Source organism: Lepisma saccharinum, chromosome 17 (genome assembly GCF_977018435.1).
Source record: "Lepisma saccharinum chromosome 17, izLepSacc3.1, whole genome shotgun sequence".
In the NCBI taxonomy this organism is placed as follows: Eukaryota; Metazoa; Arthropoda; class Insecta; order Zygentoma; family Lepismatidae; genus Lepisma; species Lepisma saccharinum.
This window is the reverse complement of record NC_139245.1, coordinates 27,318,177-27,390,265: the sequence shown is the minus strand read 5'-3', so window position 1 is coordinate 27,390,265 and position 72,089 is coordinate 27,318,177. Positions and strand designations below refer to the sequence as shown.

General features: G+C 38.7%; 1 protein-coding gene across 1 annotated transcript; it reads left to right on the top strand.

The window, feature by feature from the left end:
- Positions 1 to 23,132: 23,132 nt before the first annotated feature.
- On the top strand, positions 23,133 to 47,609 carry LOC146001249 (inactive peptidyl-prolyl cis-trans isomerase FKBP6-like). The gene is made up of 8 exons (XM_083138550.1): positions 23,133 to 23,340; positions 27,501 to 27,732; positions 29,256 to 29,520; positions 38,426 to 38,615; positions 39,786 to 39,983; positions 42,751 to 42,862; positions 45,057 to 45,164; positions 46,317 to 47,609. The coding sequence occupies exons 1-8, from the start codon at positions 23,243 to 23,245 to the stop codon at positions 46,578 to 46,580; spliced, it is 1,467 nt and encodes a 488-aa protein (XP_082994676.1). The 5' UTR covers positions 23,133 to 23,242; the 3' UTR covers positions 46,581 to 47,609.
- The last annotated feature ends 24,480 nt before the right edge of the window (positions 47,610 to 72,089 follow it).

The window sequence follows — 72,089 nt, the reverse complement described above, 5'->3', positions numbered from 1 at the left end:
GCCGTAAACATTATCACAATAGTCGAACAATGGATGAGTCTTAGCTTGCATTCCGCAGGGAGGAAGTCAAGGAAACTATTCAGATTCCTAAGTGTTCCATAAGCTTTCTTACATTGCATCTTTACATGTTCTGTCCAATCAAAAATTTCGTCAAAAATCAGACCAAGATTTTTAGCAGTGATATTCCTGACAATGGGCAAATTGTTTATTTTGAACTCGATCTTAATATTTTTAATTAACGACCTTGAATAATTAGAACCAATGATTATGAAAGTGGATTTTTCTGGATTTATTTTAAGACCGTTAGATACACACCAGTTACTGACGATGTTCAAGTCAGAATTTAGTGACTGAAACTTATGTTCCAACGAAGCGTAAGGATCTGAGAAATATAACTACAAGCAGTATTCGAAGTCGGGGTGCAGGAGTACACCCCCCCTCCACCACCACATACACACACTACCACCAACTGCACAATCTAAGTATCACCCAACCTGCCACGATAAGAGACGAACTTTTTCTTCTGTCCCATCTCATTTAGAAATCATTCACTTGTCCCATCTCCTTTTATGAGACGAGACGGAACATGCCTCGTCTCGTGAACAACACTAACATTAACAATAGAAGCATCCCCCTAGCTGTCCCCAAAGACTCGAGCAAACATTCTCCCATGTAACAATTTCCAGTTCAATGAAATGTCACTCACAAGGAAACAGTCATGCCCAGGTCGAGTCAAACCTGGAACATGCGACTTCCTCAGATAAATCATGAATTTTGTGTATAATAATTACAACGCCAGTTCATTCCTGGTAATTCTGAATCTGCAGTTTTGTTTGCATATATAAGCAGGATAATATTTAGTTTTCGAGGGCTGTACCGTCGAAACGAGGAGTCAAAATATATATATATATATATATATATATATATATATATATATATATATATATATATATATTAAGAAAGCTTTTTTTTGTATTTATAATGATAAGCCTTTGCATACGTTGTTAATTCTATATTTTTCTAGACTTGAGACGAGAACGAGAATTGCCCTCCCAAACCGAGACGGATGTTTATAAATTGAGACGAGACTGTCAATGAGACATTTACAAATAAACACGAGACAGACATTTACATCTCTCAACAAGAACGAGACCAAGGCTGCCATGTCTCGTCTCGATAGGATCCTTAGTGGTGAAGTTGTGAACCAATAAATTAATGCGTTCGGGGTAACGAGATGAGGCGGCTTTTTTCGCAGTACAAAATTCAAAATAATTATATCGTACCATTTCAGTATGGGATATTGTTATACACATGGGCGTATATATAGTTCACTGGGGGGGGAGGGATGGATCAACTTTTGGTATGATTAGGGTAGCTTTATTTCTTAAGTGAAAATCCAGGACACTGCTGGCCGGAAACTTGTTGGGGAGCAGGGGGGGGGGGGAATGGTTGCTGGACCCGACAAAGTTGTGTGTATGTAGTCACACTACTTATTAATATTGATACTTTTCTCTTCATCTTGTGTCACTACGTTTTTAAGAACCAAATTTCTTTAATATGATTCGAGGGGGAAAAATAACTGATTTAACAGTCTCAATGTAGTTTCTTATCGCAGAAATTCCGAAACTATCAGGAAATTGCAGATATTGGTCTGCAGTCCCATCTGGTGTGTGGAATTACGAAATTTCCTTCCCATCCGTATCCCGTCCTATACGTCTCTAATTTAAGAGAATGAAATAAGTCCGAGGGATTTTTTTATGAACAAGCGGATAGAACAAGGAAACTGGTAATTTTAGTGAACCAAAAAAAGAGGGTGGTCGGACCCGTTGAATCCCCCTTAAATACGCCCATGGTTATACACATTATTTACTTGTAATAATTATACAAAAACTAAGTATAGATATGTACTGTGCAACTAATGTAATCTTCTCAGTGTATTTTCTCTTCTCTTATCTGCACAAAAATATTTGATCATAATTTGCGCAACAGAAATGGAGCACAAACTGAAATTGCTTTATGGAAAAGAAAGTTCAATAGGCTTTATAAATAAAGTGAAGAATGTGAAATTTTCTATTTTGCACTACATAGGTTACGGTAAATATCGATAAATTTAAAGAATATTTTTGAGTGTCTGGTCAGCAACCAATTTTAAAAGCAATATTTTTCCCATGGCCTGAGAACACACACGCAGCTGAACCCTTTTATTTATCTTGCACGTGAGCAGCAGGCATATTTCATAGAAGAATGATCATTACAAAGCATAGCTTTCCTTTCTCCTATCGCTCCTTCTTCAATTATTTAAATCGGTACAGATTTGTAAAACTGCTGCACGTGTTCGCTCACCGTGGGCTACCCATCCGGAACTGGACGCTCGAAGCAGACGACAAACGAGCTCTCCCTAAGGAGTGACGTAGTAACATGGCGGCGGCGTGTTTTCAGCGCAACGCTAGCCTTGCAACTTTGGAAGTCTCGTTTCTGCCTGAAACTGGTCGCAGAGAAACGCGAGAACTTGCAGGGGTCATTTTTCCAGGGTGTAGTTTTTAAAATTGTTGTAAAAAAAATTGAGTGGAAATGTCCATTACGCTTTTAACATTGAGGTATCCAATCTTTTTGCAAGGGAGATAGGTAAATAATCTGTAGTTCAGACATTTCCTGATGAAGGCACTCGAATCAAATATATTGAAATTTCGCTTTTAACATGGAAGTATCCAATCTTTTCCCAAGGGAGGTAAATAATCTGTAGTTTAGACATTTCCCGATGAAGGAGCTCGAATCAAATACATTAATCACCAGGGTTGGCATGTTTAAAACAAAAGTGTTTAAAACACTTTGTTTTAAACGTTTAATACACAAGGTTTTGTTTTTACAAGTGTTTTAAACGTTTAAAACAATGTGTTTTAAACATGTTTTTTTTACAAGTGTTTAAAACACATTTTGGAGGTAGATATTTTATAGTCTGTGATAATTTTTATGTTTGGCAACCCTGTTTTTTCATTGAATCTGTGTCAATTAATCCGTGCTTTACAGGTCTCACTTATCGCACAACACTTGAGCAACCTTATGTTCTGACGTCACGGGAGAAAGCTTTTAAATTAAGGCTGAATGCCTATGTAGTTAGGTTAGGCAGGCTAGCTATGTATGCACAAGGTAGCAAAACTGTTGTGCGACAAGAAAGACCCGTGCTATACTGTAGAAATCGAAACTTCTCAGTTCTTTGTTTCCTACCGTCCTGTAAGTTTCAGACTGGTGGAAGCTGGAAACTAATATCTGAATACACAATGCGTGATTTTGATCATGACGTGATTTTTATTTCTCTTGCGATACGATTCATTGGTTTGTATAACAGAATGAAGCGCAGATGGTTACTTTTGGTAACATAATTTTGTACTTGGAAAGATAAATTGATCTGGAGAATCTATTATGACACTGCAGGTAGTTTTCTGCTATATAAGTAGGTGGAATGGTACGTTCTGGCTGGGTCCTTTGACCTACTTTTCGCCTTACGACATTTTCCTATAAGGCTGTCCCCCCCCTTACGATGTTTTCCTGTAAGGCTGCTTTTTGACCTACTTTTGAAATGACTTACGACATTTTCCTATAAGGCTGTCTCCCCTTACGATGTTTTCCTGTAAGGCTGCTTTTTGACCTACTTTTGAAATGACTTACGACATTTTCCTATAAGGCTGTCTCCCCTTACGATGTTTTCCTGTAAGGCTGCCTTTTAACCTACTTTTGAAATGACTTACGACATTTTCCCCTTACAATATTTTCCTGTAAGGCGTATGTTCTAGCAACGCCCATTGACCTACTTTGAAATGGATTTCTCTCGTAAGGCATGAGCCCCATTTTCTGGCAGTGTTGCCAGCTCCTTACTTGAAAAAATCACCAAGGTTTTTTTTTGGGTCTAACCTAGCCTAAAGCAAGGAGCTGGCAATTTTGCTTGAGGCTCGCCTTAATGGTTTGCTCTTGTAAGGCATAAGCCTCATTTTCTCGCAGTGTTGCCAACACCTTACTCGAAAAAAATCACCAAGGTTTTTTTCTTGGCCTAACCTAACCTAAAGCAAGGAGCTGGCAACCTTGCTTGAGGCTTGCCTTACAGTGCATAAAGCAAGGTTGCCAACCTACTGGTGCTTTTGCCATGGCTTTTTACAAAAAAGAGAGAGGAGAGAGAGAGAGAGGGAAGAGTTAAACAACCGACAGCCTACCTACAGTTTTTTTTCTTGGTCTAACCTAACCTAAAGCAAGGAGCTGGCAATCTTGCTTGAGGCTTCTTAATAGTTTGCTCTTGTAAGGCATAAGCTCTATTTTCTCGCAGTGTTGCCAATATTTTACTCGAAAAAATCACCAAGGTTTTTTTTTCTTGGTCTAACCTAACCTAAAGCAAGGAGCTGGCAACCTTGCTTGAGGCTTGCCTACAGTGCATAAAGCAAGGTTGCCAACCTACTGGTACTTGTGCCATAGCCTTTTACAAAAAAGAGAGAGAAGAGAGAGAGGGAAGAGTTGAACAACCGACAGCTGCCAACACTCACCTACAGCTTTTTTTTTTCTTGGTCTAACCTAACCTAAAGCAAGGAGCTGGCAATTTTACTTAAGACTTGCCTTACAGTGCATAAAGCAAGGTTGCCAACCTACTGGTATTTTTGCCATAGCTTTTTACAAAAAAAAAGAGAGAGGAGAGAGAGAGGGAAGAGTTAAACAACCGACAGCTGCCAACACCCACCCTAACCTAACCTAACCTAACCTAACCTAACCTAACCCACCCTAACCTAACCTAACCTAACCTAACCTAACCTAACCCACCCTAACCTAACCTAACCTAACCTAACCTAACCTAACCTAACCAGATCTAACCTAACCTAAAGCAAGGAGCTGGCAACCTTGCTTGAGGTTTGCCTTACAGTGCATAAAGCAAGGTTGCCAACCTACTGGTACTTTTGCCATGGCTTTTTACAAAAAAAAAGAGACAGGAGAGAGAGAGAGAGGGAAGAGTTAAACAACCGACAGCTGCCAACACCCACCTACAGCTTTTTTTTTGTCTAACCTAACCTAAAGCAAGGAGCTGGCAACTTTGCTTGAGGTTTGCTTTACAGTGCATAAAGCAATTTTTGCCAACCTACATATACTAAACAAGGAGAGCCGGCACTGCCGTAAAAGAGAGAGAGATGGATGGGTGGTAACACTGCACGGGTTCAACGTCATCAAGTAAAAATCGCCTTAATGGTTTTTTCTTGTAAGGCATGATCTCTATTTTCTCGCAGTGTTACCAACTCCTACCTACACTTTTTTTTACTTGGCAAGGGCTAGAGAGAGAGAAAAACTTATAGCTGACAACAGTAATGAGCGAATGCGCCATATCGTAATTTTCCAACTCCGGCAATGTTTATATATCGTGACTTTTGTAAACCTCTCTCGGGGGAACGATGTGCCACACACGCGCGCGCGCGTGTATTGTGACGCAAACAAACAAACAAAATAATAATTGTTGTTTTTTAGGATACCTGGCCCCTATAACCTCGCCAGGGTGCGTGGTGCCCAGCCAAAAAAGTAAAAGTTTTCTAATGGCTGCGGTTATCTACAACCGCACCTCTGTAGAGTTTCACGTGTTTTTTTTTTTCTCAAACTTCCATGAAACTCTACAGAGGACCTCCGTAATGCATGCAACGTGTACTAACGACTCTAGTGTTATTTGATGTTGTGATATTTTTGGATATAGAGTTTTATTGTGAGATATAGATAAAAATAATTATGTTTATTATAATATTTTCTTGATGAAGATGGAGAATATGTGTGTGTTACAAATAAAGTTGCATGCTTTTTTTTTTCTAGTGTGTGTATGTGTTTTTGATGTTTCGACAGCATCTGAAACGATAAAAAAAGAAATTTTATTGTTAATTTTCACGTGTAAAAACAACAACAAATTTTTTTGTGCAAATTTTCTGATTGTCTCGTGCTATAGTGCAAAAAAAGATATTGTAACTGATAACTAATGAAATTGACATTTGTAACTGATCTGAACTAGTGAAATTCGTATTGTGCTATTGTAACTGATTGTGCTAGTACAAAAAATTTCTTATTTGTGCAAGAAAAGATGTTAAAAACTTGTTGAAACTGCTCTGTGACCCTCTCGTTCTTCACGTCGTAGGCGAAGGACTTCTCTGCAATCAGGATGACACTGCATAGGGTATCCTCGGGCAAGGCATCGTGGAACTCGCAGACGACCTTGATGTTAATTCGATCGTTGACCACAACCTTCTTTCTCTTAGATGTGTTGATGACGGTCATGGGTCTCCGTGCTTTGAATTCGCTGGGCGTGTAGTACATGTCCACGCTTCCCTCGGTCACGCGTTTGTAAGCCGAGAACGCTTCGTAAAGTTTGAGGTAATCGTCTTTGGTCATGTCGAGGTTGTAATTCTCGCGCGGGAACACTTCGTTGCGTCCATTCTTGAGATAAATGTTCTTGATTTTGCAGTCGTCGAACTTGCTGGAATCTTTTTCCTGATCGTTATCGCGTCCGGTCTGAAAAAGCACTACGACGAAATCTGGCATGTCGAACTGTATGTTGTTGAACTGCGTCGTCACGTCGAATTCCATGTGACTTCCCGACGCCATCTTCTGCACGCACTGGTAACCGTGAAAGTGAATCGGCACCTGCGGACTTTTCAATATCTCCGCTTTGTACTTGAGGGCGTAGTTCGTTTCGTATTCCACCACCGGCATTCTCAACTCCATGCTCCGGATGACGCATTTCGCTGCTTCGGGTAAAGTGTTGGCTATCGGCGTGGTGCCGTCCGGACCCAAAGTAGCGTATCGCATCAGTGCGTCGTTGTCGTTGGCCGCTCTTCGAAACGTGATCCTCAGTCCCCCCTTCCACATGATCTCCTTGTAGTCCGAGAAGAAACCCGGCAGCAGACGCATGGGAAAGAGCACCGTGTGACTTCTCGTCGATATTTTGGCCCCGGCTTCGAATCCCCCGGCCTGGTAGTACGCTGCGTCCGTTTTGGATAATTTCAACGTTCCCACTGCCGTCGACGTGATGCCTGGATAATCTATTCTGTCGATGACGGTGTTGTGTTTCCTCACCTCCACCTGCGAGAACAGGTGAGGCACAAAGTTGTCCACGAGTATCAAGTTTGCTGCTGCAGGAAACGCGTCTCCGCTTTCCTTCTTCACCACGTCGAATTGAAGGTAGAGGTCTGCTCTGTGAGGATGAATGAACCCGTCGCCTACGTCCACGTCGTATTCGATCTCCCTGTTCGCTTCGTTCAGATTGGCGAACGTGCGACGGTTGGGAGGGAAAGATTGCAATTCATAACTTTCGATTTGCTCCATTTTACATGTGTGGTTATTTATTATACGCTGATCTCCACGATGGCAGTGGTCGTTGCACCTGCGAAATCCACCACGTCTCCTTTCTCGTTCGTCACCACCAACTCTATGTCGTCTATGCGGTTGCGACATACTGGAAAATAGATCGGCGAAGAGGGCGTGTAGATGATCGGTTCCATGAACTCGGAACTTGGTTTGAACGTGGCTATGATTCCCGTCTGCTTGTGACTTCCTAATAATCCGTCCGAAGATTTCGTGATCATGCCTTCCGCCACGTTACAGTGTACGTTCAGAGTCTCTATGGCCAAGAATTTAGGAATGTTGGTTGCTACGTGCTTGATGCCAGCTTCGAGTTTGGTGTCGTTCTCGAAACCTAAAAGTTCTCCCATGGTGCCCAGGTCCACGGTCTCCGTCGCGGATAGGATTTCCACTCTGTGGGTGACCGAATTTTGAGAAAGGTACGTGCCTTTGGGTAACTGAGCTTGCAAAGTGGAAAGATTGTATTGACCTGGCGTGACGACGATGTGTTCGCTTCCGACGCTAATTTTGTTGTTGTGCTGCGTAACATTAGGTATGAGGTACATGCTGTAGAATGCACGCAGAGCCACGGATTTAGGATAGACGATGTCGTCGTGCAGCGTGAGTTTCAAGATCGAAGATTCGCTCGTGAGATGGAACACGCCCATCGTGTTTGAGGTTCCACAGTGCTTTCTGGAAATCCTCGATCGTAGGGTTATTTATTTTAGAGAGAAACGCGAGCACGGAGAGGCAGAGATGACCGCAGTTCACGTCTCCGAAATTTTGAATGCGTTCGTCGTTGTAGTACATAGAGGTTTTGTTCTTTTTCAGATAATGAACTAAATTTGTAGGTGGAACACCTCCGAAAGAATCGAAAACGAATGCTTTGTTGTCGTCGTTTTTGTGGTAACATATCCAATGCGTGCCTGGATTTTCTTGACCGTCCAAGTTGACTACTCCGCATTCTCTTTTTTTGACGGTTGAAGGTAACGAGTCGGACATGAAAACTCCTCTGAAGTGTTTGATTCGTAACGGTTCGATCAGAGATTCAATGTCTCGGTTGGTGAGTGCTTCTGTTTCTTTTTTTTAAACTTCTTCATCACGCCTTTTCCTTTTTTCTTCTCCATGGCCAGGTTGTGACGTTTCTGTTCTTCCAACTCGGCCTTGTTCTTCTTCGAGTCGATGACGGTTTTCGCGATGGCGGCACTTCCGCCGGCCAAACTTCCAACGGCCCCCAATGCTGCCAGGATGGCCGGGATGCTGAATATGAAACCTCCGATTTTTTTCTGTTTCCGCGAACGCTGCAAGCGTCTCAATTGAGGTGTGCTGAGCAGCAATTTCATTCCGTGTCCTTTGCTCAAGCAAGAACGTTTCTTCTCGCGTTGTTTCTTGGTGAGTAACCCATCGAGGGCACCTAGATTTTTAAGATTGGAGTATGGTATCTGGTACACGACACCCTTGGGCTTCATGTTGATGCTCTATGTGTTATTTTCACGGTATGTATATATTCTGAGATTTTTCTCGTGTAGTTTTTTTACGGTATGTTATTTATATATAAATGTTCTGAGATTATTTTTCAAGGCCTCGCAGTCGTTACACAAATTCTATTACGTGCTTCGTTTTCTTGCCAAGAAGTTCCTTTGTCCCCTTGTACACGATTCGAGTTTTGTTCTCGATTAAAATAGATAGCTTCTCGTCGGATAACATGTTAGCGTATCGATCTGGTAAAAATAGACTGTATTGTGCGTTGAGCAACAGGCGTACCTTGGGGCCATACTGGGTAGAAACAATTGAACCGGAAGTTATCGTGTAAGGTTTGTCGACTTCCAATTCCTGAATTTTTACATACTCGACTGACAAATTTAGCATTTGTTTTAATGCTTGGAGATCATTTATTTTTTCAGTCGTCATATCAAAGAAAAATTTCAAAGTGTTAGAGAGAAATTTAATTGTTTTTTTCACGATGTGTGTTATTTATATATACCGAAGATTATTTTTTTTCACGATGTGTGTTATTTATATATCAAGTTTTTTTTTTGGCACGTATATATATTATTATTTTTTAACAGAGGAAGAAAGTCCGTGCTTCGGAAAACGCGATGATGTGCGTAATGATATCTTCCGTCTCCTGCTTAGACTTGTGCCAATCTACTGTGTACCGTCTTCTTCCCTGCCTTGCCTCGTGCAATTCATCTAACCTTTCGTTTAATTTTTCCCCTGCAGCCGAAAGCAGAATGTTGAGATCACCGCACCTCAGGCCGCTGATCTCCCGAAGAAGGTCCTTGAGAACCATTTCACAAGGGATGCGAAATTCCGGCGTCGTTCTTGCTATGATTACAAGTTTCCCCACATCTCCGTTTACTACTTTTTTGAATATTTTAGATAGTAGCTCGGGTGGCAAATTGGTTATGTGAGACATGTTGTTATTATTATTATTTTTTACTCTATGTTATTTATATACCCCACCCCAATTTTTGTTTCGTGTTCATGGCGATGGTGGTGCCTAGTGCGGCGACCCGTTCACCCAACGAAGCGTCTCTGCTCACAAACCTTTCGAAAGCTGCGTGCTCTAACTTTCTGTCTGCTTCGTGACGTGCGTCCAGATCCGTCTGCGTGGTGTTGTAGGCGATGTCGTGATCTTTGCATGCCGCGTCCAACGGATTCACACCCTTGTCTCCTCTCTCCAATCTTTTCTCGAGTTTGGTACCCGGTCCGCAGTACTGGTAGCGAGGTAGATGCATCTCGAAAGGTAACTTGTTGATGATGTCGTTCACGAGTCCCTTTCCTTCGGCCACGTTCCAAAATTTCGGAGGCAGCGTGTTGATGATTTTGATCAGGTAACCTATGCCCTTGTCGTCGTTCACGATGAAGTTGGAAAGTTTCGTGCTGATCATGTCCACGATGCCAACCTTCTCGTTGTAGAAATTACGATTGCCTGCATTCTCTTCGCCGGCTATCACCAACAATCGGTCCACGAGTTTCCTAACGTCGTCCACCCAAACGAATTCTTTGGGTAACATGTTGTAGCGTTTGACGCCGCTGCCTGTTTTGACCTGGTTCCAAATCGGTTTGATGAGATTCCTGTACTTCTCGCCGCTGCTCGATTTCACCCTATTCTGCGAGGCGTCGTTGTTCTGGTACAAGGCATCCGTCATGATCAGAATTTCCTTGTAACTTTGGTAATCTTCGTCGGTGTAATCTTTTGGCTGCTTTTTGGCGACGAGTTCCCACAGTCCCACCGTACCCGGATACCTGTTCCAACTATCCTTGTCGCCTAAATTGACTTTAATGTCGTTGCCTTCGAAGGTCACCTTCGATTTCCCAATCTTCCACACCACACCGCCGCCTTCGCTGGTTTCCATGGTAGGATACAATCCGAACACTTCATCCTTGTCGAATTTCCCCGTGCTCAGGTAGTCTCGTGCCAAAGGCCCCAACTCGATTTTATCCGAAGACGTGCTGCCTATGGCTCGACGTCGTGCCGGTGCATCCTTCAGTTCGAACGGCGTCGAAGGAATGCTCGAAATGGGCGTGGGTACGGCGTAACTTTTAGCTGCGAGTGGTACGAGTTCATTAATCAAATTTTTATTTTGTTCCGTGACACTTTTAATTTCTTTACCTAGACCGCTGATGGCATCGATCACAGGTTGATCCTGACGTTTCTTCTCTTCGTAGAATCCGCGATTCTCGGATTTCCAACCTTTGAAGCGTTTCGCGAGGTAATCGCGAAGCTTGAGATTTTCGGATTCGATTTTTCGTTTCGTCATGACGTTATTTATACACGTCGTTTCTCACAACGTTGCAACGTTTAGAAAGTCGTTGATTTTGTTTCTGTATTTTCCATCGTTGGGTTTCCTCGTCATGTCGATCGTTGCGAATCCGAAATCGTCACCGTTCCAGCAAGTAGAGCAGCAGCCTTCCGAAAATTGATTGTAGTTCATGTCTCCGCCTACGTAGTCATCGTACGCGTGCTTGAGGTTGGTGTGATCTTGACGAAACAAACATATGAAATTAGCGTTGTCGCGTACTAACTGTTTTGGAATTTTGGAAAACGTTTGAGCTAGGTAGAAGCAATCCATTCCTTTGTGACGACCTTGCGTGAAAAAGTTGCGAATTTCATTTTGATTTTCCAGGATGGCGTCGTCGAACAAACGACTGAATTTTCACGACAATCGTCGAGTGGTTTTATTTCCGAAGCGAACGTTGCAATGTCCAGACCATCGTACACTTTCATCAGTTGCTGGTATTTGGATTGCTCCAAACTTTTCGAGAACACGTACAGGTGCCTGTTCTTCCAATCTAACCAATTCGGTGCGAGGAGAAAATTGTCCACGAGCAGTGTCGTTTCCCCACACCCCGAAGGACTTACGATCAGACAGCGGATGCTGTCGGGAAGCAACTCGCCGTTCTTTTTTTTTCTCGTTTGACTTTCCGGATCCGGTAGACGCTTCACCACGTTCCACGTACTCACAAGATCACTTCGTTCGCGTCGATCCAACTCTTTTCCGGAAGTCCCAGCCATTTGACAAACAGTTTGTCACCTTTCCTACGCAATACTTTCTCGATGAGGTACGTGTCGGGGTGTTTTGTTTTAGAGAGTTCCTCTTCGTAAAATCTTCCTTTCAAAATCTCGCCGCTACTATCTTTTATTATATACGTGTGTCGGTTTCCGGGTAGAACTCGAACCACCGTAAAGAGTTCCGTGCTCCAATTTTTTGTGAATCCCTTCTCGAAGGTGCGTTTGAATTTGCTGATCCTCACCTGGTCTCCAATTTTGTATTTAGCTTTTTTTGTCGTGGGTGTGTACTTTGGACAGTAAACGGTAGAAATTAAACGCTGCTCGTCAGACTTGGTAACGTCGGCTGACTTCATGCCTATCGTTCTGTGTACCGTATCATTATAGGTGTCGACGAGTTCCGGCAGGATGTCGACCCATTTGTAATTTCCCCGAAGCGTGAATCGTTTCCACATGTGTGTTTTCAAGGTTCGATTGAATCTTTCCATGATGCTGGCTTTGATGTGACTGAAGGTCGAATAATGTCGAATCTTGTGTTTTTTAATAAACTTTTGGAATACAGCGTTATAAAATTCCTTCCCCTTGTCCGTTTGCAGAAACCGTGTTCGTCTGCCGCCGCTTTCGCGAAAAATTAATTTGAATGCTTCCGTGACGCATGTTCCCGTTTTCGCCTTCAAAGGTAGAGCCCATGCGAATTTCGAAAACGTGTCTATGACGGTGAGAAGGTACTTGTTGCCCTTGTTCAATTTATGTACGTTTTTCAAATTGCCGCTACTCATCTCCACGAGGTCACTTTGCCAGAGGTCGTCGATGCCCTTGGTTACCACAGCCAAACGTTCGTAGTTACGGCGTGCAGGTTTATGCAATTCTTCGACGATGGCTTGCCTAGACATTTTTTTAGAGATTACGTTTCAAGAGAAGCACAAGCGTGATGGGATTCAAAGAGGGTGGCACTTCGCTCGTGTTTTGAATGATCAGCTTATCGCCGGCACTCACGTCGAAAACGGTAAGATCTTCGTCTTCGTGTATTTCATATATGTTGCGCGTTTCGTTCCAACGTGCCAGAGGAATGTTTCCTGCTTTCTGGACACCACGATTCGATATCAAGGTCATGGTGGGAACGCTAGCTTTTCTACCGTGAGACCAGTACGAAAATTCGTTTATCTGAATCGTGCCATCGAGGAGAAACTTGTAGTACGGATGATAAGGATGCAACATGTACAGTTTGTTACCTTCGACGAACGTGGAGATTCTCTGTTGATTGGGTACGCTGTTGATTTCGATGGCTTGCAGAGAATGCAGTTTAGCGAATTTAGTGTCGACGCCGAGCAGATTACTGTGAACTTGTCCGAGTTTATTTTCGATGGGCAGCAAATGCTCGATTATGGTATCCGTTACGGCAGAAAACGACGGTTTGATTTTCACTTCCACGTTTAACTGCTTGTAGTTTTCGTTGAGTTCTTGCAACTTGGCACCGAAAGAGGCCAGCGTCGATTCCTGCGTGGATTCCAACACTCCAACTTGATCTCTGATGTTGACGACGATGTTCTGAAGGTTCTCGACTTGATTCAATTTCGAGCTCTTCTCGGTAAGATCGTTCACGATGCTTCGCATCTCTGTAAACTGCGTGTGAAGGTCGGCGACGCTCTGCGAAGTGGGCAGCGTCGACACCAGCGAACTAATTTCGTCTCGAATCTGTTCCACGTTCGCCGTTTCCGTTTCTAGTCGTTTCAGCATTCGAGATATGTTTCTTTTCAAAGCGTGCAATTCTTTGGAGGTGGGGAGATTGGCCACCCTACTCTCGAGATCGCTCAATGAACTTTTGATGTCGCTCGATTCGGATAGTGCCGTCACCGCTGTTTTCAATTTTTCCAAATCTTCGCTCGAAGGTACGCTCGTCCGTAACGATTCCAAGTCACCCTGTATGTTGTCCAGTACGTGATGAAAATGAGCGAGATTCGTTTCGACGTTCAAATTTTCTAAATATTCGATTTTATGCTGAACCGTGCTCAACGTGTCTTGAATGCTCGTCAACGCTCTCGCTTCAGCGTGAATATTTTTAGTTTCTTCGTTGATCAATTCCAAGGACGCCTGAAGCGTGGCGATGGTGGTTTGAATGTGTTCGAAATCTCGATAGGCCTCCAATTGAATTTTTATGTTCGCGACGCTTTTACCGATGACCTGCAGTTCGTCCGACGATGGTACGTTCGTTATGGTATCTTCCAAAGTCTGTAACTTGGATTTAATTTCTTCCAACGTGCCGGTGAATTCTTCTTGTAATTTGGAAACGACGACGTGCAAGCGTTCCGCATCAATATCGTTCACCACGGTTTGAAGTTCGGAGAAATTCTTTTCGATTGCGGAAGTTCGTTCTTCGATTTCGAGTTTCAATTTTTCCAAATCTTCATTTTTCGATTGAAATTGCTGTAATTTGGCCAAATCATTTTGAAGCGAATCCACGCTCAACTGTATATTTTGAACGCTGTCGTAAGAAGGTACGTCGACATAATTTTTTATGAGCGTTTTCAGTTCGGAATCGATTTTCAGAATGGGGTCGAGACATTGCGTTTGGAGCGTAGCGATTTCCGACTCTAAACTTTTGTTTAAGGTCTCCTGCAAAGCGATCAAATCGGTCCTCAACTTCTTAACACGAACGTCCAACATGAGAATCTCTTCTGCGTGGTCCACACGCTTGGTGTTGCCGAAAATGTCGTTAGGCATTTTTGGTTAACGGTTATTTATAATAGGATAGACGATTCGTAATTCTACGAAGAGAGGAATGAGTTTGTCGTAATCTCCGAGGAGTTCCATGTAAAGGTAATCTCCTGCAGAAACATCGTATGCCATGTTAGAAAGCATTTTGTCGTGCTTGATTCGAAAAATGTTCTTGCCGGTAGAAATTTTGATTTCGCCTGCGTTTTCCGGATTCACGGTGATCCGAAGTTTCCCGTCCATCGGAATTTCGTAGAAATGTAAATTGTTGTTGAAGACGTAAAACATCTTGCCCACGTCCTCATCCAATTTCGTCCAAATGCTGTTGAGGTGAATGATCAACAGACCGTTGAGTTTAGTTAACACGGAAGGTAGAAATTCATGATCTGTCGTCGTGCGGTGTACAGTCTCCATTGTTTGCTTTCGGAAACCAAAGAGATTCATGTTGGTTATTTAAGAAAAAATTGAGATCGTATCTAATATAAATAACACCACAAAAAAATGTGCAATTTTTAGTAACTTCATCTTTTTTTTTCTTAGCAAAAAATGGAGAAGAGAGAAGCGAAACGTGCATGCAACCAATGTGGGAAATATATATCCATTTCTAACTTGAGTAGACATCGGAAGAGTGTGCATGGGGAAGGATCAAGTAAGAGAGAGCTCGATGTTGACGATCAAGCGCCACGAAAAAAGCAGAAGAGTGCCGGCGAAAGTATTCGAAATATTTTAACCGAGGAGACTTTCCGATATGAAGAAACATCTGATCTAAACAACTTTTTTCGCTCGGTCAAAAGCAAGTTAATTTCGTCTATCACCGAAGCTTTGTTGCAATGCTCGTTGAAAATCCACCTCATCGTTTCCGTCATTTACGAAAACATAAAAAAAGAGCGAGAAACTTTCCATCATTACACTGGTGTAAAGAGTCTCCACGCCGCCGACGTCGATGAGGTGGATGCCATTTGCAACCAGATGTTTGACGCTTTGTTGAACAAGCACGAGACTTTCCAAAAACGTGGATCGGGTTGGACACTTTGCGGTTCGCCTCACACTTTAACTTTGAAGGTGGCACGATACAACCCGATGGGAGCATCCAGCTACATCAATTTGCCTCGGGAAATAGCCGCTAAGAAAGCCATAATCAACATTGAAAATGAGGATTACAGATGCTTTTTGTGGTGCATCATTGCCGATCATCACCCAGCCAATAATGACAAACATTGTTTATACCACTACAACAAGTCAGAATATCTCTCAGAATTTGAAAAACCTATGGCTGGCATTAATTACCCTGTAAATCTACGAGACATTAGTAAATTTGAGACACAGTACAAGACAGATAAAAACGAAAGTATAGCAGTACACATCTTCGGATTAGACAAAAACAACACCATCTACGTTCTCAGACATAGCAACATTAAAAGTAATCATGTCATTAGATTACTCCTGATCGAAGATGATGATAATTATCATTACTGTCTAATTCAGAATCTTCCAAAATTAATAAGAAGTCAAATTACCACAAATCATCATAAAATTCGAGTATACGACAGATGCCTGAGTATATTCTACGGTCGAGGAAAAAAGAATGCTGATGAAGAACTCCGAGATCATCATGAAATGTGTAGTAAACATCCGGCTACGGCTATCAAAATGCCTTCTCGAGACATGACATTTTCCAACAACGCGGCATTACTCTGGCATCCCCTGGTGATATACGCCGACTTTGAAAGTTTGCAACTTCCGCTCGCCATATGCGAACCGAATCCCAGCGTATCGAGCACTACCGAAATTCTACATCACGAAGCCTGCGCTTTTGGATTGATGGTCAACAACACAGGCAATGTTATTTTACATCGTGGCAATGATGCTCCACAAAAATTCATTCAAACCTTGAAGCAGATGGCCATACGATTCGCTCCTCTACTAAGAGAAGACAAAGCAATGGAGCCTCTTACCCAGGAAGAGAAGAAAGCATACGACCTTGCCTCTCAGTGTGGTGTGTGCGAAAGTAACTTCACCCTCGAAAATGTCAAAGTTCGCCACCATGATCATCACACGGGAAAATATGTAGCCGCCCTGTGTAACAACTGTAATCTACAAATCAAGAAACCGAAATTTATTCCTGTATTCATTCACAATTTGGAGGGCTACGACGCCAAAATCTTCATAAAGGAGATGGGATGCGACGCTCAACCCATTAGCGTCATAGCTCGCACCAATGAGAAATTTATTTCATTCAGCAAGAAGGTGGACGTTGGAAATGGCAATCACGTAGAAATTCGCTTCTTGGACTCCTACAACTTTCTGTCTTCGAGTTTGGCAACACTCGCGTCTCAACTCACCGACGATGATTTGGTTGCCACCAGGAAATGTTTCGGCGACCAACATTTAGCACTGTTGAGACGCAAGGGTGTTTACCCCTACGAATACATGACGGATGCTTCCAAATTCTCAGAAACATCATTACCACCGAGAGAAGCATTCTACAGTCGTCTTAGCGACACCTGTTGCACCGAAGAGGACTACCATCATGCTCACCTCGTCTGGTCTACATTCTCTTGTCAAACCATGGCCGACTATCACGATCTGTATCTGAAACTGGATGTTACGCTATTGAGCGATCGTTTTCATCTCCATCGCTCGAGAGGAATGGCAGCATATGGTTTGGACCCCGCTTTCAGCTACACCACACCAGGTTATTCTTGGCAGGCGATGTTAAAATCCACGAAGGTGGAGATAGAACTCATCAAAAACATCGATCAATTTTTGTTTGTCGAAGAGGCAAAACGTGGTGGAATCGTCCAGTGTCCCCTTCGATACGTCAAGGCCAATAATTTATATGTTGCCGATTTCGATGCAGGGAAACCAACAAACTTCTTGGCATACTGGGACATGAACAACCTGTATGGTTATGCCATGTCCGAGACTCTGCCCATCGGAGAATACGAGTGGATGAGCGAGCAGGAACTTCAAGATTGTTTGGAATGGAGCGAAGATCATGAAAATGGATGTTTCCTGAAAGTAGATTTGGAATATCCTGCATCGCTTCATCGAGAACACCATGGATTTGCGATGGCACCTGTGATGGAATCGGCTCCGGAGAAGAAGCTGATGCTCACCTTCAAGAGCAAAAAGAATTACGTGGTGCATTATCGTCTCCTACAATTCTACCTCCAGCATGGATTGGTTTTGAAGCGCGTGCACTCGGGATTGAAGTTTAGACAGACCAGGTGGCTAGCACCCTATATCGTCGGCAACACTCAACGTCGAGCATCAGCTTCTTCTTCCGCAGACAAAGACCTATACAAATTGCTGAACAACAGCATCTACGGCAAGAGCATGGAAGATGCGAGGAAAAGAAAAAATATCAAGTTAGTCTCCGACCCGAAGAAAATAAACAAGCTCGTCGCTCAGCCCACGTACAAGAACTTCACGATACTGAGCGACACGTTGGTATTGATCGAACGTGCTCTCCGCCACATAACATTCGACAAACCAATCGCCGTGGGAGTCGCGATCCTCGAGTTGTCGAAGCTAGCCATGTACAAGTTTCACTACGACATCATGAAACCACGCTATGGAGAGGCGATCGAGGTGGCGTACACCGACACGGACAGCTTCGTGTACAACATCCACACCGATGATCTATACGAAGATCTGAAAAACATGAGCCAGCATTTCGACTTCTCGAACTATCCAAAAGATCACGCTCTCTTCGACAACAGCCAGAAAATGACGATCGGGAAGATGAAGGATGAAGTCAACGGCCGCATCATCACAGAGTTTGCGGGTCTTCGAGCGAAAATGTATGCCGTGAAAATCCAGGACGAGACCGAAATAAAAAAGGCAAAAGGGGTGGGGCGTTCGAGCACAAACAAACTAACCATAGAAGATTACAAGTCGTGCTTGTTCGACAAAAAAATCAAACGCATGACCGAACATCGGATCACGAGCACCATCGACCAGTTGCATACATCCACGATCAACAAAGTGGCGCTTGATCCCCACGACACCAAATTGAGGCTGCTGGACTGCGACATACACACCCGAGAATGGGGATACCATGACGAGGAAGAAGTCTGCTCGCACCATTAGACTTTCACATCAAAAAAGTACGTATTATTTCTTTGCACCACTTTTTTTTTTTTAAAAAAAAAACAATCATTCACACTAATTTTTGCATTCACACTTTTTTTTATATTTTTCTATCATATTATGTACACTATTTGAGTATATTTTTTTATTTTTTTCAGATGCTGCACCCCCACGGAAACTTTTTTAGTTCTTACACATTCCATTCTTAACCAAAAATTTTTCTTCTCTTCAATCATAAAACACACACATTACACACGGAGGTCCTCTGTAGGGAGTCATGGGGGGGTTTAAAAAAAAAAGGAACCCATGAAACTCTACAGAGGCATGGCTTTGTTAGCCGTGGCCATTAGAACTGTGTTGGGCACCACGCACCCCTGGCGGGATATTTTCTTTTTTTGAGGGGCCAGGGATTTCCTTAACAAAAATAAATTTTGATTATCACACACACACACATTGTAGAAGATCGCAGTTGAGAGTTTTAAAAAAACAAGAAACATCATAGCAGATTACGCTGAGAGTACAAGGTCGTGGTAGATTACACTGAGGGATCTTACAGTAAAAGAAGACAGCCTTATAGGAAAATGTCGTAAGTCATTTCAAAAGGAGGTCAATAGGGTGAGAGCAAAATTTGCAGGAGGTAAAAAAATAGCCTAAAAAGTGATGCCGGAGCTTTTTCTGTCCATTTTTTCTCTTATTGTAGGTTAGTTTAGTCCGTAAAACCGGATTACGCCGAGAGCAGAAGCCCATTAGCAGATCGTAGTAGATTACACTGAGGGACCTTACAGTAAAAGGAGACAGCCTTATAGGAAAATGTCGTAAGTCATTTCAAAATAGGTCAATGCGCGTTGCTAGAACATACGCCTTACAGGAAAATATTGTAAGGGGAAAATATCGTAAGTCATTTCAAAAGTAGGTTAAAAGGCAGCCTTACAGGAAAACATCGTAAGGGGAGACAGCCTTATAGGAAAATGTCGTAAGTCATTTCAAAAGTAGGTTAAAAAGCAGCCTTACAGGAAAACATCGTAAGGGGAGACAGCCTTATAGGAAAATATCGTAAGTCATTTCAAAAGTAGGTCAAAAAGCAGCCTTACAGGAAAACATCGTAAGGGGAGACAGCCTTATAGGAAAATGTCGTAAGTCATTTCAAAAGTAGGTCAAAAAGCAGCCTTACAGGAAAACATCGTAAGGGGGGGGACAGCCTTATAGGAAAATGTCGTAAGGCGAAAAGTAGGTCAAAGGACCCAGCCAGAACGTACCATTCCACCTACTTATATAAACTGTTCAGGCAGCAGGAAATATTTCACCCTGATTTTTCCAGGACGAGGATAGTAAAGCCCCTATCACACGGAACTGGATTTCTAGTTGGAATGCCCTAGTTGGCGATGAACTGACTTTCTGGGTAGTAATCATGGCCGCCTGGCTTACTGCTTGACTGGTTTTGAGGAATAGGACATGTTCTAATTGCTACTAACTTCTTCGACTAGATTCTGTGGAACAGCCAATCAGAGAAAAGTTTGGGCATGTGAAGATATTCTGTGAGTTTGTAAAGTAGCCTTTTATGTCTGTGGCTTCCGAGTGCATACAACACGAAAGGCATGTTTACAATTGAAAAAGCTAAAATATTCTTCCATACGTGTATAGTAAACGTTGTAAAATATGTATTTTATCAGCGCCGTTCTTCTCTACCTAAAACCATTTAATGCGATGCGATATTCCTCTCGGTTGGATAGTTATCGTATTTTAAAAGTGTGAAGTGATACGTTGTTTACATCTCGCGCGGCCGCCATTATGGGAACGAAAGACTATCGACAAGTACGGTATAACAAGTACCGTGTGAGGCGAAAACTAGCAACTGGGTAGTCAGTCCAGCGTCAACTAGAGCATTCCAACTAGAAATCCAGTTCCGTGTGATAGGGGCTTAATTCTATAATATTTAGTTTCTTGAAATTTAGATGAATATAAATCCTAACCTACTTCAGTAGAGGCGGAAAAAGGGGGGCTATTACCCACAACTTTTGTCCCTGCAGTAGAGGTGTGCGGGATCCCGAAAAGTCGGGACCGGGATCGGGAAAGAAAATTTCCGTCCCGATCCCGACTTCCGGAAATGACTTCCCGACTTTTCGGGATCCCAAGCAGTCTGGAAATTCCGAATGGTCATATTAAAACGTCGTCAATTCTAGAAGTTGTCTGCATTGTAAATGTCTGGAACTTATCGGAAATTGTTAGGTTTTGTACCAGAAGTGCAAAAACAAGCACTTAAGATGGAAATTACGTGTAGAATTCGAGATTTCAAGAGCTTTGGGAAATTTCGAACACATCCCGTCCCGAAAATTTTCCGACTTTTTCGGGAAATTGAGAATTTTCCCCGTCCGGAATGTTGGGATTTAAAGAATTTCCCGTCCCGACCCAAAAAATTCTGTCCCGCACACCCCTACATGGTAAACCTTATCTCCAAAGGGAAATAAACTATCCTTGTCTCCACGGTACTCATAAAAAAGAGTATTTTCTTTATTTAACGACTTTAACTATAATTTACTGAACATGTTTTTTTAACTCATGTTTAAAACTATGTTTAAAACAAAAAAACAGTTTGTTTTGCTCTTTTTAGAAGAAACACAAATTTTTCCAACCCTGTTAATCACCCATTTAGTGCCAAGAGGTATCCAAAGTTTTTGCAAGGGGAGTTAATCCATCCATGCAAATGCAAAAACAATCACTTAAGGTGAAAATGATGTGTAGAATTCGATATTTCCAGAGCTTCAGAAAATTGCGAATTTTTCCCGTCCCGAATGTCTGGATTTAAAATCTTTCCCGTCCCGATCCCGCCCCAACCCAAAAAAATTTGTCCCTCACACACCTCCCTGGCACAGGACCATGTACAGTGGGGAGCGCGGGGTGAGGTTCGGGGGTGAACGGGGAGGAAGTGTGGGGAGGGAAGCTTCGACTTGGTGTTCAATTTTTCAGTGTTGCCAGACATGCAGAAGTCCCTGTAGAAAAGGGTGAAAATCTGGTAATGGAATCGGGACTTACAGTGTGAGGTACAGTCTGGCGTTCGAAAAAGTTCGGAACCATTCGTGAACCTCCACGGATGATGTCAGCCACAGGACATCTCAAAGACCAGCAACGGCATAGGAATTCACACTTCTTCCGTGTTTTCGGAATTAAATTTGTTTTAAAAATCGAATGAATGTTCTGGCGTGTGTGTATAAGAAAATATATATGTATAGAACAGACTATATCTAGTAAACTGAGTCGCTGAAGGTTAACTATCAATAGAATTAACATGCAACGAAAAGCGGGAAAGCCGGCTCGGGGGTTGAGCAAAGCTTTATTCAAATTTTTTTTTTTATTTGAGGGGTGTAAGTTTGTGTTTATGTGTGTGAAAGGGTATACTTAGAGCCAAAATGGCCATAAATTTGTCCTTTTATAAAAATTGTGTGGGGTGTTAGGGCGTAGTTGGTGGATAAATCTATGGGGCCGAGACATTACAACTTCATGCTCCATAATCCGAAAGTTGCAGAAAAGCGATGCTACATACCAAAATGTAAATACAAACGAGGGAGAAAATGTACTACCCTGCATAAGTTAAAAGTAATTGATCCATGTCCAGGAAAGAAGCATTAACAAGATGCTAGGAAATACACAAAAAGCACGCCCACACCCTTATCAAAGCAGATTGCTTTGATTTGTGAAGTTTTATTCCATTATTAGTATTGCTTTCACATGTTACTATGTAATGTGTTCCATTCATTTGGAATGCGTTTCCGTACCATGCCTTTTTTTTTTATGCCGCTGCCACCCTGAAAGGAAGACGAGCTGGCTGCACACGGCGACAACAGGCAGGTCAGTATCGCATTCCTCAGCCTCGCAGTCTTATCAGGTCCCAACTGTAACTGACATTCTTGCCCGACTATGAAAGTAGGAAGCACAGACTAGAAGTAGGAAGTCTCTGCTGTCTATATTTATTCTGATTCGTTGATGTTCAGTAGAGTAATTCGTCCATTGTCAGAGTGAATCAGGACATTTTAGAGATTATTTAATTTTTTGAGCTTTTCATTAGGTTTCAATTTGTATTATTGGATTATAGACTTAGTAGTAGGATGAGTAAAATTATACTGAAATCCAATTTTATTATAACCGCCACAAAATGATTATTCATACCTTTGTGAATCGTATCGTGTGATAATTAGTAGGATCCTGTGAGTGTTTTGTCGTCGTGTAGATATGTGATCTTCCTTGTTGCACAAGAGTTTTGCTACCGTGTGTTCTGACGTCAGATGAAGTATTCGTATGATGTTAGGTTAGGTTCTATTAGCATTAATACAATGAAAAATTATTATTTAGGCTAAGAGAACTGAGCATAGCTAGCCTAACCTAACAACGCAGGCATTTAGCTAAAATTAAAAAGCTTCCTCCCGTGTCGTCAGAATACAAGGTTGCTGAAGTGTTGTGCGATAAGTGACACCCATTTCTTGTTTGTGGCAAGAAATTTATAAATTGAGCTACTGCTATAGTGGGTTTGTCAAAGGAACCTGTGAAAAATATATTAACGACTTTGTGTTGTTTGTACCCACAATGGATAATATTGAACATCTTGTTATAAACAATGAAGAATATTGTGAGGATACGAACGATACTCCAATTTCAGAACTCGTGGAACCTGTAAACCTCTCGTAAGCATTGTCGTTAGTTGCTCCCTTAAATTTATAACACCTTAAAATTACAGTTTGAAATTTACTTATAAATATTGGTGGTGTACATATTGAATATTGGTAACAGTTTCATGCATCGGAGACACATTTAAATCGGATATTTTGTCTTTCTTGTGGTTTGTACTTACCAATTATGTATTGCGGAACATAGTGGAAGGTGCCAATATGCTTTTTGCACGAAAACAAACACTTTTTCTGCTAAAATAAACCATTTTCCTTAATGCTACGGAAAGCACGTCACGGTGCGATATCGCTTGCTTTGCGAATTGTAACGCTTCTTTTGTTTTCGAATATCAATGTTTCCAACTCTATTGTGCATGAAAGTTGTAAAAAACCGGGGATCAAAAACCATGCACGGGTAGCCCCACAAACCATTGACGTTAGCCCCAAAAACCATCCACGGGTAGCCCCAAAAACCATCCACGGGTAGCCCCACAAACCATTGACATTAGCCCCAAAAACTATCCACGGGTAGCCAGCCCCACGAACCATTCACACGAGGTTAGGTTAGGCCTGTTAGGTTAGGTTCCATTAGCACCCATTTCACCCCTAAATTCATCGAAAAACCATTTTTCTTTCTCGAAAAAAAACCGCGCGTTTCTCGAAGAAAAAAAACTCGCGTTTCTCGAAAAAATCGCGCGTTTGGAAACACTGATTCCACTAGCGAGATTGCGTGACTTCCGACGCTAGAGCCATCTGCAGGTACATCTTGGAAACAACGGCATGATGTTGTCGATTTTCACAAAATGCGCAATATTATTACATGAAAAGTGATTATTTATTGTTCTGCTGCATTGTAGGATGAAGTTTTAGGAAGAATATATATCGACGGAGGTTGTAAACCTTGGACAAACTCATTTCCGTAAGTAGTTTCTTGTGTAAAATTGAAGAAATGTGTCTCCGATGCATGAAACTGTTACCTTGAATATTTGCTATATTGCATTTAATTCAATTAGTGACTTTGTTATTTCACGTCGCAATTTAAGACACTTTCGGTTAATCGCAAAGGGCTTGAGATGAGTGATGAAGGGACACTCGCATACATCAAACACGCATGTCCAGACCGAGATTCGAACCCGGAACATATTGGAGTCGAATTACTTTAGATTTCAGAACCAAAGTTCCCCAGTTGGGCATTCGCTATTTTGTGAGTGTACCTTCATCAATTTTGGTAACAGTTCGTTATATCGGAGACACATTTCTTCGTTTTTACAGAAGAAACTACGGTAATTATGCGATATCATCCGAACACCTCTCACTCGTTTATTTCGTTAATTTTAGCATTGATACTTACCTATTCTGCATTGCGGAAGATTCTTTAAGGTGAAGTTATATCTTTTTCCATAAAATAGTGTCAACTTTTCATGTTATGAGTCATTATTTGTCTTCCTTGTTCCGCTTGGGTAACAGACAATATGGCGTGCACTCGTCATGGATCATCACGCATCGTGATTGTGTTTTGTCGATTTGGAGTGGTTATGCAGTGTTTCAACCTTCATAACTGAAAAATACCCACTTTCGTGTTCATTATGTCATCACAAACCATTGCTGGATAGCCCCAAAAATTATTCACGATAGCCCGCACGAACCATTGATGGATAGCCCCAAAAACCATTCATTATAGCCGCACGGACCCTTTCCTGCAAGGTTAGGTTAGGTAAGCATAGTTAAAAAAAATGGCACTTTCAATGCTCGCGCCATCTGCAGGTACATAATGGAAACAATGGCATAATGTTGTCGCTTTACAGAAAATGCAAGTTCCTTACATAAAAAGTGACTATTTCTTGTTCTGCAGCATTCTATGGTGAAATTTTCAGTTTCCGCGAAAGAAAATACCTCAAAGAACTTCAACAATACTACAGAAACTGATTTCAGTAAGTACTTTCTCCTGTAAATTTGAAGAAATCTGTTCGGGCGATATCGCATATTTACTGAAACTACTTATGGAAATTAGTTTCTGTAGCATTTTGAAAGTTTGTGGAGGTATTTTCTCACCGTAGAATGCTGCACAACAAGAAACAAGCACTTTTGATATAATAAACGTGCATTTTGTGCAAAGCGACAACATTATGCGGTTGTTTCCATTGTGTACCTGCAGATGGCGTGAGCGTCGAAAGTCACGTGGTCTCTCCAGTGTTTCCAAATTTGCCTTTTTTTCACGAGAATTTTTTTTTAACTATGCTTACCTAACCTAACCTTGCAGAAAATGGTTCATGGGCTATCGTGAATGATTTTTCAGGCTATCCGTGAATGTTTTTTTGGGTGCTATCCGTCAATGGTTTGTGATGACGTAAAGAACACGAAATTTATTTTTCAGTTAAGCAGGTTGAAACACTGCATACCCACTCCAAATCGACAAAACACAAGCATGACGTGCGATGAACCACAGCTGTGTGTGCCATATTGTATGTTCCGCAACGGAAGAAAGGAACCAAAAGAATTACTCGTAATGTGAAAAATCGATGTTATTTTCATGTAAAAAGCATAATAGCACCTTCAACTATGTTTCGCAATGCACAATTCATAAGTACGAACCATGAGAAACACAAAATATTCAATTGTAATGTGTCTGCGATATAACGAACTGTTACCTCAATTTTATCTAATTATTCTCATTGGCAACAGTGGCCAAAAGCAGGAAGTTTATAAACATTTGCATTGTTTATGATGTGTTCAATATGAACGTTCTATTTTATTTTTTAGCTTGCAGAAACTAGTTATTTAGAGAAGTATTTAACATGGTATGATGACGTTGGTGATGGCAATATTACATTTTTGTTAAGTTAGGAGCGTTTGGTTTAATGGTATTAAAAGTTCTGAATGATTTTTGGCATGTCGTGCGCACACGATGGAATCTTATTTATGGATAGGCTACTACGAATTAGATGAATATTGGCCACATGGATACTAACAGATTCAAGGATATCGTTTTGGCCTTTTGGGAAATGCACATTTTTATACTTTGCATGCCTATATTTCTTTTTTTAGATATGACAAAGCATGCATCTTCTGTGCATCTATAATTACACTTACGTTAAAACTAACGTTTTGTCTGAACGACTACACTGATCGAATAACGAACCATCAGGACAACAATTTAACACAGTATCCCTCCCTCCACAGCTGAAGTCCAAATGAAGGTACTGAGAATGCCAAGCACATCGTATGGTGAGAAGTGGTGGGGAAAAGCTTTTGCATCGTCAATTTCACGAAGCATTAGCTTTTTATGATTAAGTGTGCAAAAAGGCCATGAAGTCACATGGAGGGTGTGGGATTGTGGCTCCACACTCATTTTCTATCTCTGTCGTATATACTGCATGTGATCTCTGAAATAGCAAAAATTGGCATCTGTATTGAAACAAAAATGACCATCATTTGCAAAGAAAAATTATGAGAAATGAATGTCGGACTTTTTGAACTATTAATATAAGAAGAAGATTCGGTACCCTTGACCATCTGTACCCGTGTACTCCCTGGAGAAAGTGAAATAAACTATTGAAGGGCCACACACTTTGCATGTAATGTGATGGCATTTTTTGATGCAATGCAGAGTGATGCGTTCACTGTTTTTTTATTGTTGGGTCAGGTTTATACCTCTTAACATGAAAATAACACTTGATCATCTAATATCTTATTCATGCACAGAACCACCATCCAGCCTTGCATGAATATCCGCAAAATCTCATATCTAAGTTGACTTGAAACTAAGAATGCCTGCTCGCACAAGCTCTAGTGGAGCTGTTTCTGCAAGCTTTGAATTTACTCCCACAATTGTTTCCAATATTCTAAAGCACTTCCTAATACTCCTGTTAAGCTTGTGAAGAATCATTAAATATTCTGAACCGTTTCCTTCTGATTTTTAAACTTTTTAATGTCTTCATTCCTAGTCATGTCTGAAGAAAGAACCAGTTCTGAAACATTGAAAAAAAGATAATCTAACTACTTTCAAGTACACTCTGTCACGTATTTACTGTTTTACTCTGTTTAGATTAACCTTAGTGGTGTGTTATCTGGACATCTATTTGTGTTACATGCTAGATATTGTATTTATAGATGAGATGTATGTACAGGTCATCAATGACGTTTTCTTAACACTATTTATTTATATTTTTTGCTTTAAGTGAGCTGCTGAACAAAAAAAGTTCAATATTTGAGGTGATGCCAGAGTTGAAGCAGGAGTTAGATGAAGATCAGACGTATTTCACCAAAGAAGAGATGTTGCAGAACATCAACCTCGAATGTTTAGATTTAGGGTCATCAGAGGATGAAACTGACAATTCAGAGAGGACCTACTTTCAGAAGCTCGCTGGAAAAATGGTTGATATTACAGAAGATGGTACTGTGAAAAAGAAGGTTTGTATTGCTTTATTCTTCTATATGTATACAACGAAGTAGCACTTCTTTTGCATTCATCTCTTGTTGCCAGTGCATCTCTTGGAAAAGTTGTACCACAGAAGAAACATTAAATTAAAGTTCACAAAATGAACACTGGAAAAACAGTAATGAGAGTTTTCCACAGTTTTTATTACAAATGTAAGTATTATACCATAAGAATAACTATATTATGAACAATAGTTCAGTACAAAGTTAATAAGCTATTTTCATGAACTCATTAGAATGAGTTATCTTTCTCCGCGTAACCGCCAAACAGATCTCTTTGGATACAAGCTAGTTCATACTAAATGCATGCTGGTAGGAAAGCATCTTATTCTCAATTTCTTAACCTAAACTCTTTTTGAATGTTTGCCTATTTATTTATGGCCACTTATTATAATTTCCATGTAATGAAATGAAGTGATTTATTACATATGGTACTATAATTACTTCATATATTATTTTATAGTGATGGGACCGATCAATCAGTATCAGCCGTTATAGGCATATCAGTTTATCGTTAAAATTACCGTTCTGATATATCAATAAATAACTGACCATTTAGTGCAAAGTTTTGCCATTTTGTTGTAATTTTTATAGATAATCTCCATGTGCTACTTTCTAAAATAAAGTTAATGTCTAAATATGCAATTTCTTTTGCACTGCAGTCACCTTGAAACACACATTTATTAAGGAGGTCAATGAATCTTTCAAGTTCTTCAAGGACCATTTCTAAATTTATATTGGATCGGTAGAATATCGGTATTGGTAAATTGTATATCTGAAGTATATCGGTTTCGGCCAAAATTTCATATAGGCTGATCCCTATTATTTTATGACTTTTTCTTCTTTTTAGGCTTCAGTTGATATGTAGAAAGTGTGATTTTTACCATGCAAGTGTGAAATTATGGATGGTGTGGTATTTTATATCCAGTTCCTTTACCTGCTAATAATACCAGTTATAACAGGATTTTGCGTTTTGCCAGTCCTTCCCTGATTAAGAAATGAACAAATGTATAATGCAACAGTCCAGCCTATGTGCCGGAGATTTCAAAGACCAGCTATACTCCTCAATTGTAAGATAATCATATGATATTTATGCTATAATTTTTATAATTTTTTATAGGAAAAAAATTACAAGTTATCCATCATTATTCAATATGTGGTAAGTCACCCCAGGTACTTGCTTCCCTCTCCCTATCCAAACCGCCAACTGTTGGTTTCCCTTATCTTTGTTACCTTTATGTGTGAAGTAAATATTGTAAAACTTGGTTATGTGGATTCTAAATGTTAGTGTTTGGCTAAAAGGTTATGATCTTCATCCAAACATATTCATGTGCACTAATTGCTCTAATAATTTGGTCTTGAAACGTCCTCGAATTTTGTTTTTATGATATTGTAGATTCAATTTTGCAAAATCAGATTGGACAGATATCCATATATATATACTTTGTATGACAAGAACATTATGTATTATACATTTATATTTCTTCAATCCCCAGGTGGAACATTCAGGACACGGTGAAGTAATTCCTCCCGAAGCTCTTGTGACCATCCACTACAACATGTATTTGGAATATGCAGATGAACCATTTGATTCAACGTACATGCGAGGCTTTCCTCATTCATTTAGGCTGGGTAAAGGAGGCGTGATCCAAGGCTTGGATATTGCAGTTTCTTCCATGCGGAAAGGTGAAAAGTCTCAGTTTTTGCTTGAGCCATCGGTTGCTTTTGGGAAATTTGGATGTGAACCAAGGATTCCTAGAGGTAGGTAATTTTTCTCCCCACTGAGTTTCTGCTTTGTTTTGTTGTATTTTTCATTCATTTTCTTAACTTTATTACTTCATTAGAAGCACATATAGTAAGGTGCTGTGCTTAGGAGTCCGACTGTGGGACTGCCTGGGTTCAGCCTCTTGTGTTTTTAGCCTGTGTATAGGACCGGCAGTAACCCACCACTGTGAGGAAATTGGGGAGCTACGTAGAGTAGCGTAACCCGGTCTCGGAACTCTCGGAACGGCTAAGGGTTCGACGTGCTGACCCCACGTAACCCCATTACCGGTTGAAGATCTCCACACCTCTAGGTAGGATTGTGGGAGGGAGACTGTTAGTCGGGAGATAGGCCATGGCCCTTCCAAGGCTGTCGGGCAACGGATTATTATTAGAGCTGAGCCGATACCACCATTTGCGGATACCGTTACCATGACTGATACCCACCGATACCGATACTTGTATAATTCCAGTATAAAATAACAAATGCTAGTTACCGAGTCATACTAACTCAGTCACATCACTAGGCACGTATTTAGAAATATATAATTTGGGGAGCCGGTCCAAGCCAAGTGTTTCAGAAATATAATAATAAAATTGTTTTTATTTAATACGTTAATATAATTATTTGTAATAATATGAAAATTAATTAATTAGTACTTAATTTCTCTGATGCGTATGGAGTATTGTTGTATGTAACCACAGACTAAGAAACGGAGGAAAAAGAACGTTAATACCAGTGGCGTCTCGTGGCCTCAAATTTGGCCGGGGCTTATATTTTAAAGAATTTAAAATATAATGACTATTCACATGATTACAAAAGAAACAGGTATTGTTGTGAAACATACCTTTGTACGAACGTTGACTCCTGTTCTTCTGCTCAGCAAATTTTGTTATTACTTTTTCGTTGAAGCTCTCTATGTTTGAAATGTATTCTATCTCTATTGTAAGCAAGTGCCAAGGCATTTGGTCTGTCTTGTCCCATTGCATTTCTTAAGCAGGTTTTAATATGCTTCAATGTGCTGAAACATCGTTCAGATTCAGCTGTTGCCACTGGAGTTATTAAAACTATGTTTGTCATTTTTACTGTTTCTGAAAAGGTACCCTAAATTATAATTTTAAATAAAAAATGAATACAATCTACTGATAGAGTTTATGTTTTTCAACTCTTCACTACAATAAAGAACACGAAGTTCCCTCTTAGTTTTCCCTCTTCTATGAAGGGATAATAAATCTGGGAAGATGCCTCTGTTTAAAGATTGTTCTCTTTCATTATGTCCTCGTAGAGCAAGTTCATGTCGACCACAGAATTTTAAGCAATCGATAATTCTATTTAATATATGCCTATTTTTCCGGACAAATTCATTGTGTCTTGTAATTGACAACCTATGTCCTTCATCAATTTGTGTTCGAACATCAACCCTGCCAAACTCACTCAAACATAGCGAATGAAAGCCACCAAAACACTACAGAACATCACACGAGATCGAACGCGACGCAACGGAATTAGTCCTGAATCAGCACTCAAATCCATTGCACTCTCCCCTCCTCTCTCTGCTAGCATGTGACCTTCACTGTAGCGTAGGTGGGTGTAGGCCATGCCTTCCTTTGCGACGTGCCCCGGAAAACGATAATTGACATCAATGCCGCTAGGAGCGCTGTCGTATTCATTGCAAGAGACGATGAATTTACGTGGGTAAAAATCGCCTTTTAAAAGACAGTGTGATAGTTATGTGTTATGACGATTGATAATTACGTGAATACGTCCGTTTTTCTTTAGGGGCTAAGCCTCGGAAGCCCCAGGGGACGAGACGCCACTGGTTAATACTATTTTGTTCTTTCTATCTTGACTAAAAAGTATTGTTATTACATAAATGGTAAAAAGATGCTATAAAATCAGAGATAAAACAGCAAATATTCATCATCTAGCTTACGTGTAAATAAGACCACTAAAATATGTGTAAAAACAACAGTCATGGCAAGGAAATATGTCAAAAGAAGTAAATTGAATATCAAAAGGAATGATGGTACGTCCATTTGATGAAAAGTGAAGTTCCTGATAAATATTTTATGTACATTATTGTAAGTAGTGTTGTACATAAATCTTTAGAGGGGTCTCTCCGATGGTGTTGCCATCACCTTGTAATCAGTAGATCGTAGGTTTGATACTCAGTGGAGGCACATAGTGGTTCGGGTCCCACTTTAAAATGTAGGTCCAGTCCAGATTAGCTTATCTTTCTTAGTACTGTCATTCAAAGCCATATGTTCCCGATCTAATCTTGACGGAAATTGTTGATTGATTGATTTACTTTATTTTACTTTGCTTTTTGTGCCACTTTTGGTAAATTTGCAAAAATGGGGATGAGTGATGATGTGATGAAATTGATGAATAGACACTCCAAAACATCCATGCCCAGGCTGGGATTCGAACCCTGGCATCTTAGTGCGATGTGCTAACCACTCTGCCATGAGGGGCCAGCTTTCGGCGGAAATACAAGGGTTGGATAAAAAGTAATGGCAACACTGCTGTCCTGTGAAAGGGGTGAGTCACAGTGCCACAAGCGTTTCGTGGCTGATAAAGGAATGTCAGACGAGGAAGTATAGTGAGTGGGAGCGATTGTATGTTATTCAGTCAAAAACAGCAGTGTTCTGTAGCAGAGGACGAGAGTGCAAGCGCCCTAACAATATGTTTAGGCAAGAAGAACAACGTCTCTCAGGCAGACGGTCAACGCAGCCTACTACTGCGCCTTCTTGCAACACCACCTTCGTCTCGCATTAAGAAGGAAGCGACGGCACATTCTGGCACGGTGTCCCATCATCCTGCTTGACAATGCAAGGTGTCACATTGCGAACACTCTGACGGGGCTCCTGCATAACTGGTAGTGGGAGGTACTGGAACATCCACCATATTCACCGGTGAGACCGTGTGATTATGACATTTTTGCCAAAATGAAGGAACCACTGGGCGGGAAGCACTACGACAAGCGCGAAGCCATCATACGTGCTATAGGGCGGTCACTGCGGGACATCGACAGAGATGGACGAGCTGACGGTGTAATACTCCTTCCATACGTGTGGCAGAAGATCGTAGAGATGGGGGGCGATTACATTGAAGGAATGTAACACGTGCTCCTCTGCCAATACAGTCATGTACCAATTATACCAGTGTTGCCATTACTTTTTATCCAACCCTTGTAAATAGCCATCATTGGCCGATACCGGTAGTCATGCAAAAGACAGAAGTGTAGAGGATAAGTATAAATTGCTGATTCTCATTCGCGCTTGAATGTAGATAAAACAAAGCTAATTTCACAGTGACCTCTTTTCCAAGAACTCCGCAACTACCTGACCTGGCATTAGTGTGGGGGATAGGGGGTTTGAATCATCCACCTACTTTACGACCACGATCTTCAAGCAAGAATTGGCAATGAATGGTTTATTTCCTACAGTGTTAACTGAGTAGTTACATGCCTTCATGCCTGCCCCATGGTGGAGTGGTTAGCACATCGCGCGACAATGCCAGGGGCCCCGGGTTTGAATCCTGGCCTGGGCATGGATGTTTGTGAGTGTCTATTCATCAATTTCATCATATCATCACTCATCCCCATCTTCGCAAATTAGCCAAAAGTGACACAAGAAGCGAAGTAAAATAAAGCAAATCAAATCAAACCAAACCAAATCATGCCTTCATGATCACGTTTGGGTTCATCTTTCAATTACCCATGCTTTTGATCTTGTCATCTGCTTCCTAGCAGTGTGGGGTTTTATTCAGTGTTTCTAGGAAAATCTATGGAACTTCCTATTCTGGTCTCTCAATCTGTCACAACAAAGGGACTTTTAGAAAGGACAAATGTTGAGACGAGCTGTTGCCTTTGCCCGCTCTTCTAGCCACTGAAAATCTTTGGTATCAGATGGTATCGGTAAAAGAAAATCAACCGATACTCACCGATGCTGATACTGCCGGTATCAGCTCAGCCCTAATTATTATTATATGTACATAATCTGTGCCTTTTTTTTGTTCTGGCAGTATCAATGATATTTTTGTAGATAACCTTTGTATGAACATACCACAAAATTTGGAGCAGTTCTTATGATGAACTCAATAACAAACCATCTTGAAGTCTACCAGAACCTTTCTTCCCAGAAAAAAAATCACTATATACTATATGTGTGTGTTCAAAAAGATAGCTAAGTTAATTTTTGTACGATAAATTTAAAATCTTTTCTTTCATCTGGACATTGATTATTAACATAGCCAGATGTTGGGCACCTGCTACTGCCCTCTGTAATGACCAATGTTACAAGTACACTTCGTAATTTTAAAACTTCTCAATTAGGTTAATACCAACAGACCATTGGTACACACAAATATTTTTGCAAGCAACTCCATGTTTCTTTTCACTTTGTACAACAACTTTTTACATGTTAGTAACTTTTCCCCTTTTCGGTATATCGCAGAAGATTATATATTGTTATGTATAATGGTTTTAATGTTGGCATATTTTTATGCTCTCCTTTTTGTGACGGGGTATAGTAATGGGGTAAATGTGAATTGAGTGTTTCTCTATAATAGAGAGCGAGGCTCAGTATCAATATTCCTGTGGTCGTGTCTGCAAAATAATAGCTGGTGAAATCCCATGAATTACAAAGTAATTTGAAAATAATGTTTATGTGTAACAGAATTGAGTTATGATTAGAGACCAGATTTTAAAGGGAAAAATTTCATCTAAAAAGGACAAAAAAAGGGAAAATTCTTGCCAATAAAAGGGGGTGGGGAAAGAACTATAGTTTCTTTGTACTCCTCTAAAAATGCTATTTTAAATTAAAGTGCAAAATATACAATTCATATATAGGAGGGGATACATTAAATTTTGTCTTAATGTATCCCTTTCTATGCAGGGTGAACACAAACTATAGGGACAAACTTCAGTAGGTGATTCCTGACAGGTAAAGGAACAAAAAAGTTCATATCAACATATGTCCGAAAACTCATATTTGCCAAGGTAGATGGCACTGAAGAACGACATCATCCTCTCATAACAACCCTCGCAGTGTGCTTTTTGTTTTGTAGATTGTGATTGGAGCTACGTTGAAGCACCATGGTACAATGGGGTCAGGAGCTATACTTCTAGGTTTTGAAATTTGGTTATCGTCTTATCTTCAATATCCAGAAGGGTACAAATAAACCTAGACATATATCTCCCAAGCTACTCTACACAGCCACACATCTCCCATGTGCGATGTGTGGCGTTCCCAGTTAGCAATAAGTGTTCGGAAGAAGACTCGTTGGTATCTATAGGAACTTTCAGCCTAAATTTAAACGGTTACTAGTGGAGCACTCGCAGTATTACACAATCAGGGATGAAATTAGATACAACTCGTTGGAATGACAAATTTATTGGGCATTTGGCCTTAGGACAAGCATCTTGAATTATCACAGGCAAAAACACACATTTATGCACATGTTTACACTCACAGCACTTAGATAAGGTAACATTCTACTTACAATATCTGGAACTCATCTTTGGCATGGATACAAGCACATTTTAGTAGACTTGGGGCCCTTTGTTACACACACAGTTTAGAACTATAATGGCTCTATTTCTTGGGGGGGGGAAACCTAATTTGTTGGCACAAAAACACACAATCCCATGCTTCCTGTAGTCTCTCTTAAGCACAGTTATTATAACTGGGGTAAATTAATGGTATTTTCAAGGAAAGGGGGTTATTCTGAACCTACACAAATGTTTGGTTGAAAATATGTGAGTAAATAAAAATTTTGTATGATAAACAAGTTATAGCACATTGTGCTTTGTATGCAAAATGGCTTGGGTATGTTGATAACAACTTATTTTGTTCTGGATTGTGGCTTTAACATGATTTTAAGCTGTTTATTAGGGTTTTTAGGCATTACTCTTAATTTCCGCTAATATTGATACTACACAAAATGGCTTCCCATGTAATTTTGGATGGTTGAGCTTTGCACTTGAATGGAATAGTGAGGTGCTTTGTTTGTATTTGGGAATGTATGTCCAATCCTTGATTGGTCATAATGGTCCGTTATTCATATCAGGAACAAGCTGAGATGGTCTTCGTATTCGGTTGAGAGGTCGTACGGATTTATCGAGCCACATACCCGGACAGACAGCACCACCCAAACCACGAAACCTTTGCAGCCATTTATGGGTGTTTGTGTGAGCATTGGTCCTTTCATACAGGTGGACATGGAGGGCGGCCGCGGAATGTGCGTACCCCAGATCTGGAGGAACATGTTCTACACGATATTGAGAACAAGCCCAGTACAAGCTCCAGGCAAGTGGCCTGCCAGCTTGGTATAAGTCAAGTGACGGTTTTGTGTATCCTGCATGAAAACCGCTACTATCCCTATCACCTGCAACTTGTGCAGGGATTACCACCAGCGGATTTTCCTCCAAGGGAACTGTTTTGTCGCTGTTTTTTTCAACAGGCCACCACCATATTGGGATTTCTGTCGTCAGTCCTCTTCACCGATGAAGCGACCTTTGGTAGAGATGGCATCGTCAACCTACACAATCCTCATCTGTGGACTACAGCCAATCCTCGGGGAATGGTTGAATCATCTCATCAGCAACGGTTCAGCATCAATGTTTGGGTAGGGATTATTGGCAACCACCTACTTGTACCATTTGTTCTTCCACAATGCCTTAACGGACAGACGTATCTGGAATTCCTGCAGAACACACTGCCTCTTTTTGCTTCAGAATGTGCCTTTGGCAATACGACTGGTAATGTGGCTGATGCATGATGGAGCGCCAGTCCACTTTCGCATTATTCTTCATCAACACCTCAACAACATCTTCCCCAGAAGATGGATCGGACGAGGAGGCCCTGTGGCATGGTCTGCTCGATCACCGGACTTAAACCCCCTTGATTTTTACTTGTGGGGGCATCTGAAAAGTGTTGTGTATGCTGAACCAGTTCCTGATGTGCAGACCCTTGAACAGCATGTCCGCGTAGCCTGTGATGCAATTTGGGTACAGGCTGGAACATTCGAACAAGTGAGGCAATCCATGATGTGACATGTGGACGCTTGCATTACATCCCACGGAGGCCACTTTGAACACCTGTTGTAACATGGATGCAAGTCTTGCCATGTAATGTGTATCGGTACTAGTTTCTTTATTGCAGTTTCACCATCCATTTCCGGACATATGTTGATATGAACTTTTTTGTTCCTTTACCTGTCAGGAATAACCTCCTGAAGTTTGTCCCTATAGTTTCTCCGTTTATTTAAAATAGTATTTTTAGTGTAGTGCAAAAATAAACTATGGTCCTTTTTCATTTCCTTGTTTTGAAGGTAAAGTACAAAGTATAATCTTATCATCTGTTTCAATTAAATCTTCCTTGAAACAGCTTATCACATTCCATAGTTTGCTGCCAGTTGTACCTGGCTTTGCCATTTGACTGACACTCAATACTGTCACACAGTTAAGTTAAAACTATTCTAAAAAACTTCACAATAAAGTGTATATCTATCAGATAGGTACACTTTGAACCCAACAGGCATGTCGCTTACAATGCATCTGTTGCTGCGTAAGCCCAAATCTCGTTCTTTCAACAATCGCTGGAACGCACTCCCAACACTCATCGAGGGAAGGTAAGGTAGAAGCTGTTTGTTCTTTCTTTCCTTTAAACTGCACCAAATTGACAATTGCTGAATGTTTTGTCCATGGAAAGACAACAGTCGTACAAAATATTTGATACCTTGTCAATAAAGGGACCAAGGAAGATGTTTTTTTTTTAAAAAAAGGGGGAACGGAATGGAGGCTGAAAAACTAGTAAATAAAGGGACCAGAAAGGATTTTTTTTTTAAAGAAAAGGGGGAAAAAAGGAATGTGTGCTGAAAAAGGGAAAAAAATGGATGTCAAAACTATGTAATATTGTTGGTGAAAGATAATTATCAACACTGTTGTTATTTATTCCATGATCCGTGTTGAAAAAAAAAAGACTTCCCTTTAAAATCCAGTCTCTAGTTACGATATGTTTTGTGTGCGTGTGTGTTTGTATTTGTGTTTGCGTGTTTGTTAGTTATACGTATAACAACCAAAGCATAAGACACGTAACATTTTTCAGTGTCCTGCCATCCCAATAGGTGGCTTTCATGTAATTATAGAGACATGCTGCATGCCAGCTTCATTGGTAGATATCACTTCTCATTCAAATCAAGTGTTATTAGATTGGATTTGCTTACGAAGCAGAGACGAAGAAGTTGGGTGTGTGTATGCATTTGCAAATGCATTTTAGTGCAAAATGGTAAAAAAGAAAGGCTTCTTTTTTTTTGTTTTATTGCCAACATGTGTTTCATGCAGTCAAGGACAATCTTCTGTCTCCTACAAGTACTTGATTTTTTTAAGTCCACTTTAGACACAGATAAGCTAATTGGGACTGGACCTACAATTTAAAGTGGGATCTGAACCATGTTCCTCCACTGGGTATCGAACCTGGAACCCCTTGATTACAAGGCAGTATTCCTACTATGCTGTTGTTGAGGCAAGGAGAACTGATAGAAGATAATATAAATATAATACACAGAATTGTGTCAAATTGTAGACTGTGTAGATCCATGTGAATCAGTAGAAAGGAAGAATACTTATAAGAGGATACAAATCTTTGGGCGAAAGAATGAAGTGGCAGATTATTCATTATTCTTTGTGTTCTGCAAGAATAGTAATTTTATGCTCCTTGACTTTACATTCTCCTCATTATACATTGAATCTCCTTGTCCCAGTAGAGTAGTGTAATAAAATTTTCCGCAATTTAAATTTTTCTTTGTGGTACCCTGTAAAATCGAGGTTTCATTGTAAAGCTCATTGCTCAAACTGATGATTTCGCAACAAAAGGTAAAGTTAATTTATTTTATTTCCAGATGCAAAGATATTGCTAGATGTTGAAGTCAAAGATTTTGTTGATAGTTCGGCAGCAGATGCATATGAAGCCATGTCTGCCGATGAGAAGATGAAGGTAGATTTTAGTGTAGTTTTGAAGGCTGCAAAATCTCAGCATTTAGCTGGAAATGATAACTTCCAGAAAGGTGCTATTCGACAAGCTAGTATAAGGTAAGTTCATCCATTTGCTTTATAGTAGAGCTGCCAATAGTTTTCTGGCTTTTTGATCTTTCACAGTATCCGTAAAAATGCTTCCTATGAAGGAGCTGGGAGGGTGAAGTATGGCTGTAGAGGGGTTGGAGTGGTTTGTGATATGGGGTTGCCCACTTTAGATGAAAGCATTTCCCTTAGCATTTTTGCTAGCATAAAGGCTTCCAAAAATCTTGTAGCATTTTTTATTGCAGACAATATGATATGGCAGTTTGGCATTTGCAATTGCGATGCAAAGCGTTCAAAGGATACATTAGATAATATCTATGCAGCACAAAAGACACATGAGATGAGCCAGTGCCCAGTGTTTACAATTCAAACAACTAATTTATTCTTCCATACGTATACTGTATAAGCTATAAAGCATGTATTTAAGCAGCACCATTGATTTGTACTTAGTACTGTTTCATAGGAACATTGTTTACATCTCACTCGGCCACCATTTCATCTACACTTGTGACCTAGACGTCGCTTCTGATTGGTTATGCTATGGAAATAACATACGATTTTTTCACTTCACATAGTAGCCTTTTTGTCATGGCATGAATGTTAAGAAATATTCTTTCGTCTAAAACGGGCCTCTGGTAGGGTTCTGATTTGAGATATAGGTTTGTGTGCAAGTTTGATGTTGGAGCTTTGGATAATTTGTCTGATGTGGTGGGGTGATATGGGAAAGGAATGAATGTAGTTATCAGTATTAAGTTTGTTCCTGTGTAAGCAAGTCCATTTTTGGTTCTCAACTTTTACAGCAATTTTCCATGATTTTTCATAACTCTCAGGATAATTCAGATATCTATAAACAAACTCTAAATGTTTGAGCTTCTTTCACATTTTGCATCATATCGTGACTAAGCATGTTAGGAAAATGTACCTCATACCTTTCAAAACCATGAAAAATCCAAAATTACAACATTGCTATTTCATGTTTCCATCTCTCCCAGTACTTATCAAAAAAATATCTAGTTTTAGTCATCGGCAGTCGGTAAGTCATGTTTGCAAATGTAAAGATGATGTGGTGTGCTGGACAGGGGTTTCTGAAACTTAGGTAATGTAGTAAATGGTACCTGTCGAAGTGTTGATCTTCTTTTTTTGTAGTAGTGTAAATTACAACACCTGCTTGTATATTTCCAGGTATGCCAAAGCCATAAAACTCCTGGAAGAGAATAGGTTGGCTAATGAAGAAGAAGAGAAGGTGCAACAGAAGTTTCTAGTAAAGCTTCATGTGAACCTGGCAGTGTGCTTCAATCGACTAAAGCAACCTGAGAGAGCTTGCAAGCATTGCCAAGGGGCACTCAAGATTGACAAGAACAGTGCAAAGGCAAGGTTCAAGTAAGTAGACATGGTTTGTTGGCATGGAATTGGACATTTTTAATGCTTTTAATATAGGTTAAAGTCTGTGGCCACGGTGGCTCAGTCGGTAACGCATCTGACTACCATGCTAAAGGTCCCTGGTTCAATCCCCGGCAGGTTCAAATCCGTTAACTTTTCTAACATTGGAAGCGTCCAATGACATGGGTACCTGGGGGTAAAGGCAGTCAGGGGCATGATGCTGATCATATAACCTCCACTCACGACCGGATCAAGAATGTGTGGAGCATTACCCTCACACCCCCTATACACATTCTTGGCGTAGTGCTAAGCATGGGGGAGCACTTTACTTTTTTACCTTTGTCTGTGTACCAAACGATGTTAAGACAGAAGGGGATTCCAACGCAGATTGCATTTCTTGACCTTTCCTGTCAGTGCATTTCCTCTAATAATGTTGATGAAGGTGTTGATTCTCTCTCTCTTTTAGAACACACACCTGCGTGTCAACCTCACTTCCCCATAGCACACCCTTTTAAAAAACTAAATATGCTGACCAAGGCAGTAATTTATTTTATTATAAACATAAACTAACGTAACGTTTATATATTTAAACACACGAGAGAAACAGGACATGACATACAGTGGGATGAGGCTAAGCAGATAGGAAGGGAGAAGAGAATGCTAGTGAGAAAATGGAAGGAAGCCAAGGAAATAGAGAAGAAAGGTGAAGAAGACACAATGAACTGGAATGGGGGACTGAAGTTAAACAAAGAATGGAAGAAGATGTTGGAAAGAGTGGAAAGGACAAGAGAGAAAGAGGAGAGGAGAAGGAAGAAAAATGAAGGGAAAAGAGCGTGAGATTAAAAGCCCAACCACATTCTATATGGAAGTAATTGTGTTTAGTCTTTTAGGTGAAAGTAAAGTTGGCAAGTGAAAGTCATCTGCTAGAAAGTTCCAAACAACTTTCTAAATAGTCTGGAGGGAGTAATGTTTGTGTATATATAATGCCCTTTTGTTGTATCTGGTTACTTTTGTACTTGATACAGAGTCTGAAGAAGACCTTGCTAGAAGGTTGAAACGTTACGTTAGTTTATGTTTTTAATAAAATAAATTACTGCCTTGGTCAGCATATTTAGTTTTTCATAATCATGGACTTAATGGTGTTACCCTTTTAACTGCTTCTTGCCGACCATCAAGGCTCTGCCACCTGTAGGTATAATCCTCTCTAGGTGTGTGTGGTGTTCTGTTTGTCCTTGTGTGTACTGAGTGCAGCTTTACAGTCTCAGCTTTTAATGGGTAAGGAGATAAGAAGATTTATTCTCGGAAACAGTATAGTTTTAGCTCTTCTTAAGTAATGAATGAATGAGTTTTAAAAATTGAGTGATAAAGTTTTTAACAGATATCTTTTAGTTTCTTGTTAGGGGCCTGTCCCTGCTTTTGTTCTGGTTAAGGGGCTTATCCCCATATTGTGTGATGGGCTAAAATAGCCTATGTGCTGATATGTCCATAATTTAGGAATCAATCAATATCCCAGCCTGTAATTGGTGTTATTTGTGAGTGTCCAACAGCTGGCAAAAGATTGATGCTCAATATCAGAAATTGAAATAATTTTGAAACTACATTCTTTTTATGTGAAGGCAGGAGTTGATTTTTATGTTGGCTCTCTTTCTTAGGGTCCAGGTTCAAAACCACAATTTTCAGTAACTTTTCAATATACCGTATTTACGCGTGTATAGTGCTCGTGCGTGTATAATACGCACTCTGGTTTTGGATGGGTAAAAGTGACAAAAATTTATATCTCGTATATAATGCGCAGTACAATCCAGTTTCAAGAAATGGCTTTCTTAGTTGTAGGTCGTAAAGTTGTTGCTATGCTGATCAAGAGTGGATGACGTCATACCTATTCAATTGCTCATTCCTTCTTTTTCAAAATATGTACTTTTTCTTTCCGTGACTAATGTAACATTTATACGAGGCACATTCAGGACCTTCCACATAGCAGTTAGCAGCACAAGATTTCTTCCATTAAGGAATTTACACACTCCATGTATGTCATTTTGGCCAGGAATACATTTTAATTTTTATTATCTTTTTTCTTATGTTTTCTTTCATCCAAAGTACCATAAAAATCAGAACGTTTCTTCATTTTTGATGAACTTATTTCAACCGCATTTCACATTAGTGTCGTTATCTTGTATGGAATACTGTTTCCATATTCAGAAACTGCAGGATTCAAGCTTTACAACGATATATAACATGATAGGGTTCCATAAACATGAAAAATCAGTGCAAGTGTCCCAAAATCATGGAACGACCCTGTACGGTTTCATGTTGGCTGTCTGAATTATTTCGTGCATAATACACACCACAGTTTTGGGGGGCAAAAATTTTGGAAAAAAGTGCGCATTATACATGAGTAAATACGGTATTTCTTTAAATGTGGGAAGACTTAAGGAAACTTTTTTTTTTTGCCATTTTCTTCTGCTGTCCTTTCATTTCCACTCTAAAAATAATGTTTACTTCCCACATGCCCTTGGTCTCTTCAAATGTTCTGAAAGGAAAGCAATAAATTTTACATCACTCACATTGTGCTTTTTGCCAGTGTTTTTTGCACCTACATATACATTAGTTTATCATCATCATTGTATTAAATCAAGTGGTAGTTAGGTATTTCAAAGAAAGAAAAAAATGTATTTTTCAATTAAGTTATGCAATATAGCTGAACAATTTTAAGTGTGTGTATGTACATTACATTTATATGTGTTACTTAGGATATTTTTTTTTTCAGTCACGGAAAAGCTCTGGTGATGCTGAGTGAATTTAGTCAGGCAAGACGTGAACTGGTGTATGCCCAGAGACTGGAACCTAGGAATCCTGCCATCAATGCAGAGTTGCAGAAGGTAACAAGCTACTTTTATCCTAACATTCAAGTTACAAGAGTAAGATGCATAAATTGTACCAATAGGGTCACAATTTTATTCAGTATGTAAGTTGTATTAGCTTATTTTTACGAGCTATCTGTGGGCAATATTAGAGGCATAAAATCAATTATTTCCTAATGCTCCAATTTTATTTGAATTTGCTTAGCTATCACATGAATTTGGTGCATTTTTCCCTGCTGTAGTTTTATTTGAAGGCGAAGTTGTAAGATTAGGACCCCTTGTGCACTGTACCATGTCATGAAGGGACATAGGGCAGTGTTTCTCAACCTCCCGGCCTGGTACTGGACTCTGGCATCAAGTTATATTGAGCTGCGAGAGGTTTTCCTGAAGTTTGCAACTTGCAGCCCGATCGGGCAACTGCCTGAAATGATGGTTATGTTCAGGGTTCACCAGCGATAAAGAGGACATTCTTTTTTGCCAGTCCTGGTGAGAAATTAAAACTGTTGAGAGGGGGCTGTCACCTGTGTGCAGCCTCCAAACTTGAATTACAAGTATGGGCCCTTTCTAGAGTTGGAGCCGGAAGGGTGAAGCAACTTGCAGCCCTAACTGGCAACTACCTGGAAAGATTGCCTTTTTGTTCGGATTTTCATTGCGATAACAGGAAATTCTTTTCTCACCAGTGCTGGTGAGCAATCAATCAATCTAACTGGGGCCATGTTGCATCCTGCCTCCAAATTTTAACGTCGATGGAAGGGGCCCTACAGTCAATTTAGTTCGCACAACAATTTCCATTAACAAATATTTTGAAGTGGATATATTATGATTATTTTGTATTTTCCAGTGTCTAAAGTGGAATGTGCCAATGAAAATCAACACTTACCAAATTAATTTATTGGTAAGAGAGAGAAAACCAAAAGATTCCATTAGAACCCATCGTTGTCAACTAATTTTAGTCCAAATTTTATATTTCTCAAAAACAAAAGAATTAGGAAGATGTTTATGACTTGGATCGGGTAAACGACTTAAGAATCAAATTTACCAGGCTGTAGATTCACAAAGGTTGAGAGCCACTGACCTATGGGATGTAGAGGTCGGCTCCACACTCTCTCAAGCTCTACCATATTACATGCAATATCCAAGTGTGCCTCTGGGTACCCACTGATTAAGAGACTGGACAGACTCCAGAACTGCTTTATGCTTGGCTATTTTTGGAAAAATTCCCTTAGGAGAGATTTTTTACCCAAGAAATCGAACCTGGGTCTCCTGCATGGCAGTCAGACACCCTACTGAGTGGACCATTATGGTAAGAAATACTATGTTCATCATATAGGTTTATAACATAAATGAATGTCACTTGTGGTTAGGGATATCACCTTGTCATACAAGAGATCCTACATTCACTCAAATGTAACTGCCATGTATTGTAAAGGGTACTCGATATGAAAATATTTTCACTTCAGTTTTCAAATAGATGCGCATAGATGAAAACTGGTGTAATGAGCTTCAAATTTTACTTTTGTAATTTTTAGGGCTGAACCAATACGGATACTCTAACCGATTCCCACCGATACCAGTGCTGAGGCTAGAAAATTGTAACAGTTAAAGCAGTTCAGAAAGTGTATTAATTTTAACACCATTCTAAAACTAAACTCCATCACTCAACAGCCCTCTAAGGGCCAAAGCCTGCCAGAGCAGCTTTTTCATTGAGTGACATGTGGTCAGCACATCAAGTCCCATTGCTACTTATCACCTAATTCATTTCTCTCCACAATGTTGTTGCAAAAATGATTAAAATTATTCATTTTGCAACATTTTCAGGATGTTTAAACCCCACGAAAATGCTGCATGCAATTTTTTGCATATTTCTGTAAACACCCAGACTCCAGAAATGTATCGGTGATCAAATTCCGACTGATATGTTCTAACACAGACACCACTGGTTGTCTTCAAACTGTATCAGAACCCTTTTCTGTGTAGCCCATCTTCATGGCAGAGTAATTAGTGTAACATGATTGGAACTCCTGGATCTGAAATTTTAATTTTGCGTAAGGTACGAATGTTACATTGCGTTTCTTCGTTCATAAATTTCATCAACTCTCCATTCATCGCAGTTAAGCTAGATGAGAGAAGAAACAATTTGGGAGCGTACATATTTTTGTTTCTAGTTTGATTGTTTACAGTTTTATATTATTTATTCTTCTGTAAATTGCAGCTGGAAGATAAGCAGAAAAGATATTTGAAGACATCTCAAGATATGTGCCATCGCATGTTCCAGACAAATCGCAGTGTTGCTAAGGAGGAGAAAGCGACAAAGACAAGGGTATGATTTTTGTATTTGTGATATTAGGGTTAACATTAGCCATTACAAATGATTTGTTCCCAACCAATGGTATAAGAATCCCTGTTGGTGTTAGCGATGAAGCCACTTCAGATATCGTGAGGGTAGTGTTGGAGAGGCATACTCATGTTTTTTTGAAACACCATAACAGGTCTCTTCACCATGTTTTCTATGGTCACTTCTAGGGCTTTGCTCATCCCCTTACTGCTTCTGATAGCTTATGTTAAGAGTGTTATTTATATTAATTATTTTATTTATTAGATTTTCATGCTCTTTACATTGTAACATTTGTTAAGAATGCTTATTAATATTAATATTCTTGTTAAAAACGGTGCTTTAGTATTATATGGCCTACGTCTGTTTTCTTGGAAAGCAAAAGAAAGTACCCTTTATTTTAATGCTAAGAGAACCAAATCTAACCTGCCTAACGTAACCACGAAAGCATATATTGAACAAAACCTTAAGTTTCTTTTGCTTTCCGAGAAAACAAACGGTTTGAAATGAGGTAGTCCATATAATACTAAAGTACCTTAAAAATTACACAAACACGTAAACAGTATGATACAAAACACTTTAAAAGTTTGTCCAAGCTCTCGACTTCATCTTGGAGTCATCATCGCTGGACGAGAGACTTGAGTAGCATCATCGGAACCTTGACTGGGTCTTCTTCACAGTCTCTTGACCAGCCCTGATGAATAACTCCGAGATGAAGTTGAAAACTTGGACAAACTTTTAAAGTGTTTTGTATTTTGTGTGGTTTTTAACAAGAATGTTGCGGACATGTGACGTAAGATGTTTTTTAGTGTGATAATATTAATATATTTCATCGCAATTATACTATTTTGATTTACCCAAGTTTTGCTTTAAAATATTTGATTACAATTATGGTGTAGCATTGATTAACCAATGGTATTATTTCTTAGTGCTACAGGCATAATTAATAAATATTTAATATACTTCATGACATTAGGTTGTTTATAATGTAATCACAATTTGAAGAGATTTATTCTGTCTGAATATGGCATTAAAATGGGTTGCTCCAAAAGAAGCTAAATTCGTTGTACAATTTTTTAAGGAAATAAAATACCCAGTTAATGAGAAAGGTCTCTAATGAAAAAAATTGTATTTTTGCAGAAGGCAAATATCACTTCAGCATTCCGAGAACAGGTGAGGCAGAATTTGCTGGACTTCAAGCATGATCCATCGATGGTGAGGATGCCATTTTCCCCTGGCCTCACAGTAGAGGAGGAGCTGTGCTTTGAAGAGGAGTGCAATGCCTTGGGTTTAGAATTCAAAATTATTGAAAATCTGAAGAAGGAGAGACGCATTCAGATATCGAAGAAGGAAGTCTCAATGGACAACGAAAACGGAGTGGTGGAAGTGAATGAAAACAAGTGATTAGTACATAAGAGAAGTTGCAAAGAGTCAATTGTATTTTATAGTCAGTTGCAGAAGAATATAGCGTTAAAAAGACATGTGAAAGTTGAATGTAATTTGTAAGGTCATTTGGTAACATTTCAGTGTATATTGTATGTATCAGTATGTTGTTTTATAATATTTTTTTACTATTTACTGTAACATTTTGCTTCTATTTACTTTTTCTTGTTTATTATAACTTTGCAATATTGCAATGGATAACTACAATGCAGTATACAACTTAAGTATTCTTGTGCACTTCAAAGAAGCAAAACAGTTTGTATGTGATACACTAATTTTACATATTATTTTGAATTTATTACTTAACTATACTTTGCACCTATACCTGTAACAAGCAGGAATTCTACAAAATGTTATTAATATGTAATATCATTTAGCAAACATTATTTTTATCAAAATGGTTTCTTGAACATTAAGGAAGAAGTTTAATAGCAAAATATTTCTAGCAATGAGAACTATTGTTCCAGTTTTTTTTTTTTTAATCTGGTTGATAAGATAATATATATGTATAATATGTGTAGAAAAAGGCAGATTTAAATACATAGTGAAATAAATATGAATCTCTAATGTCATCCTAGAATGTTGCTTTTGAACTAAAAAAGTGATGAGATATTTTGTTGACTATTAATAATATCTAAGTAAATATACAATATTCGTTAGCATTTCTTATTGTTACTTTAAGAAGACAAAGTGGCTGTGATTAGTGCATATTCAGCAAGGCTGTAGCCTATTTTATATGCAAACATTTCAAAGGAAAAGTACAAATATATGCAGTTTCCTAGTAATTACATGTAAACAGAAGGATAGAAAACTTAAGGCCTGTAAAGTAGAATTATGTGATAGTACTTCATTTATGTACAATTCTTGTTTCTCAGGCCTACTGTTACATTCAGAAAGTCTTATTTTTTTTTTGTTTGTGTTTAATATGTATAATGCTCTTTCCCTACAGATTTGTATGCTTTTTCTTGAATATAAGGAGTTATATGGGCATCACTGTGTTTCCCATTTTTACTTGAAACAAATCAATTTTTTTATTGTTTACCTGATACATTTGTTCTTTCAATTAAACCAACTGCACATTAAGTATATGTATGTGTATGTATGCAGGGTGTGTGTGCATTAGAGAGAGGGGAGGGGGCAGGAGGAGGAGCAAGAAACATAACAGCCAGTAAAAGTTTTCTTACAATCAAAAACATTTCTTCTCCCTTTGGCGTTATGGCCCTTGTAATATAGCCTAGCCTTCTCAACAAAGCTGGTCCATTCCTTTCTGTTTTGGACCTTTTTTCATCATCATCTTATTCCCAATCTTCTGGTGTATCTCCCCACATCATCTAACCATCTCATTCTGGGTCACCCTCTTGTTCATCTGCATTCAGGCGTTACAGAAAATACCTTCTTTATTCCTCTGTCATCATTCTAAGGTGTCCTGCCCAGTTCATTATCCTTGCCTTGCTATAATATCAGATGTATATACAGGGTGATTCAAAAGTCTCTTGACATTTTCCATATATCGCTAATGAATGGTGTTCAGACTAGGATAAAATACACTTGTTTTTCAGGAAGATGGTGAACCACCCCATTTTGCTAGAATCATTCGGGATTACCTCGCTGACACCTTTTCCAGTAGGTGGATCGGCCATGGCTCACGGAAACTTTGAGCACCTCGCTCCCAGACCTGACTCCCCTAGACTATTTTTATCTGGGGTTTCAAGTGCAGGGTGTACCAAGTAAAGATGAACACCATAGAGTAACTAACATGGCAAAGAGCTGCAGTAACGAGCGAGATCACACCAGCTATGTTGTAACATGTGATCTGGTCTACGCAAGAGAGTTGGGTGTTATGCCTAGACTTAGGCACATTAAAATGTACTGAGTTTGTCTTCTATTCTAGAGTACCTTTCAGCAGTATGGTCAATTTTGTCAATAAAATGCTTTTTGATTAAAATGTCAAGAGAGTTTTGAATCACCCTGCACTTCTAATTTTCCAACTCATCAGAATTAATGATGTTCTATCTGTGTCAGGTTTGGCCCGGGGACCCAGCACAGTTTTTCCCACGGGTTTTTTTCAGAAAATGTTGTAAGCTAATGCTCTAAACACTTATGAGGTTCAACGAATGTCATCAGTTTGAGAAAACTTGTAATAAAAAGCTCAACAGAGCTTATAATACTCCAAATAATTAACATAGTATAAGGTGCAGTGGGTTTCATCACGTTTTTTTTTCCTCAAATCGTGCTATAAGTGGAATTTTGGTAGAAAAAATAACCATATTTCTAAAATATTGTCGAACAGAGCATATAAAAAAGCATACAAGAAGGAATTGAGTACAATTATTCAAAGTCCGAATTTCATTTCTATGTATAGTTTCAATGCTCTGAAAGTGGAATAAAGTTAATTATCTACTGTGGCGTAATTAATCTGAACACATTTAAAATTATATTTTTTTTACTTATCAAAATATACTATACATACAAAGTTTTATATGTTCTGTTCTCTTTCCAATATGATGCTCCTCCCTCCATTCCATTCCCATTGAAGCTTCAATGGAGAATGGATTACTTGCCTATGTAGGATATGAGTTCTTTACCCACGTAAGTTGTCTACTCTCATAATTTGCCATAAATTTTTGTTAAAAGAAAGACTCTGTACTCGAGTAAATACAGTGTATATGTATACTTTCATAATTTTTTAAATTTTCAAACCTTTGTGTGTAAACTACGTTTTTGAGCTTTGTGAACGAAACTTACTGGAGCATTACGTGCACTATACTTAGAAAATAAAATTATTGAAATATGGTGCATGGTTTAGGAGGGGCGTGGGTTGAGGTGGATGGGCAAAGACGAACAAGTCATCTATTTATTGACCATGGTAACTACTTACTGCAAATTTAGAATCATTTAGATAAAATAATTTCTGTCGCTAGAAAACTTGATAGTCCGAAACTATGTTGCATGTGAGCGAAATCAGACATGTTTAAGGATGGTGGGGAAAAAGAAACGACTTTCCCCATGTTGCACACACACAGCATGCTGTACATATTTTTTTTGAAAACATTTTTGACTATATCTCGGTCATTGTAGAGAATCATCAGTCCATAATATTACAATAAAACTTTTGAAATAAATTTTGTAGTTTAGGAGGAGACCTGTGGCAAATCACAAACATTTTAATTGTAACTGCCATAAATGTACAAATGAGATAACTTTGGAGGACCGGTTTTGCATTGTTTTGAAAAACAATCGGTCACCACTTTTGAAGATGGCAGATCATAGACTAATTTAACATGTCTTGCGAGAGCTTTCAATTATGCTCATGTATGAATTACTACATTTTCAAAGATAAAGAAACATGAGTCTCAACATTGTTAGGGCATCAGTTGAGCTTTAAGTTTTTAATAAAACTATGTAATGAAGTGTGTGGTTTAGGAAGATTGATTTAGTTTATTTGGTTCCATTTTTCAAAGGCGAGTATGAATGGACAGCCTCAAACACACAGGAATAACACAACATAAGCTCCACAGAGGATTGTCCAGGTGCCAGAACCTCCTAGGTGCAACACATGGATGTGAGGTTGACACTTCGTCTCCTGTTTAGGAAGAGTGGGGTAAGTCACAAATATTGTGGCCACGATAACTGCAGCAAATTCAGATTTTAAGCTGAAATTCATATCACAACTAGGTACATCCAGTGAATGATTTGGTTTTACATTTGAGTGAAATTGCCCAAGTCATTTGTGGATTGGGTGTAAAGTTGATTTCACATTTAGCACCAGAGCTTCCCTGATGGTGCAGTGGTAGCGTCGTTGCCTTGTAATCAAGGGGTCCCGGGTTCCATACCCAGCGGAAGCACATAGTGGTTCGGATCCCACTTTAAACTGTAGGTCCAGTTGCGATTACCCATACTGTGCATAAAGTGGACTTAAAACACGAAATCAATCACATTTAGCACCAAATTCTGATGACACTTTCAAATCTCTGTCTAAGCCATATCTTTGGAGATTGAGAGAAAAGACACTTCACAATTTTAGGGCATCACTTAAGCTATAGTTTGGTAATTTAACAAATTTTCAAATATAGTGCATGTTTGGGGAGCCAAATTGGTGGGTGGGGGTACTAATGTATTGACCGTGGGAACTGATTATAAAGCAACAACGTTAACTATTACACTATCTAGGAAGCTTAGAATTAAACATTTTAGAACATAATATTTCAGTTAATTTAGTTTAATCATTTGAAAGGTGTGAGACTTTCATCATCAATTCTTTAATTATATTGACAGAAGTAAATATTAAACTTCCATATTAAGGAAGGCAATTACTTAAAGTTGAGGAGAAAAGTTTCCAACATTAATTATGATTAAATATTATAGTGAAATATTTTATATTATTTTCCAAATTGTTTCTAATTATAAATCACCACAATCATTTATGTAACAATAATACATTAGACCACATTATTTTGTACACTTAAATAAGATCCCTGAAAAAGGATTACCATGATATGGTAAAACACATGACAATAAAACATGTCATTATGTGTCCAAAAGAATTAAACTTTCCCCAAGTATAATTACCAGAGCTAGGAATTTTAGGTGCTGCACGTATTGAACTCTACTCATGGTGTTTCGGTTGCACCTTTTTCACAATCTCAGAACCTTTTGCACCTTTTCATCCTTTTTGCATCTTTATCATTTTTTTAATACAATTTGTGTGCTGTTTAACCCCACCCACATTCGAGGCACGGCTTCTTGCCACGTGATTCTTGTTTACAGCACAACAATGAATCGGCTTTCTTCAGTTCTTGGATGTTAATGTAGTAAGCGTGCGGACTTTAAACAGTGCCAACAATGACGCGTTACAATTGCTAGAAGTTGTGCTCTTTTTGTCCTATGCTGTATTGTTTACGAATTGTTGTAGGAAACCTGTTTTGTTTTCGTTTCCTTCTCCAGTCCCAGCGAGCAAGGTAACTGCAGTCTGTGATCGACTGATCGATTTGCTTGTTCACCATGCCAAAACATAAAGAAAATGTTGGGAAACTGCAGGACATTGTTAAACAGTTTAGCGGTGACGGCATTCAGAGTGATGGATCTGTTCTGAGGTGTGATGTGTGTGATATTTCTATTGCTGTTGATGACAAACGCCAACGCACTCGGGTTGTGCAGCATCTACAAAGTGGGAAGCACGTCAGGAATAAAAAACTATGAGATGGTAAAGGTGGCAAGCGACAGCAATTCATTGGTGAAGCGCTTGCATCTTCGAGTTCCAGAAATACAAATGGATTTTTCAGTGAGACAGCAAGGACATTTATAGCGTGTGGAATACCTCTTTTGAAACTTAACAATCCTGTCATGAAATCATATTTGGAAAAATATACTGGGAAGTCAGTTCCAGATGAGAGCACCTTAAGGAAATCTTACCTTCAATCTCTTTATGAAGTTAAAATCTAGCAGATCAGGCAAGTAGTAGCTGACCATCCAGTCTATTTCATACAAGATGAAACCACAGATAGGCAAAACAGGTACGTTTTGAACATTTTAGTAGCACCTCTCAATGGACATCAAGTGAAACCCATGCTTTTAAAAACTTATTTTCTCGGCAAAACAGATAATGCAAGTGTAATGCAAAGTTTCAATGATGCATGTTTTGTATTCTGGCCGGAGGGTGTAAAATATGATAGTGTGTGGTTACTTCTTACAGACCAAGCATCTTACATGTTAGCTGCATTTTCTAATGTGAAGAATATGTATCCTAACTTAAAACATGTGACCTACATTGTTCCTGCTTTGAATCGAGTTTGTGAAGCTCTTAAAGATGAATATACACATGTGAACGAATTTGTTTCTAGCATTAAGAAAATACTGAAAAAGGCTCCTTCTAGAATACAGAAGTACGTAGAAATTATGAAACTTCCACTACCACCCTCTCCCATACTCACTAGATGGGGTACATGGTCAAAAGCTGCAGTGTTTATTTGCAATCATTTCCATACAATATCGAAATTTTTAGATACTTTGCCTAGTGATTACTCAGCTATAGAAAAAGCCAAAAAACTTGCACTTAAACAGGAATTGCAAGATGAACTCTATATTGTACATGGCTTCTCTTTCCTTACTACTGCAATCACAAAACTGGAGGAGCAGTGTCCTGAAAAGGAAGCACAGTGCTGTTTTGATGGATGTGCAACAAGAGCTGCAAGGGGTCGGGAAAGAGAAGTTAGAACAAAGTTTAGCCAAAAACCCTGATGTTCAACAAGTCGCAACCAACAAGGATGTGGATTACCGGTTGAAAACAAAATACGCACCACTTGTATCTGTTGACGTTGAACGTTATTTCTCAACTTACAAGTATCTGCTTTGTGACTGCAGACGTAGCCTCACTCAGAAGAACATAAAATAGATTACATTCAAAATTTCTAACAGTTTTCTAGATGACTAATTCTAAGCAAGTAAGAAGAAGCATGTTTTCCTTTATATCGCTTTCTAATGTATCAGAGAATTTTCTTTGCTTAGTTATATTAAAACCAGAGGATACTCTATGTGTTTATCCAGACAAGTTGAATTATATATGTATGCACTGCTAACAATAAATTTTACATCTGAAAATTAGCACCTATTTTAGCACCTTTTTTGTACAAAAATTGGCACCTTTTTTGCACCTTTATTAGCCAATTTTTGCACCTAAAATTACTAGCTCTGATACTTACTTACATAAAGATTGTATTCGAAAATTATATTTCTCTTTTCAAGCTTTCTAAATAAGAATTACCACACTTATATGTGTTCGTGTCCATTGAAAATCGTGAAATATAATTGCCTCTATTAATGTCTTTGTGTCAGTCACAATGATAGCAAGAAATAACATAGTGGAATGTCATCATTCAAGCTTCTGCAGAAGTGATCATGGCCTTGATATTGCAACTGTGAATGCGTCGCAACGTAACCAAAGGACTTCTGATCTACAACAAAGAATCAGGAGGGCTCATCCACCCATTAGCTTCTCTTTAAAAGGAAAATGGGGGGGGGGGGGGTTTGCCTCACAACAGGATTCTGCTTGGGGCATCTGGAAACAGTGGTATTTTTGTTTTTGTTTTCCTGATAAGCTTTCGAATAGTTAAGAAAGCACATCTGGAAACTATTTCTGTTCCAGCTTTGTTATTGAACTCTACTGACCTGAAAGTTGGCATTTTGATATCTTTGACAGAGGAAGCTTGGAAGCTTTGGCTAAGAAAAGGATGGGAGGTCCAGCAGTTGTCTTTGTTTCCCTATGTAGGAGAAATCTTTCACCACCTGCATTGCAGGAGGCACTTATCTTTGTAATGTGAACGAGAAAGGAAGGAACCGAAATGGTTAAGAGCTGTTTCTCTAAATGTTCCATCCAAACCTGTCATGTACCAAGGTGATGTGAGCATCAATAATTTTTGTTGGTAGAACCGGAATGGTTAAAAAACAGTTTGTGGTCTTGAGCATGTTTGTTGTGCTGTGTTCTCATTGTGATCGTATTCTTCAGCCCCAGTGTCAGGAAAAAATGGTCTGATTATCGGGTTTGTTGAAAGAGGAAATCAGGCACGGGTTTGAAGGATAGGAAATGGGCTCTGAGGAAGAGAATGAGACTACAGTTGTGGACGAACTCATTCCTGGGCTTGGTGTGAGTGATTCTGATTCCTCATCCTCTGGCGATAAAGAGAGACCCCAACTACTTCCAACCCTTCACTCTAACTGGACTCTGAGACAACCTTCTGACGGACCAAATGTTCTACCTTTTGATGCACACCGTGGACCCAAGACTGACTTTCTGAATGAGAACTCTTCTCTCTTCGAAGCTTTTAGACTTTTCGTCGATGATCAAGTTGTCTATCTTCTGATGACTGAAACCAACAGGTACTACGACCAACATATTCAGAAGCATCCAGAGTCCCAAGATGAATGAATTACCCCTTTTCCTTGCTGTCTAACTTGAGATAAGACACACACTTAGGACCAGCAAAAGTCTCTCTAACCATGAGCCACTTGCCAGATGAGACTACCTTCTGGAGATGCAAGCTGTGCACCGAAGATGGAAAGCAGAAGAGGACGAAGTATAGGTGCGAGGAGTGTGATGTGCTCCTCTGCAATATTTTTCTCCTTTTTTCATCTGAGTCAGGACAATTAAGCAAGAGGGTAGATTTGTAAAATTTCTAGGAATCCTGGAATTTTTTTCAAATTTTGAAAACTGGTAATGAAAATTTCAAGGAAAGAAGTTTCCTTGTATTTCCCTGCAAAATTCAAACACTCACCATTTATAGGTTCAATGCTAGAAGTGAATTTCAGGGTATTTGGCTGTGTGAACACTTTATTATTCATAGGTTGATGACAAATCTTTTCTCGATTGTGTACAAGTGTCTATACTTAGATAAATGTTTTTTTTTCTTTCTTTGGCATGCAGCAATCGTAGACCCGGCTGAAGACCTCGAATTTTCAAAATTTCCACTACTTAACATTTATTTCAATGGCTTAATTAGATTTTTTTCTTTCTTTCTTTGGAAAAATGGCTAGAATATATTGCATGCTGTCCAAGATTGATCTTTGTACTTTACTTCAAATTTGGTTCATCCAGCAAATTTCTGGTACACATTTTCTTTGTTGAAATAGCCTTTTTTTATAATTGCAATAGTTTTTTGATTATTTTTTAAATTAATGAATTTATTTATTTATCGTCCTCCTCCATGGCTGTGCGGTCTAAGTCTAATGTGCTGTGGGAGAGCATGGATTCGAGTCTCCGTGGGTTCAGTCTCTGGGTTTTCGGCCTGCATATAGGACCGGTGGCAACCCACCATCGTGAGGAAATTTGGGAGCTACGAGTGAGTAGCGTAACCTGGTCTGGGAAATATCTTATAATGGCCGAGGGTTCGACGTGCTGACCCGTCACCCCATTACTGGTTTAAGATCTCCACATCTCTAGGTAGGATTGTGGGAGGGAGACTGGCAGTCGGGAGAAAGGCCAAGGCTCTTCCAGGGCTGTAGAGCTACAGGTTATGTTATGTTATGTCACATACATAGTTTACCATTCATGAAAACTTGCAAAAATCATAATTATTTTTCATTAATGTTTGTTTGTTTATAGAAATGTAGTTGCTCTTTAATTATAATGATTACCATCATTACCAACCAATTGTACTCTCTCACTGGCACGAGTGTTTCAAATAAGTTTCAAAGATGATGCATTTTGCCTCCTATTAACATTACATTTATGTTTTCATTAACAAAAGTAATACAGGGAACAATGTAATTTATTTTCATTTTTTTATAAAAATTTTCAGTTCAATAATAAAAAAAAATAGGTGGTGGGCCTGACCCCCCCTGCCTTGAGTAAGCTAGGGTGGAAAGGTAATAAATGATATTGATGATGCTTCCTTTTTCAGAGCCAGAACAAGCCATCTCCCCTTGTGTGAGAAGCAGATTAAAAAAGTGTCTCACTTTGTGGAATTGACAGAATTAGTGTAAATAGTATGTGAAACTACTCTACTTTGAAACTTGTATTAATTTATTAACTTTGTAAATATTCCAAATGTAAAAATCTTCATGATGTACATGGTTGCAGGAAGAAAGTTACATATATGGAAGACTTGCATTAGAAATGTTTATATTTTTAAAACTGAAATATGCGTTTCAAAATACTGTAGTTTGTTCAAAATCATATTTACATTGATAAGAACAATTCCACAAAGTGAGACACTATATATTTTTTTATCCATTGGTAATTGGCAACATAAGTAGAAGTTCCGAAATTTCTATCTCTAAGCTCTCATGTAGCTCAGTCAGTAAAGACGTCATCCTGGAATGCCAGAGGTTCCAGGTTCAAATCCCCGGAGCAGTTGGAGTTTTTGGTTGCTTCCAATTCATTACCTCTTCAAGCCCATCCTTTACCCTTTCCTTCTAAGTCCTTTCCAGCTTCTCCGATCAGTGTGGAAGCCAACCACCATTGCCTGTCCTAGGGGGCCGGCGGGAGGTGGAAGCAAGATCACCAAGTCCAAAGACCTACATACCTACACCAAGCAAAGGGCTTGGGCCCAGGCCTCAAAAGGCAGGATGATCCCCCTTCACTGAGTGAGCTAAGGGTGAGCAGTTTTGCTTTTTGCTCTCCTGGAGTTAGTTCAGAACCCCCACCAATAGATGTCAGGCTTCTAGACTTGCTTCTAGTGGCAAGTTACCAAACAGCATCCATTATCACTTTGTAATTTCCCATTATACTATTGTCTCAGGAGCTAGTCTCTCCCCCCCTCCCCCCACACACATGTGTGTCTGTGTGTGTGCACACTCCTATCTTAGTTTTATTATTAACAGTAATATGCCTCCAATGATTTGTTGTAGCAAAAAATCAAACAAGCTTTATACTTCTGTAATTATCTATTTCCAATAAATTTCACATTTAAAAAATAACTATTAGCTTGTTCATTAAAGTTGTCAATAGAAATGAGAAAAGGTTATGAAATAAATTACAGACAATACAACATTTATACAATTATTTTTTTAAAATTCCAGGAGCTATACAAGAAAGTACATTACATTGGATTTGTAACAAAGTTTATAAACACTAACCAGAAGTAATAATTGTATATTCATAACATCACATCTTCCAATTTTTTCGTATATATGGATTATGCAATATGGATTACTGTTACCACTAAAATACTAAACAGTACTTTAATGAATACAGAAAACACTCACCACATTAACAATCATTTTTTTTAAAAAAATAAACACATGCACAAAATGCCTAAATTATTATTGAGTATTTTTTAACTGAGAAAACCTTTAGTCAAGACTGTCAAATTGTAACTTGTGAGTATATTAAATGTGCAATTTTTTTTTTGCACAAAAACACATTCATTTAACAAACACTGGCCATGGTTTCTTAAAAGTATCACTGTATTTGCATGATGGATGGACCAAATACAATTTTTTTTCCAATATCAACACATGAAGCTTATAAGTGATATAATACAAAATCTGACATGAAACTGCAAATATTCCTTGAAAAATATGGTTTCTTCATTAATAATCAACATTTGTAACCAGATGACTGCAGTGGGGTTAACTTTGAAAAAGGGTACATGAATTGTATGTTTAAGAACAAAAAAAAATGGAATTTTCCACCAAATTTCAGGCTACTTGCAGATCGGTAAAATATTGACTATTTTACTGATACATGGATATGCCTGTATCGGCCACACCAATAGTGTGTGTTGCAACAATTTCAGCTTTTGTAACAGAATCTACAATAATATCCTGCCTTTAATAAACATGCTGTTGGTATGTAACTTTAGTCACAAGATTACGTTCCTGACGTGACCCTTCATCTTCACAACTACCAGGATGGAAGTGCTGTTTGAAGATGCCACTGCTTTCCACATTATCTACCTGGCATTTCAGTCACCATTACAAAAACCTGCAAATGCAAATATTGGAAATATTCAGTTAAATATGCAAAGGTACCAATGAACAAGATGCAAGATAATAGGAAAATTGGTACCTTTGCATATTTAACTGAATATACATAAATGTGCAAGTCTCTGTACCACAGATGTACTGATACATGATTAGTATACCAACATAAAATTTACGGACACTGGTAAATTATACTGTACCAATCCAATGAATGTCAAAGTCACAGTGGAAAATGTGAACAAAACATTCATCTTAAAAATGCATCCTCAAATCTGCAGCTTAGTTCTAAAAGGGCCATGTTACATTTTGTCGAAAATGAGTTTAATTCAGCTTGCCTGGATGCAAATTTACTTGGCTAAATTTAATGGGCAGTAATTCATGAAGAAAATTATGCACACTGAACTGAACTACTGTTCACTCAATTTGGCCTTTTTTTGCACAAGTAAATTAGCATCCAGGAGAGCTAGATTAAACTGAAATCTCATTTTCATCAAAATGTTACATTCACACTTTTAGAAACTCTTCTATGGTTGTTATATGGCAGCCTCTTTGTAATTCTGCTTTTACTGTTGTCTATAAATTAAAAAATAGTTGAAATTGTTTTATTGCTTTCTATTAATATAAATTAATTACATTACTTTTATTTCTCTAGCATTCTAGACTTCCATAGTCCATATATTGTTATTGTTGCAGATCTGTTAATGGTCTCTTGAATGTGTGTGTGTGAGAGAGAGAGATGTGCATGGAACACAAAACACACACAGAGGGAAAGGCATTATTGTTACAACAAAAACTTTCCCCACTCCCAGAGAACTTTTTGGTGGGGAATTTTTAGGACAAGAACAAGATTGTTGGTGGGGATGAACACCCCCCCCCCTTTTCCTCCCCAGGATTTCGCACCCTGAGTAGAGCTAAGCCAATACCACTTTGAACGAATAACAAAAATATTTATAAATATTAACATATAAGCATTTCATTTGAACTGTACCATATCAATCTAACAGTTTAACTTCAAAATGTGTACAAGTTCACACATAAGATAATCACAATGTTACAATACCTGTAAATTACTAATGAAGTATACTTTTCCACAAAATATTTGGTGCAAAATACAGTAAATGTAAATTAATTTTCCATAATTTCTATGATATTTAGATTCTGTGAAAGTGCTGCACGGCATTTTGCAGACTGTGAGCCACTTGAACTTGGGAGAAGCAATTTTAGCTCAATTCCTAAAAAATAAATGAACCTAGAACTTCTGCGTGGCAGTCTGACACTACTAACAGAACTACAAATATTCATTTAAAAAAGAAAACGGTTTCTTTTCACAGGAAGAAATGTCAGGCAGTGTCACAATCCTCTGCATAACACACACACACAAGTAGGTATGGAATAACTGATACCTACATGTTTATACGAGTTGACACACCCTATTAGTTTGCTTGCTCTACATGGGGGGGGGGGGGACTGTGATTACAACCTAACCATAATTATCCTGCAATTAGGATAATTGGAGACTCACTGGTTAATGAGCATGGCCATAACAAAGGAGAGGATTTTAGTGGCGACAAATTTATCTCACTTTAGTAAATATTTTACATGAATTATGGTCACTTTAGTAAATATTTTATGTGAATTATGGGAGTTATGGTGGTCCTGTCGGTATGGCATCTAACCGCTACCTGGGAGAACCAGGTTCGATTCCCAAAGTGGGTTATCAAAGGTCGAAATTTTTCAGCCTTGTCCCTGAACAAAGCAGCTCTGGGGGAGGAGGGGGTAAAAGCAGCTGGAGCATAATGATGACCATATCCCCTCCAATTCTTTTTTAAAAGGCCGAGATCAAGAATATACAGGACTCTTACCTCCATATCTCCCTATGTGCCTTCATGGCATGGTGCAATGTGCACAGAGAACTTTACCTTACATTAAAGTAAACAAGACACAAGAATTGTAGGATAACACTCAACTGTTTGAAAGTATTTCGTAAGCAATATTTATAATTTGGCAGCAACATACCTGATATACAGAGTGTCCGAAAAGTCACGCAACCCGGTGTTTACGGCCGTATGACGGAATAGCGAAACGGAATGAGAAGAAACGCTTTCCGCCAAGAGAATGCCCTGTGTATTGGGAAAATTTAGAGAGACAAACATATGTAAGAACATGCATGTTTTAATAACAAATAAGCAAAGTGTTGCCAAAGGCGAAAAAAAAATATTTGCAAATCGTGTATATTAATGCACAGAACTCACGGAGGTAAATTATTGCAACATTTCACAATAAAAACGAACAATTTGGATGGCCATCTAATGAATTTGATAGAAAAAGAACTTTGACGAAGTTTCAAAAACATTGCAGAGGGGAATAAATGGGCTGTTCCAAAAATCGATGTTTTCCAATATTACGAGGGACACTGGCAACACTGTTGGTGTCACGTGTCACTAACAGACGTGTTTCACCTCAGGCTATCACACTAAGGCACTTTTAACGACGAAGGAGAAAGTTGGTTATTCTCGAACATATGCAATAAATTACATACACCTTGCAACCTTGAAATGTGGTTTCAATTGGATAGGTATGTCAACAGCCAAAATTCCAGGCATTGGTCGACAGAAAACCCACATCAGTTGCATGAACTACCCTTGCATTCTCCGAAAATCGGTGTATGGTGTGGAATATCGCGACGTCGTATTGTGGGACCGTTATTCTTTGAGACAACAGTGGATACTGCTGTGTACGGGGATCTCATAATGCAATTCGTTGCTCTCCTGGAAGAAGACGAACGTGATGTTTGGCTACAACAAGATGGAGCAACTTGCCATACATCTAATGTATCTCTTCGTATGCTGAGATAATTTTTTGGTGATCGTCTAATATCCAAGGATTTATGGCCCAGTCGCTCGCCCGATTTAACATCTGGAGATTTTTTTCTCCAGAACATTGGAGGAGCTGAAAAGAAACATTACACAGGAAATTAATAATATCGGTGCTGCAACCCTCAGGAAGGTATCTGAGAACATGATCAAGCGAACCAACTTATGTATCCAAGAAAATGGTGGACACTTCAAACATTTGCTTTAATTTGTAGGGATAGCCACATTTCAGGGTTGCAAGGTGTATGTAATTTATTGCATATGTTCGAGAATAACCAACTTTCTCCTTTGTCGTTAAAAGTGCCTTGGTGTGATAGCCTGAGGTGAAACACGTCTGTTAGTGACACGTGACACCAACAGTGTTGCCAGTGTCCCTCGTAATATTGTGAAAACTTAGATTTTTGGAACAGCCCATTTATTCCCCTCTGCAATGTTTTTGAAACTTCGTCAAACTTCTTTTTCTGTCAAATTCATTAGATGGCCATCCAAATTGTTCGTTGGTATTGTGAAATGTTGCAATAATTTACCTCAGTGAGTTCTGTGCATCAATATACACGATTTGCAAATATTTTTTTTCCGCCTTTGGCAACACTTTGCTTATTTGTTATTAAAACATGCATGTTCTTACATATGTTTGTCTCTCCAAATTTTCCCAATATACAGGGCATTCTCTTGGCGGACAGCGTTTCTTCTCATTCCGTTTCGCTATTCCGTTATACGGTCGTAAACACCGGGTTGCGTGACTTTTCGGACACTCTGTATAATGGAACCATGATTTTCCATTTTCCCACAACATACATTGAATCTTCATGGTTCCCGTGGAGTATAATAGTATAACATCTTCCAGGATTTTACAGGTCCCGGGTTCGATCCCCGGCCGGTTCAAATCCGGGAATTTTTCTAACGTTGGAAGCGGCCCCGGCGCCCACCCAGCGTCGAATAACATGGGTACCTGGGGGAAACCCTGGGGGGTAAAGGCGGTCAGGGGCGTGATGCTGATCACATCACCCCCACTCACGACGGGATCAAGAAAGTGTGGGGCGTTACCCCCCCACACCCCCTACATGCCTTCATGGTGTGGTGCTAAGCACAGGGGAACCCTTTACCTTTTTTCTTTTTACCTTTAGGATTTTACATTTTCCTGCAATTTAAGTTTTCTCCCTCCCTTGGTCCCCCCCCCCAAAACATACAATCAGGGCTCCAGTGTAATTAATTTAATCCAAGTACTGTGCCTGCATTCATAATCTTATCATAATTATTCCACTACTACATTGTATGTGTAAGCAATTGTTGTCTTGTATACGTTCCAATCATTTGCAAATAATTATTATGAGGTACTTTATAACAAATCATGAACCATGTGAAATATTTATTCAAGAATTAACCTAGGAATTTAAAAAAAAATAAACTTAAAAAAAATACATAAATATAGGCCTTTAGTTAAACTGTATATTTAACAACAAAACTCTACCTCTACCACTGTATTTCATTATATTTTATTTTTTGGGCTTTTTCATCACTTTTCTTCCTTTCTGACAGAACCATAGGGATTTCTGCACCTGAGGAGAGGATAGATTATGGTGCACCCCCACCAAATTCTGCATCCACCCTGCTTGAAACAAATGTTCCTTGCCATTTTACAGTTATTTTTCTAGCTATTGCTAATAGGTGTGTGTGTAAACTGTAAATGTAGAGTATATTTACTACCATTTTATATTTATATATTTCATATATTTATATTTCATATTTTTTTAAATTTGTGTAGTTTTTCTGCAACTTTTGCTAAAAGCTACAATGACGATGAGTAATGAGTGGATGAATGACGATGAGTAATGAGTGGATGAAACTGATGAAGGAACACTCACAAAGAACATCCATGCCCAATCTGAGATGCAAACCTGGAACCCCTTGGTGGCAGAATCAAAATTTAACCACTTAGTGCCCTTGCACCATTTTGTGTGGATACTTAGGTAGATAGGTGACTTACCTAGTGACCACAGTTCCTGGATGCAATCAACCAAACTTGATTGATACCTGTCAATGAAAAATATAATATAAAAGATGCTATCAAAGTAAATATAATGTAAATTGTTTAGTGATATATGCTTAAATGCAAAAACAATTTTGAAAAATGCTTTCAAATTTTTTTTCATACCTCTCTCATAAGTTTAAGAATTTGAAAAGATATATTTTTATTATTGATTGGATTTTATATGTTAGCGACAAGGTATGAAATGCTATCTTCACTTTATCCTAAAAATAGAACAAGTGAATAAAATTATTTCAAGTGAAAAATCTTTAATACTGCATTGCTTTGAATTCAAGATGCCACCGAATGTAAGGTGCACGTGAATTATTGCATCAGCATTTTGAGAAAAATAATTAGTCCAATTTAAGGTGCACGTGCCATATTTTACTGCAAAATCGTCACCATCACATAATCATCATCGCATCAGCGTATCACATACCGAAACTAAATTTTCTAAGTCCATACTTTGCAACAGTACTAGTGTAATATTTTGACTATAATGCACAAATTGATAACTAATGTGCTAACTTTCGTTTCAGGCTAGAAAAAAATGTTTGCTAAACTGTCACCAATCGTTCATGTGCATCGAATCAATTGTCGTTGTTTTAACTTCACTTTATGCATAGAAAGGTTAATCAGGACTGGACCTAAGTTTAAAGTGGGATCCGAACCACTGTGCTATGTGCCTCCATTGGGCATGGAATCTCGGAGCCCTTGATCACAAAGAGACCATGCTACCACTACACCAGTGCTAGGCCCATGATGTTGTGTGACGAGTTGCACTATGCCACTTTATTGTATATTCACAAGTATTCCATGCATACTAATCTTTCACCATCTTGCATCATGCATAATGGTTACACACCACTTTTTTTGCAAAAAAAATTGGAATATAACCTTCGATGATTATGCGGTGAAATTTTGAAGAAATATGGTACTAAGCAGTGGTGGAATGTGACCTTTCCAACAGTGTAAGCCTATCATGACGAAGGTTATTTCCCATTGTGCTTATTTTTGGGGACATGGTTAGTGATTTATCCACACACATCGACCCCCCCCACCCATTTCTTCAGAACACTTCCCTGGAATTTTTCACCATATTAAAAATTCTGGATATATATCCCTGGGATTGGTGTTTTCTTTGCTAGGCTGTGTATCTCCTACATTTCAACTGATAATTAAGTCAGTCTTATTCCTATCACAATGAGTAACATAACGATAAAAAATATGCAAAGTTAGATAAAATGAATAATAATAATAATAAAGAAACGAAAACGAAAGGAAACAGAAAAGTGCTGAATACTTTTTACAACTGCATAATCAAGTATCAGCTTCGCACCCTGAATCACAAAAGCGGCGCACTTTATTTTTCGTTTCTGTTACTATGCCTGCTAGAGAAGGAAGGGGTGGGCCTACCTACATCCACAAGTTTCTTCTTGGCAGCAAAATCCTTGCTGGATAACGGCGTCTTCAACAAGTTATCCACCCCACCGCACAATCACACTCATTTTATTCCATAATGCACTTCACTATCACACCACAGCACAGGGCCGACAGTCCACTTTCAATAGATGTAATTCGCAAAAGCAATACCTCGACAACAAGAATGGGGAAACAAAAAGAAACCAGATCCAAAGTTGGTCACTGCTGAAAGCAGTGATCTCTCGGACTGTACGGGGAATATCCCTTTGGATATAAATAAATTCCCTCTCTTGCCTTAAAATTCCCTATATTTAGTAAAAAAAATAAAAAAAATACAATATTAATTATAAAAGAAATTCTCACTAATTGTAGGGAGATATCCAGAAATTTATATCAAAGGACATGTAAGTGCTTTCTTAGGATAATGTAAAAGCAAATCTAGCACCTAAAAGATCATAAACAGGCTTTTTGAACTCTGTTCGAAATGTGTTGGAATCACGGACTATGTAATTAATAATATTTGATTCACATTTGACATGAGATTTGTAAAATTGGTTCAATCTTCAGCTTTCATTAACATTTATTTATTTATTTATTTTTGCACTTTTTAGCTCAATTATCACCAGCTGAGTTCATACATAAACGGAAAACAGAGATCTTAATATTTCTGATGTTTATGCTCTCCTACAAGCTAAAAACAGAAAAAAGAATTTAGCACATCAATGTGTATCTATTTTTCCCGTATCCCGCTCATTTTTAGGTTTCTCCATTTTCCCCTTCCTGTTAGATTTTTGCTTCAGAATTCCCTGTTCCTGGAAAAAACCTCCTTGAAGAACCACCGGCTCAAATTTCCTTTGCCGTCAACCATTCATACATGACAACGCCAGAGCCCCTCCTCTTGCAGGACCTGTGTCTCACTGGTGCATATTCAGTGAAGCCAACCCAAGCATAATAGTGCTAAATCTCGCACAAGTTTAAAAAGTCGTTTGTAAGTTGGGGATATAAATAAAACAAGAGGGCCACTTTTCGTTCTGGTTGAATTTTCTCAAACTTTTCACGTATAACGTCGAACCCATGCCGTTGGTTGAACCATTCAAATTTGTATTTATGTTTTTGTTATAAATTAATATTATTTTGAGAAGGGAAATATACACTCTGAAAAAAAAAAATAGCATCACTGTATTCTTATTACGGATGTTGACAATTTTGAGTTTCGCATGCATGCATCTTTCCTGCACAACTTGAAATCAATTGATTGAAGCATTGTTCTGGTATCACTGCGTAGTGTGGTGTTATTCTTTTGTTGATTTAGTGTTTGGAGTGTCCGCTAGAGGGTGTTGCAATCAGTTACTGCTGCAAGGCTTTGTAATCAATTGTCAGGAATCTGTAAAACGATTGTTAGTAGTGCAACTTGTGACGTGTTTTATGTTGCAACTACACGTTCATTATTGACAGATTGGATACGTTTCATATTTGTGAAGTGTTCTGGTGGTGTGTAGTGTATTTGAGCGTGTTTTCTCGAAAAAAATGGGCAGAAAGTGTGACATTTCACCACGTAAGCAAGGAATGGTTCTTGCTTTGCATATGGATGGTCATTCTCAGAGAAATTGGTCGACAACTTCACATGCATCAATGCACAGTTAGCCGATGTCTGCAAAAGCAACATGAACATAGAAAATCATCACTGAGAAGTCACTGTGGCAGAAAGAAAAGACATCACCTTGACTGGATCGTATGATAAAGGACATGGCACTGAAGAACAAAGGAATGAGTTCATGCCAAATTGCACATAAACTTCAAAATGAGGTGGGAGTTAATCTTACTCATGCTACTGTAGTATCCCAACTAAAGAAACAGGGTGTTTCTAAACACGTCCCACGTAAAAAACCCAGACTAACTGACGCACATGCAAAAACTAGACGTGAGTTTGTCACACGTTATGGCGCATGGAATGATACAGATTGGGAACATGTGATATTTTCTGATGAAAAACGATTTAAATTGCTGGGGAATGACAGCTCAGTTAAACTGTGGATGTGGAAGGGAGAAGAACTTGCAAAATCTTGTAGTTTAGAAACTGAAAAGTTTTGTGGCAGTGTTATGATTTGGACATGTTTCTCTGCAAAAGGGATTGGCAGGATGCATATTTGCACATGGACCGTTAAGGCTGATCAATATCTGGAAATCCTGAATCGGAAAGTTCTACAAACTGCAGAAGATCATTTTTCTGGACAGAATTTGGACCACTTCATTTTTCAAGATGATAATGCAACCTGTCACCGTGCCCAGGTGGTGAATAACTGGTTTCATGATATGAATATTGAAAGACTTTGGTGGCTGCCCAATAGGGTGTATCAAAAAAAACTTTTTTTCGAAATGTTAAGGTGGCTAGTGCGGAAAAGTGGCCATAACTTTACTAACTCTCGCACACAAAAAATATATTTAGATATCAGTTAATGTTAATATATTACACTTGCACATGCAATTAAACTCCTTATTACAAACAAAATTGTATGAAGATCATAATTGGTCTTGATACACAAATTAACAAATTCACCTTTCCAAAATCACTTCCATTATCCAGCAACATTCATAATCTCTTTCTCCTAACAATCCACAATCAAATGTTGTAAGGTTAGTCCATAGCCGTAACAGACTACCCAATTGAACAAAACAAATTACGTCATCATAGACAATTAACCACAGATCAAGGCCATACAATCATGCAAACAAGGTGAAATACCGAACTGTAGTCCCTGTACCTGCTGAACGCTGTTCCCTGTTGCTCGGTGAAGCCAATGCAGAGACACGAGCACATGTTGTCGAAAACGAAAATTCTCTCTCAGCACGCATCAGTCGCAATAGATCATGAATATCCTTTGACATCGGGGAGGAAACACATGTAAGAAAGGCACGAGTACCCCAGGATTAAAGACAAACTCAGAAAAAACACTGAAAAATCTCAAAAAATGGGACGATGATTAACATAGCTTCTATTCGTTGGCACCATCTTGACTCATGAAGTGAGTTATCTTCTACTAAATTAATATTCTTCTTTCTCTTCTTCAAACTCTTCTTACTTAAAATAAAGTGAATAATTGAAGATGGATAGTTTCGATGCGTATATCTTTATAGGGGGACTGTGCTACCTATAATCAGCCCTGGATAGAAGTGTTTGCTTGAGACAAGATACCACTAATTTATCTACACCAAATGATGTCGGGAGGGAAGAGCCAAACTCATCTGTTGACCTCCCTCTTGGTATATGCATCATTCATTTCTAGTTACAGAAAAGCACACTTTTATATTTGATAACAGAAATAATGTTCAGTTTATATTCAAACAAAATAACTGAAGTAGAAACTGCATTTGATCGAAAAATTATCATAAAATACAGGAACCAGTTTATGTGTGAATGTTATACCATTTAGTCTAAAAATAGATGGTTCCACAGTTTTGAAAATTCCAAATATGCCAGAGGCCAGACAACATAAACTTTGTGACTAAAATTTTATCCTAACTTTAATATCTTCTCATTGACGAGATGTGTAAAAGTTAAAAACAAAATAGAATAACTATGCATTTCAGTACAGTAATTCTCTCTCTCTAATACTACTCAATATTACAAGAAATCATAATTTCCCTTCCCATTTGCAGACTTAGGACTGTCAGAGGGTACTAGCCTGTTTTGTTAATTTCCAAAGTCCAATTGTAATGGTTGAAATAATGTTACTTTTCAGGATTATAGTGCTGCTGGACTTTTGGCTTGTGACAAAGTTCTAAGCAGAAGTAATTTTCATAAAATGGGATATTAAGTCATTTTTAAAAAAGGGGAATTTAAATTAACTTTTAGTGGAGCATTAATATGCAATATTTTGTAGTAGTTTCGTTTTTTAATTTTTGTTGTTTTATTTCTGGCAAATTTAAAATAGGAGAAGATGCAAACATTTATTGAATATGGAAGATGGTTTGATCTATTTGTTATCTATGTTCATGCATACTATGCATTAAACAGACAATGCATGATGAAACAGAATCATTCATATTGGCAAATATAATTTCCATTAAATAAAAGCGTTAATTTCATGAAGTACATGGATATTTATATTGGGTTTTTATTTTATTTTTTCAGGCAAGTACCATCTGGTGTGGTTAAAAATTTGATTTTTTTTCTTAAAAAACAACAATAACAACAAGAAGAAGAACCATGTGAATCAAATGCATTAATTGCATGACACAAAAAATATTACTGTAGATAATGAAGAAGGGAGATGTTGAAGTGAATTAAATATATTTTCAAACTAATTAGAAACTTTATAAGCCATATGAATTTTAAAAACACACCATTAATATTCCAATAAGATAAAAAGTGTTACCAATTACTTAGTATGAAATTTTTGTTTATTATAAATTACAGAAAATGATTCTAACAAATATTTGATAACCAAGGTTCGAATCCCAGACTAGGCATGGATTTTGTTTGTGAGTATTTCCACCAGTTTCATCTTATCATCACTCATCCTAGTCAATGTTGCAATTAGCCAAAAGTAGTAGAACAGCAATAACAAAAATAAAAAAAATAAATAACAAAAACAAAAATCAAATCAATAGTTACCATTCATTTCCTTTGAATTATTTTAGACAAGAAAGCAAAACAAAAAAATAACTTGAAATTGGAAGAATATATCGAGATCGAAGCTGTAAGTAATTAATTTAGTATGGTCACAATTTAAGTTACACACAAAGAAAAGATTTATAATTTAATTACTAGATTATATGTGCATATTATACATAGTAAAGAAATTCAATCCTATAAAATCTATTTATAATTAATAATTTACCTTTCTCTTGGAGGAAGTTGAAGTATTCATTGAGCTATCTGTTTGCAAGCGAAAAATTAATTTTAAATTGTTTAATCTACATAATATCTGAGTAGCTTATATCCCAGCTAACGTCGGTCGGTGTTTAATATTCACAATTTATTTGCACGTACTTAGAATTTATTTGCACGTATTTAGAACTAATTTGCATATCATTAGAATACTTTACATTTATGTATTTGCATGTTAATAACTTTTATGAATATATAATTATTTATTTTATGAAAAATATGTATATAGAAGGTAATTAGAGGTACTAAAGGCTATGCATATGATTTTATATTCATTACTGCAAAGTATGTAATGTATAAATCGATAACATTAATGTTTATAATATTGAAAATAAGTTTTTATGGTTTATGAACTGCTATGAAGGGTGTTAATGGTACGAAAGAAGACGGTTCTGGTAATCGAACCCTCGATATGCAACGGTAATAAGTGGTTAGGCCTATAGTGTACTACGTACGTAATAATGTATGTTATTATGGTATGTAAGACGATGGTAAGACACGCTAGACAGGAGACTGTGAACTCCGCGCAGGTAGACGAGAAAGGAATTTGGGGGATGTGCGATCTAGGTCAAACCCGATCAACCAATCAGAACCGGTTTTCCCAAGGTTAATCAGAACGCAAGAACAGGTGAAAGGTATGCAACGCCGTAGGGCAGGGGAGGGATTGAACCAGACAACTAAGGATGTCAGGGACTGCGCGATCTAGGTCAAATCTCTGAAGCTATGCGTAGCTTGTAGAATCGGTTTCCGCCGCCAATTAATATTCCGCTCGGGTTTGCCTCTAAGGCACAGGAAGCTTTAGTGCGGGTTTTAGGCTAGAGCGCTTGCATGTCTGAACAGGTTTCCGTCAAAGTAGGCCAAGGATTTTTAGAACACTAGAACAAAGGATGATGGGAAGGAGTTCAAGGTGAACTAGACCGCAAGAGAAAAGAAAGCGTCGGTTTTATTTCAACCAATTAGAAAACGCGTCGGTTTTATTTCAACCAATCAGAGAAAGCGTCGGTTTTGTTTATGAAGTATAAAAAAGCGCGTAAAAGCGAGAAGATGTTAGTTTGAGAAGAATTTCTGAAGTATTGTGTCAGAAAAACTTGTGATTTTTGTCTGAGAGTTTCAGACAAAGAACTCAAAAGAAGCTATAATTAAGGTAAGTGAATTGTTACATATATGTAGTGTGATTTTAAATAATATGTAAATCCAGAAAATAAAGAAACGAAGCAAGAAACAAATATGCGTAATGTGAACAAGTACTACAACTATGTTTTTATTTTTCAGGTGATTCTATTTTCTGTGTACGTGTGACTGGAAGAAACTGTTAGTGAAAGATGGCATCTACAAGCTCTACTAACGAGGCTAACCACACTGCGGTGAGTACTTCGGATGAGATTATAGGCAATTTTACCTCCGGAATGTATATTTCCCCACTAGAACTGGTTAAGGCATATTACGATATGTGTGACAGGGTAGTGTTCTACGATGATATCCCTACATATGATACGACCTTTTTCTGTGAGACAGTGCAAACAGCTATGTGTCAATTAGGGGTGGGTGCAAGTCAATTTTTAATTGTGGATAAAAGAGAAAGATATTTTAGACGGTTTGGAATGCTAGGACGGGAGGTATCCATTGAAATACCTAATCAGGTTGTGGGGGACCCTGAATATTTGGTTCGGTCTATGTTCCAATTTTTGATGAGAAAGATATTCTTTGATGTCTCACCGGACAGTCAGGTTGGTTTGATTATTTTCGGCAATGAAACCAATTAGGATATTTATATCCCTTGGCGCACCCTTTCGACATTAAATCCTAAAATTATTCAACACTATGTCACCAAAGTGCTGAACAGCAATGAATCCTTCTTTGTGGATAACACTATGAAATGCATGTCGCATATTGTAGAACCCAAGCGCGGTAGAGGGAAGAGAAAATATCCACTTTACAGGAAGTATGCTCCTTTACTAGCAATAAACAATCCTAACCAGAGACAGACTGCTCTTACTATTATGACTAACGATGGCAATTTGAGCTTGCCACACGCTATTGCATTTGCCCAAGCCAAAGTTGACAAGAACACAAACAAAATCCAATCGTTCCGAAGATTTGATAATCAACTGAAAGAAGCGGCTATGCGGTTATGGCATGAAGCACGCGTTGATCTAACCAATGGGTGCACTGTAGAGGATATTGTTAATTTCAGAATCATTTGTGTCCAGAGTACCAAATTGTCGTGTTTTCAATGGAAGAGGGAGAAAGGGAGTATGAAGTTATCAGGTCAACACCGTTCGCCCCCAAACAGATTAATTTATTGTATCACGATCAACATTTTGATATAGCCAATTCTGTCCCCACACTTCTTGTGAAACATTATTACTGTCCCAAATGCCAAGTAGGATTTAATAATAAACCTGAACATACTGAATGCACTAGATATTGTTCATTGTGTGAATACAGTCACGGCAATGAATCCACTAACACTATCCCCAGAAAATGCACTGCATGTAACAGGAAATTTTTGTCCCCGAAATGCTATGAAAATCATTTGCCCACCGAAGGGCGGAAATCAAGTGATTGCCAATCTATTCACCAATGTAACGTATGTTACAAAGTAGTGAACAAAAGATTGCTCAAAACACCACACAAATGCAATGAATTATTTTGTAAAAGCTGTAATGCTTTTGTTGAGCCAGCACAAAAATGCTATATTCAGCCTATTAAGCCCGAACCAAGTGCAAAGTTTCTCTACATTTTTTATGATTTCGAGTGTATGCTGGTAGAGGGAGAGAATGACCAGAAACAAGAAGTCAATCTGGCTGTTGCTAAGCAAGCCTGTCATATGTGTA

Coding starts and splice junctions, on each gene's coding strand:
- LOC146001249 (XM_083138550.1), top strand. CDS start 23,243: ATGGATAATATTGAACATCTTGTTATAAACAATGAAGAATATTGTGAG. Junction 23,341..27,500: donor GTGGAACCTGTAAACCTCTC/GTAAGCATTGTC, acceptor TTTTGCTTTAAG/TGAGCTGCTGAACAAAAAAA. Junction 38,616..39,785: donor ATTCGACAAGCTAGTATAAG/GTAAGTTCATCC, acceptor GTATATTTCCAG/GTATGCCAAAGCCATAAAAC.